The following is a 72,089-nucleotide window of genomic DNA, read 5'->3' on the forward strand; positions in this document are numbered from 1 at the left end:
GCGTGTGTATGGGGGTGGGGGTGTTCGTTCGTTCGTTCAGATCTAGTGCCAACATATCAGACATCGTATGAATAATTTATGACCTCCTAAAAATAAATCCGCTTTCAAAATATGACATGAGGAAGAAAAACAACGGTCATTTTAGCTCACTTGTGGAGAGTTATTTCTCCAAATAACACAGTATATATATGGGCCATTTATTTCCCACTCTGAATTCAATCGATTATTCATCCTGGACTTCCTGACTTCAAAATTTTCTCCTTCCAAGAGGCTTCTTTAGTTCATTAAATTCAGCAAATACATCTTCCTTACGAAATATACTTTCATTTGTTTGTGTGACGGTCTCTTGTGTTATTTACGCTTATATCACGTTGTAGCATTTTAAAATAGCTGTATAGAGTGGAAGTCTGTGGAGACATCAAATGGGTATCAGTCACAGACAATTGACATCACGGAAGAAGGTGACTACATCATACGGTATACGTCAATAATTTATGACAAGAAACATGGCGATCTTCCTTATCCGTGATAAATATGGAGAATATAATGGCAAGCAGAAAAAAATGTGAGAAATTGCATAGAATTATTTGAATAAAAACAAATTAGAATGAAAATAAAAATTTCAATATAATGAAAAACATTTTATTTATTTTTTAAGTATTATAAATACAATTTTCTTTTCTTATATTTCAAAATCATTCTCCTCAGCATAAGTCCGGTTTATAAAGGTCAATCCTAATAATCACTGATTTTAAAATAATTCATAGCGAAATTTCAGATTCGTTTTACGATCATCAACTGAGATGACGTGGGTTTATTTATATTATATGATTTTATCAATCTTGTGTATATTTTTCATCTCATCTTCACCCATCAAAACCAAGTACCTTGACTTCGTATAACCCTAACGAGTGCTACGGCTGTTATCCTATTTACATATCCTGCTATATCTCTCAACAGTTGATTTGAGAAGCTTAATGAAAATTCCCGGGATGAAAAACTCTGTCGCATTTCTATGAGACCGGATAATTCACCTTTACTTGAAAATACGTCTAGAATGAATTTTTGCGTCCTTCACAAGATTCTTGTCTTATCGTTACTGACCTCAGTTACTGAATCATAGATATCTTATTTGTTTACTTTAACTTGTTTATTTCTTTGACTCCCAATTACGAAAGTGAATTAACCTATGGTATATACACCCTCTGTCCAAAAAGAAACCGAACTTTTCGAAAATAGAAGAAACTAGTTGCGCCACCTGTTGTATCTTTTTGTTGTCGAAAGCTGTTGACACAACACTAATGAAGTGTTGTGTCAACTGTTTATGACATTTGTTTCATTAGAAGCCGAGTTATAGTGCCAAGAGCGACAGTGTGTTTTGACGAACGGTCGGAAAATGACTTTCAAACAGAAAGCTGCAATTGACTTTTCTGTTAACTTGGTAAACGTTATACCGAAACGCATGTAATGCTTCAAAAAAGCATACAGTGATGAATGCTTATCCCGAATTCATGTTTACGAGTAATTTAAGCGATTTAAAAGTAGTCGTGATACGCTTGAGGAGGACGAAAAGTGGGCCGTCCAAAAACTGGACTGAGCGAAGTTAAAACATCCAAAACGTGCGTGATTTCATCAAAGAAAACCCGAAATCGTCTGTGAGAATGATTGATTATAATTGGCCTGTGTTTTATTTTCTATCAAAAGTTCGGTCTTCTTTTGAACAGAGGGTGTAGTATTAATATGGTAGGCGGACGAAGAATTCGATAATCCATATATACTTCTCTTCAAATCCCGCACAAAACATTTTTCCAAGCCACAGGTTGGTTCAAATAAGCGGGTCAGTGGTCTCACATCGAGCCACGAAATTATATCCCGCCAAGACATTGATAGAACATTCCAACCATAACAATTCTTCACAAACGAAGTCGACTAATAATGTTTACAATATTACTAAACGAAAGTCCGAAGTAGCCAAATCACTTTATTATTATTATTATTACTATTATTATTTTCGAATTGACTGTAAAAAGCACTTAACATCTCACATTAATAATAGGATCAGGGAGTGGCAGCCGTTGTCTTTGGTATTCTTCTTGCTCTTCGCCCCATAGCTACAAACAATTGCTGCGATGATGGGAATTGGAGAAAGTCTGCCTACCAATCATAAATTAAAGCTAAAACAATCTTTCTTTTCATTGAATGGAACAATTTTCAAAAATGAATTTTAAAATTGACTGATTTTCGAAGTATTGAATTTTTCGAAAATATCTTCCATAATAACACAGACTTTTGTTATGGTATTCTATCAAAGATAAAACGAAATCTTTTGGTCGGAAAGATCAGGATTCGATTTCCGTCAGTGAAGTGAGGAATTGATGTGGTCTCTTTCGACTAAAGGTGAGTTAGCCGGTCTCATACGTAGGTAGAGGGTTTCTCACCTAGAGGCTCGGGTTTTTCGTTCTCCCCAGAACAGGCAATCCGGTCCGTCAATACACATGGATTACAGTAATGAATACGTCCCAGCCATATGCCGGTCCCGAGCTCGGATAAAATTGGGGTGTTGGGGAAAGCAATGGTGAACTATCCTGTAAAGATCTCACTAGGAATACTTTGTGGGCAATGCCTATAAATTCACCTACGGTCCGAAACGGCTGAAAGGTAAATCCAGCATCAAAGATAAATCCCATAAACGAAAATCAAAACAAATAGGTAATATGCAATTATTTTCAACTAACTCTTTATTATAGCCTGTGAAATATTTTCAAGAAAGAACTAGTAATGCAATACTTATCAATGATGATTTTATATCGATCTTGCATACTATAATTAGATAAATGCACACGGATCTTTTTCCCTGCAAAAAACAAAACTCTTCACAGCAACATGAGCTAATTTCATCGAAGAAAAGGAAAGTTTTTTGTTTTTTTTTTTAATTTATAACATTTCTTTTATCTCATTCAATATAAAATTCCAAAGTTAAAAATAGTTATTTAGGCTTTATAATGAATAGTATTTAAATGAAAAATAAATCAATCAACAAATAAGTTTTCAAAAATCCTATGAGGTATGTTAATTGAGGAATATTTTTTTTGTTGATTCATTGATAACCAATATAATTATATGTGTGTGTGTGTGTGTGTGTGTGTGTGTGTGTGTGTGTGTGTGTGTGTGTGTGTGTGTGTGTGTGTGTGTGTGTGTGTGTGTGTGTGTGTGAAGATGTTCTATGAATGTTTTTGAACGGGGATGAATTTCCTGGCTTGGTGTAACCACTACGCCGCTTAGTATGCGTATTCAGTTGCTTAAAATGAAAAATAGAAATATTTTTAAGTATATCTCGCACACAAAAAAGTTGCAAAAATCTTTTGAGTATTTTTAGTAAAAATAAAGACGTTTTTTTAACTCCTTCAGCCTCCCAATGAGTGGGACGATGATGGCCTTTCTTTCACACCTAAAGATTCATAACCCATTCATGCCCATGTTGGGATTCGACAGCCAATTGACGGTATATGTCAGACATTTGGAATTTTAGAAAGCATGTTGTACTATTTAAAATATTTCAAATGTTGTTTTATAAATTATAGGCAAATATATATACTGCTTCGGAAGAAGTTGACGGACATTCCCATGGACAAGGTGCATCGAGCCATGTAACGAGTCACTTGTTTAGACTGTTTAAATTTGATTAATATGATGCTCCCTAGTCAGTGTAATTGTGTCCGAGTGAAATGACTGCAAAAGAGAACCGACAGAGTTTAAAAGAGGCGTGATAGGATACAATGTTGCAGGCCTATCTATTCAGCAAATTGCTGAGGAATTGGATCATCCCAGGTCAAAGACCAATGACATGATACTGATATGGAGCCACAAGCAGTCAACTGCACGTCCTGCCTAAGAGTGGACCAATGGACGACCTACCACACTCACTGAACCTGACCGTACAGTTCTAAGAAGGATAATATTTAAAAACCACCATTCCTCGGCGGACACGTCGAATGCCAAATTTCGGGTATCGACTGGAACATGAATCCGCACAAAAGATTCATAACCGAGGATCACAACACGAGTTTCCTTGGTAGGATCGCAATATGCAAGCCCCACATTACCCAAACCAACATGCAGCGTCGTCTTCAATGGTGAAAAGATCGTGTGCAGTGATACTGTGAATCTTGAAAAGTTATGGAGTGACAAATCACCCTACGCTCTCTCCCTACTGAACAGATCAGATGGACACGTGAGTGTGGAAGATGCTAGTGAACGTCTCTTATCAGAGTGCGTAATCCCAACTATGAACCGACCATTGTATCATTCAACAAGAAAGAGACAATTGTCATTTGCAGCAACAGCAGCCTTATAGATAAGGCTGCTACTGATGATGATGGTGAGGCGACAACGTTCCTTAACCTCACCCAACGTTCTAGTTTATCTGTGGGATGAACGGAAGAGTAGGGTGAGGTCAAGGGACGTCTGTTACACAACAGATCAGGACCTCATTGCATGCCTACGGGAAGAATGGTCCAAAATTCTCATTGATCGCTATTCATTCGCTTGTGAAAAGTATGCCCTGTAGGATTGCTGAAGTGGAATGAGGTCATACATCTTATTAAGGTAAGTGCCATGGCTGTTTGTTCCTCACACTATGGTGTCCATTGACTTCTTCCCAAACAGTGTATAAGTCACCTGATTATTTTGAGAGAAACAAAATAAATTTATATTGGTAAATCGTGAAGAAGCTGCGTGACGTCGCTTCTATGACACACTCTGTAGCAATTATTTTCATAGATCTAATAATTATTGAATTATTTGAGAGCCTTTGTAGCTCACTGTTTGGAAAGACCTGGATTCGATCCCGTCTATGATGAAAAGAACCTGTATTAGTACTTTTCAATTGAAGGTCAAGTAGCCGGTGTCAAATGGCTAATTTGTCCGATTTGCCTACTTGCGAGAGAAAAATCTTTCTACTCCCGTATAAGAAAGGCTAACTCATCTTGAGTTGAAAAGCCCCGATAAAGATTCTTCGCCTCCTAGAGAGGATTCGCAACCGAGTCGTTTCAACCAAAGCTTATCATCTTTGTAACATAACATAACAGCAACATTACCTAAAAATAAGTCAGTCCCATTGACATCAATCTTTCCCTCCATCTCTTGCTAGACAATAAAGATAAATCTGATCCCACTATTTCAGAACTGCCCACAGCATGTCTTTTTCGATCTCCAGCCAAAAGGACAACATAAAAATAATCAATAGTCTTATGCCAAATCAACTGATTGTGTAACTTAAATTGAATGAAGATCTTGTGCTCCAGAATGAACATCATTTTGTATTGCCTTTACAAGCTGTCATGAAAGTATGGCAGCTTTTTATCCAGCCTATTCCTAAACATTGGGAGATAAAAATCAGCCATTAAGCTATTGTTTCATTGATCTCCTCCTAGTACGCTCGAATATAATGGAATGGCCATCAATAGCCAGCTATGGAATGAGTGTGGATCCTACCACACTCATTCAGCTAATATTATCCATTTTTGATATAAGCGATGGAAAAAGAAGTTAGGAGAAACTCGTGTGATCGTTTTTGATATTTCCAAACTGACATCGCAATCTTCGTGATGAGCAATTATTTTATGATCTCCTTCTAGTCCTTTGAGATTGTTAGATTACATCTGCCCGTTCATTGCTTTTCATGATAGATAGTTATTCTTTTTTATGGTGTTTTTACCCTGGTTATTAAATAGGATTAAGAAAATAGGATAAACACACTTTTATCCTATTTTATGACTTATCTGACAAAAATCTTATTCAGATTGTTAGTGATAATAGTTCACTCCATCCTTCTTCTTTATCCATAAAACCATATAGAACTCAAATGATTCAATCTTTAAGGCTCTTTTATAATAAACAATGTACACAACAGTTTCCTTGCCATTCTCAAAGACCGAAGGTGATCTATAGAATTTCATATGCTATTAAATAAAATTCTGTTTCATTTCTTTGAAGAAAATTCTGGCATCATTCTTTTTATGTTACATAATATTCTGTCTTCCAGTCCAGATCAATATTTTTTTTTCTTGGCTTGACTTTCATATCTGTCTTGTCCTGGCACAAACTACATTCATAGCGTCATCATCTTCCAAAAACTTGGTATTTTTTCGTTTCTAAATAATAATTCACTTTTTTACAACTAACCCTAACATTTTAAAAATATCGAATCCATCCGATCTTAGAATACTGTTCTCACATTTGGGAGTAGCGCACCCAAAACTTCCTCACAATGTAAGAATATGTCCGGAAGAGAACTGTTTGCTTATTACACAGCCTTTCTCTCACCCATTCCGTCCAATCGATTTTTCATGGACATAGTGCTCCTGTTGTTTTTCTTTTTATATTTTTATAGACGCTGCTGCTTCAGTGAACTGGCTTCTATCCTTTCTTTGCATTTCCCTCTAAACAGGCAGCTGCTGATAAACATTCATACACAGTTCACCTCTCCAAACGTATTGAGTCAAATCTTTTCTCTTTCTTCATTTCATTTACATCTGTTCTTTGCAACCGCCTCTCCCATATCGTTTTCTTCAGCACCAAAACTCCGAGTTCTTCAAGAAACACATTAAGCGATTTTTTTCCTTCCTTTCTCTCTAGCTACTTTCACAAACATACTTTGCCAACGAAAGTTTGAGACTTCCATTTCAGGAATTTCGAAATAATTTGGATAAATCCAGAAGCGTTTTAGAAAGATCGTTGGAAATTTATGAATAAAACAACGAAATGAAAGTCTACTTCTCCAGTTTTAACTACTGTGAAATGAATAGGTTCTTATTTTGGAATATGCCATTAAAACAGAGAAAGTTCAGGCTAGTGTAACTGATGATGACACCATTATCATCACCCTTATCATTTAGTTGGCTTTAAGAATGGCAAGTACTTGTAATCATTACACTGTAATCAGACAAGTCATTACATGTGCTAGAACAGGGAAGCGCGTTCAAAACTAATATACGGATGAGATGAGAGTGCGTGCGTGCGTGCGTGTGTGTGTGTGTGTGTGTGAGAGAGAGAGAGAGAGAGAGACCGGTAACTCACCTTTGACTCTGAAAAGGTTACCCTCATCCTAGACAGTATTCGAACCCATCTCTTTCCAACTAAAAGGCTCCACCGATACTAACTGAGCTTCGGAAGTATGGCCAGTGAAAACACAATAATATGTTTCAATTTAATACTGCTGGAAGAGCAATTAACAACCATAAAAGCAATAAATAGTATAAAATCTAGTAATCAAGCAGCCACCCTTGTTAGTTAGTTAGTTTGTTTTTTGTTTCTAATGAAGTCTGTATAATTACTGTAATTATACATTTTTATTAGTTAAATTATTAATCAAATTATTAATTATTTGATTTCATTTGTTAAACGGTTCTTCAAGAAACCAAACGTCCATAAACGCCTTTTCATTAGACTCCAATTCTTTTCCCAAAGCACTTGATAACCTTGCAGTTACTTTTCAAAGTTTACGTTCAACCTAGTTTAGAAAGTTGCACTGTGTTAGTCATTGATTAAAACTGGATGGTTTCTTTTCAATTAAGGCTTGGTTTTCTTCTTAAGTAGCTTCTCCAGTCTGGAAGCTAGGAAGCGTGATATGTCAGAATGTCCGTACCTCTGACCTGTCATAATTAAACACTGGTACCAGTACTGTAATTGGGCCCCAATAACTAGTTTACACTCTATATAATTAAGGTGGGACAAGATAGTATTCTATTGGTGTTCACGGGACCTGTTTGCCTATTTAAGGAACCAAAAGCCTGTGTTTCTTGGATAGAGGGAAAAAAAAAAAGATAGCACTCTATGAGACCGGGTAACTCATCTTTGATTAAAATATGCGTTTTTTTATTATTCAACTAAATTTTTTTAATTAAAACGTTTTCAATGAAACATGGTGAATATTAGAAAGTTATGAAAAACAAGGGCTTATGAATATCTCAGGTACATTTTGATCCTGGATCAGAGACTCTGTGAAGATTCTGTCATTGGAGATGTTAATCTCAGCTTTTTGCTTTATGCAGATGAATGCCTGCAAGACTCCATGAATAACTTGAGTAACTGCTGAAATAAATTTGATATGGAAATATGTGAAAATCAGCAATAAAAAAACAATGAAAATTGACAGAAACATTTGATTCAGTAAAACACTTTAAAAAAAAAAAAATAATAATAAAGACTGAAAATAGGTAGGGATATTGACAACACGAACTGCATCCTGAATGAAGACCCTATAAAACAAGCGAAAGATTTCTTCGATGCAAGTTTCAGTAAAGATGGCAAATTAATGGATTTTTTTAAACTAACTTATGGGTATGAGAGGTTGGGTTAGAAGTAAAATACTTCCCCAAACCAAAGACTAGAGACCACAGATATGAGAGTCCTGAGAAAGATTAGTGGGGGGGGGGAGACAAAGGCATCAATGGCAATATCACATTAAAAACGAGGATATTAGAAAAGAACGTGACATTGTTAGCACTCGGAAATGTATTAGAAGAATGTTAGCATGGTAAGTGTTTTTGCCACGATGGCAGGAAAAAGGCCCACAGGAAGGCTAAGATGTAGGTGAATTGATTCAGTCAGAAGCGGCCTAGGGAACTGAAATATTAGATATGATAATGTTGGAATTTTGACAGGTAACAGATTAATTTGGAGGAAAATTGTCGATAAGAATTTAGTAATTATGTAACTTTTTCATGTAGTACTATAACATCTTTGTAAACTAATGAAATAAACAGCCAAAAGGCTTCACTTCGGCGATGCAAAAATTATTTAAATTAAGGGATATTTAATCCCACATTATTTCAAAACCGAATAAGAAACTCTAAGATAGAAATCAAAGAGTTTCATGCCGAATATAGCAAGCTAATACCTAGGTAGTACAATATCGGGCAACTCGTAGTAAAGGTGGATAAAGTTAAGATCACTATTCTTAGAATTAACCCTAATGTAAAACTCATCCCAAGGAGATGTATGTTGTTTTACATAAAGGGAGAAGATAGGTCACTACTCAGACCGGTTTCAATCTTTTTTATAGGTGAAGCGGGCTCTAAAAATTAGGCGATCCCGAAAGATCGCCCAACTCAGCGTTGCTCAACTCGGTGACAGGCTCACCCGGTCACCGAAAATGACTTCTCAGCATTGGATCTACCCAATGGCAGGCTCACCCCACCACCAAGCAGAACCATAATCTCAGCGGTGGCCCCACTCAGAGACAGGAAAACACCTATCCCCCAAGCGGAGCCTTTCAAAGCCAACCCCGCACCGATTTCAACCCTCACTGGGGGTCTCATCAGTGAGTTGGTAGACCAATAAATACCAATATTGTAGTGACAATAGTTTTAATACTTTACAGTACGAGTTGTTAAGGAGGTGCGCAAACTTCGGCGATGTAAAAATTATTTAAATCAAGGAGATATTTAATCCCACATTATTTAAAAGCCGAATAAGAAACTCTAAGATAGAAATCAAAGAGTTTCATTTAGCAAACTATAAAAGTTCGGCGAGTCCAAGGTTAATACTAAGAATAGTGATCCTAGCTTTGTCCACCTTTACTACGAGTTGCCCGGTATTGTACTACCCAGGTATTTGCTTACACTGACACGCGAAATTTCATAGCTTGCTATATTCGGCATGAAACTCTTTGGTTTCTATCTTAAAGTTTCTCATTCGGCTTTAAAATAATGTGGGATTAAATATGCCCTTAATTTAAATAATCTTTGTAAAGGCTCAGGGTGTAGATTGTCAGGAATCTGAGGATTATACCAATCATTAGTATTCAGCACTAATTAAACAATCTAATAATTGGAGTATAATTATGGGTATCTGTGTTGAATTAGATGTTTAGAAAATATCTTGAAGCTAGCGAAATATCATATGTCTAATAAACTCTGCCATCCATCACATATGCAATGGTCACCGGTTAATTTTATCACATAATTAATGGCATAACATAGCCCAATTAACCAGCACACACACACACACACACACTCGTAAAGAGCTGAAAAGTATGTTACAGTCAGTATAATTACATATTATGATTTATGTGAATGAACTCAAACGATTCGTTTTAAAGCAAAACCACTATACTACACTTATCGTGAGGATCTAGTTATTTCAATGTCAATCAGTAATTTTTTTTTGGCTAAAGGGGGTAGGTTAAACAAGCAAGAATGCTTTTCATATTCCCCGTTATCTGTAAAGAAAATGTATGGTAATATAGGTTTATAAGCTCTGATCATGGTAGGAGTGTAGAAGCGATAGCCAAGCCTCAGTTAAAACTTCATTAGCTACAGTTTTGCATTCCATTACCCTCCCCGGGTACCCATTTTGGTAGCCACGTACAACATGCATGGGCTACAACGGAACTATTCTCATCCCGGCCACCACAAGGGGTGTCAATCAATAATAGCGTATAACGCTACTGTCAGGATGGATGAAGGAAAAATGCTTTTCATATTCCCATTTGTCTGTAAAGGAAGTTATTTGAGAAAGAGAGTTTTGTGAGCTTTAAGCTCGCCCTCTGGGGGAAGTTGTATTAGTTACGATCCGTTGGGAGTAGAATAGCCTTCGGTCTTTTGTGTTTGTAGGAATCTGTTTCGTTGTAATTGACAGCTTGTACGATCAGCGGGTTTGAATGTGAACTCGATTTGACGAAGAGTTTTTCTGCGAGATCACGATGAAGGGAGTAGATGTATGGAATTCCGGTTTCTCGATGAATCTGTGAATTTCTGATAAACCATGGATCATCTAGAATCATCCTTAGACACTTATTTTGGATTCTTTGTAGTTTTGTAATGTTTAAGTTAACGAATGGCAATGCTGTATCCAATGAAGTTTTAACTGAGGCTCAGCTATTGCCGTTACCCAGCCCATGACTACAGCTTTTAGCTCAATAACACCACATCCACACAGATTTTCTTAATTCAGATGACGGGATAAAGAGTCAAGGACTGACTCCATCTCCCAGTTCTTTTAAGAACCATTGATTTTGGATTGGAATCCGTGAGATGCGGCGATTAATACCCTTGGAGGGTAATGGATGGCAATGCACTAGCCAATGAAAGTCCTAAAAAGGACTTTTCTTCCGATTTTAAAAATCAATGGTCCTTATCCTTAAAAGGACTGGCTTAAAGGGGCGAAGCAATAATGCTTTTCATCTTCCCCGTTATCTGTAGAGGTCAGTGTAGGGATAAGGTGTTACTGAGCTATTAAAGCTCTGATCGTGGCAGGAGGGTAACAGCAATAGCCGAGCCTCAGTTAGAACTTCATTAGCTACAGCATTGCCATCCATTACTCTCCAAGGGTATTGGATTGAATGAATCAATCACCGCATCTCACGGTCGATTGATTCCGACAAGCCTGTCGATCATCCAAAGTCAATGGCAAGCAAGACGCAAGACGTTGCTGACTATATTTTGAGAAGTCAGTTTCCTGTATTTTGAGAAGTCAGTTTCATCATAATTTGCTGCTTGTTGCACTAATTCATTTGGATGTGAAGAGGATGCTGAGAAGAACTTTACTGCTGAAGACTGCAGTAAAGAGTAGATGCAGGGGATATTTGTATCCCGGTGGAGTTGGACATTTCTGATGTATCATGGTGCGTTTAAGATCATGCAGAGACATTTGTTTTGCACTCTCTGTAGTTTGATGATATTTGTACTTGAGGTGTGGCTCCAGGCTGGAGATGCATAAGAAATAATGGATCGAATCATCAACTGATAAAGGAGCAGTTTTATTTTGGTATCCAGCTTGCTATTCCTATTGATAAGAGGGTAAAGCTGTCCAATGACTCTTGATGTTTTTGTACATGAGGCTTTTATATGTGGACTGAAAGTTAGTTTTCTGTCCAGCAGTACACCCAGATATTTGGCTTCTGCTTTCCAGGGAATCTTGGTATTAAATAGGAAGATGTCATCTTTGGGAGATATTGAGTTTTTAGTGAACAGCCTGGCGATACTCTTCTGAGGGTTTACATGCAATCTCCATTCCGAGAACCAGTGCTCTAATCTCTGCAGGTTTTCTTGCAGTTTCTTGGTGACAAGGTGCGGTTTAATAGATCTGGCTAGTATAGCTGTGTCGTCTGCGTATAGGGCAATGATAGATGACATTGGATTGTGCAGAATGTCCGCCATGTAAATCGTGAAAAGTATCGGTGCCAGTAGGGACCCTTGAGGAACTCCTGCCAAGATGCTTCGCTGGGTAGATAATATATCATTTAGTTTGACTTGCATTCGTCTGTCACTAAGAAATGACTTTATAATTTGGACTAGATCTAATGGAATGCCAGCTGAAATCAACTTGTATAGTAGTCCAAAGTGCCATAATTTGTCGAACGCCTTTTCTAAGTCAAGAAAAACTGCTCCGGTGTATTGGTGCCAATTGTAACTTGTGATAATGCATTCGATTAATCTATGAATTTGTTGGGTGGTATGTGAAATTGGCGAAAACCAATCTGTTCTGAAGGAAGGATGTTTAATTTTTTTACTGAAAATCGAATTCTGGTAAGGATAGCTTTTTTTGCTATTTTGCCCAAATTAGAAATCATATGGGACAATAACTTTGAGGCTGCTGAGGATCTTTTCCAGGCTTGTATATAGGAACTACGTCTGCCAACTTCCATGCAGAGGGGAAGTACTTAAACCTGAACATGGCATTTAATAAGTTTAATAACTTTGTTGGATATACAGTCAGGCCCTGGAGCTTTTTATTCTTTAAATTCTTTATGATGTCATAAATTTCAGCTGGGGAAGTAAGTGTGAGTTGGCTGGTACAGGTATCAAGCCGTTTTAACACGTGTCTGACGTGGAGGTGGACTTTGTAACTATGATTGAAATTTAGATTATTGTATGAAGGGCTACACTGTTTTTCTAAATTTGTAGCTATAGTTTCGGCTTTTTCTGCATCTGTGTAAACAATGTTCAGGTCAGGTTTGAGAGGTGGAAGCGATTTGTTTTTGTTTTTGATGTTTCTCAGGAACTTCCAAACGGATTGATCACTAGGTGATATGGAGGCTAATTTGTCTTCCCATAGTTTGTTTCTATGGACTTTAAGTGCATCTCTCACTGCACTGTTCATTTTGTTGAGATATTTTTTGTCTTGGGGTGCTCTGGTATCTTTTTCTTGCTTTATTTTTTTCCCTAATTAAGTTCATTATGTCATCTGGTAGTCATTTAGGCTTGAAAGCAATTGAATTTGAGATGATAGATGCTATGGCTGTGTTGATATTATCAGTAAGTTTATTGACTTCAGAATCAATTTCTTCCTTGGAATTAATATGAGGGATGGGATCAATGTAGTTTGGAAGCATTTTGGATAGTTTTTCCCAGGGAATGAAGGTGTGATTCGAAGGGGGAAGTCCCCTCTGATAACCCAGTTGGAGCAGAATAGGATTGTGGTCTGATGATAATTCATTCAATGATTCCAGGGTGTACTGTAGATTGACATTCTGAAGGACAGCTATATCCAATACGTCGGATGAGTCAGTAGGACTGTGGTGAGTTGGCACTGAGGGGCCAGCCACAGTTGCGCAATTTGAGCTTGTGTAGTTAAAGAGGATGCGGTCATTCCTATTTATAGACCTACTGCTCCAGGCGTGTTGTTTTGCGTTAAAATCTCCGGCAATAATAACCGGCAATTTAACAACAAGGATAGCATCCAGATCTGTGGTCAGCAATGTTTTATATGGTGGGTTATAAGCAGCATAGATTTTTATATTTCCGACAGAATTTGTGATGACATTGATACCTGTGACTTCGAGATTATTGGTTGTAGGAATGGCTACACCATGATGGTTGACGTGATTTTTGATGAGGATGGCTGTGCCACCACCTCTGTAATCCAGCTTGTCATTCCTGTAGAGTTGATATCCTTTGAATTTAGGATTGTCAGCAGGTCTTAGGTGAGTCTCATTAATTAATAATATATCCAGATTATATCTGTCGTTGAATTTCTGCACTTCTAGTGTTTTATTTTTAAGGACGTTGGCATTCCATGAAATAATCATTAGAGAATCTGGGGTAAATTTTTTCCTATGCATTGGAGAGTGCAGATAAAATTAACTGTGTTTGCTGCAAGAAACTTTTTGTAGTGCCCAGTGATGGATTTGCATTACTGAAATGCTGTAACATATTTACAAGAGAAGAGGTAATGATGGCTGTTATATTTGAATGTGGGTTTGGCATATTCTGGTCATGGATTGCTGTTTTGGGGCGGGCCACATCAGCATATGTTCTTGTTTGGTGTTGAAGATTTATTTTCTTAGGGGGCTCAGTTGATGGAGGGTGAACACCTGTCATCTTGTTCAAACTAATAGGAGCCTGATGAACTTGAGCTTCTGGGGCTCTCGTTTCTGATACTGAGGTAGATTGACTGATTAACTCAGTTTGCCTGTTTTTTGGGTGGCAAATGCACCTTCTGTAATTTGCAGGGTGGGGGCCACCACAATTAGCCGGGGTGGTTTTTGGCTTGGAGCAGGTATGTGTGGGGTGGGTGTCACCACATTTTAAACATCTGTATTGAGCTTTGCACAACTTCTGGGCATGACCAAATTTTGGCATCTATGGCACTGCCCAGAAGAGGCCCGCTTCCTAAGTGGCTCCGATGAGACCTTAAGCCCACAGATTGTCTTCAATTTATAAATATCTTTATAGATATTGTGTATTTCCACCAATACTAGAGGCATAAGGGTCTTGTTAGATCTGTACATTCTACTGACTTTTATGGGAGGCAGATCCTGCATGTTGAGGTCAGCAGCTATTTCAGCTGTTTCAATGTCTTCAGATACTCATCGGAGTACCACTTTAAAATTTTTCTCCGAGGTAAGTGTGACGGTATTGTAAGAGATATTGTATATCTCTTACATCCAACTCCTTAGTTAAATTTCTATAGTCAGTAACTGTAGTGGGCTGAATTTTGATGTCCTCCTCTGTGTTCTTGGCAGTGGAGTAATTTATCTGCAGGTTGGCCATGATGGTGCTTAAGGCTGTCCATCTGTGCTTTTCCCTAAGAATGACTGGAGGCACCTTTTCATTGGTGGAGGCAGAGGAATCTGTGTTGGGGGCATCTTCATCCATGCCATTTTCGTTTGCTGACTCCGAGGTGAGAGTTTTGCGTTTTTTACGCGCGTGCCTCTCTCCTTGATCTGAATGAGTAGAGTCAGAGATTACTAGGTTTATTTTTTCCTCCATTTGAGCAGCGTCTTCATTTTGATCTTCATCAGGCTCTGGTAAAGAGTAATGATTTAGGAAGCCTGGCCATTCAAGCTCGAACTTCTTAAGGAGTTTCTTTATGAAGCTGAAGGCAAGTCCTTTATCTAGAGAGTCTATAATGATATCAGGATCTATCATGTTTGATGGCCATTTGAGCTTAAGTTCCCTTGTCATCAATTAATTATAACTGTATGATAATAAATTTTTAAAGGTGTTTAGTAATATTTCTAAAATATTAGAAAATTTCTTAAAATATTTAAAAATAAAATTTATAATTTTATAAGTGATATACATTAAAAAGATAGAGGTATGTTTATAGTTTTATATAAAATATAAACGTATATAAGTTGTATTTTTGAATATAAGTTATCTTACGATTTGTAAAAAAAAAAAAAAAACCATTATAACCCTCATGCAAATTATTCACACATTACTTCCATGCGATATCAGCAAGTAATAATTTTGAGCTCTGTTTTCTCTGTCTGAGCCGAACGCTTACATGTTTTTTTTTTTTTTTTTGCTTGTTTTCTTCTTCTTCACTAAAGTAGCCATTCCAAAATGATCTATTTTTCCACATCCGGTGACTGTATGCTCCGTCTTCTGCACATAGAGTTAACCCTGTGTTCTCGGAAGTCGATCACCTACTACTTGTAAATTTTGTTCTTCCTGAGTAAGACTACCGGAGATTCAGCCGATGCTTCAAACGGATGACTTGAGGAGAGAGAATGCTGCTTTAACTTTGAGACTGCAACGTTTGAAAATTTTCGCTTTTAACTTCGTAAATAAAATAGCTATACTGATTGTCTTCAAACGTTTATCGTCCATTCGCATCTCTTCACTGCTGAGATTATTTTTAATATTGTCCACAAATACATTTCTCTTCATCTTCACCTTTTTTATTTTTTTGAATTCGATGTTTGGCCAAAATGTGCCTCTCGGTTGAGAGGAAGTTATTCATATATTCATACCATAACTCTATGCTAGTAAATAAATTACTTATCAATTATTAATTATAACCATATGATATAAAACTTTTAAAGGTGTTTGAGAGGATTTCTAAAATATTAGAAAATTTCTTAAAATATTTAAAAATATTTAAAAATAAAATTTATAATTTTCTATAAAATATACTTTTATATAAGTAGATATATAATTTTATATAAACTTTTATTTAAATTTTATATTTTATATAAAGGCACGCTTCACAATTTTCCAAACAGGAAAATCTTTCTTCTAAAAATTTCCAATCTATCGCTCATGTGAGTATTTCAATCGATGTTTTTTTTTTTATATTTTATTTCAACTAAGAGCACATTTTGACCGAAATTGAAGGTTTCATTGAATTAAAAAAAAAAAAAAAAGGAAGATGTTGATGTTGCACTCAAGGTACTTCAGAATTGTGTCTTCCAAATATGTGTTAATTTCTAAGTAATTTGTTGAATAAGAATTAAAATCCTATCTGATAAGAGTATTCTGAACTTGCTGTAGTTTGACAATGGATTGCTTAGTTTGCACTAGAGAGAAATTATTAATGGGGAGAATATTACTTAGTTTTATTAGGAATTCATTGACTACGCGACATCGACTTAGTAGTATTCGGAAAGAGGTCTGTTACACAATTTTTAAAAACCGGATGAGGGTAGAAAAATAAACTTGAAAAGATTTTACCTGCGATTAGCAAAACGTGTCCATTTGCTATTACAAATATTTATTCCATCATTCCTCTTTCTTTACCACAGCCATTTCCTATCCTTGTAATAATTACTTGTATGCCTCTTCAATTATTCTTATGTTTATTTATTGAATATTTAATTTCGAGGCATTTTCTTTAATACCAATTCTCTGTTTCATGTTCTATGACCGCGATTATCTTTTGACGTTCTTTCTGATATTGCCTTCTGAAGCAAATCTCTCTCTCTCTCTCTCTCTCTCTCTCTCTCTCTCTCTCTCTCTCTCTCTATATATATATATATATATATATATATATATATATATAGAGAGAGAGAGAGAGAGAGAGAGAGAGAGAGAGAGAGAGAGAGAGAGAGAGAGAGAGAGAGAGACTTTGCTGAATTTTTTTGGGTTAAAATAGCCCGGATGAAGTGAAAATTGCGATGCACTGAGAAATACTAGTAGAGATCCGAAATACTAAACTTGACTAAAATCCTTCCAATCAGGAAGGAATTATTATATGAGCATGAAAAGACAGACAAAACACTACTCTACAATTTGGAAATACACTTTCCAATAATTTGTCACAATTAGAAACATTTTCAAACAGCTTTTAGTATTACTAAGTACAACGTTTCCATTTATTAAATTCTATCCACATTATCATCATCGTCATTATCACGCATTTTGATTTTCCCATTATTTTAGGCTCAAGAAAAGAAAACTAAATACTCATTATTCTGCTAGAAAGACAAACACAGAGGGACCATAAAAAAGATTTGAAGCCCTTAATCATCCCTAACAATTTGCAATATAATAATAAATCGTGGTTTATTCCATTATATTTTCGTAGCAATTTTACATCGTTCACTTTAATACCCAGAAATGTTCATTTTAATTAATGTATCAATGTTGCAAATTTTATTATATAAATTCCGAAATTTTATGACAATTCTTATTCCGACGATACAATAAATTTTCGTTGATATTTTCCATTAAGTTGAATTTAAATATTTCGTTTATGTACACTAATATCGCGATTTATTCTCTCAACTCGATAAACTTAAATTCCAGCTAGAACTTTAAAATTAGAATAAATGTGATAAATACCGCTACTACAATTTATAAAATTCTTGAATCTTTAATGATACACCACAAGAGAACAACGCAGATGCTTCGCAGCCATTAAAATATAATGAACACTGAGCCAGGTGATACAAACTAATGAACACATTAAAATACGACCAAAGTTAATGTCAAGCACTACGGGCGAAATACATTTAACGCATCATTAGCAATGTTTTATTGTGAACAACTAGAATGCTTCAAAATAACTTTCTGCGTTCCCTATAGTTTACAATTAATTTTTATTTCCCTTTTACACAAATTGTATTTTGCACGAAACTTCCACATAGTGGCGCGCTTGTCATCCTTGTGATTTACACACTAATCGTCTGAAAATTCATTCTTGCCGTTAGCAAGTTTGCAGCAGCATACCACGTTTTATTAATTCTTTCTAGATGATAATTTATCTTTCATGTTAGAAAATTGCCTCAAGTAAACATATTATCAAAATTAATGTTGTTAGGGGTTAATTTATAATTACAAATGCTCTCATTATTTTCTAAATGCATTAAATGAAGCATTTTTTTTTTAATATGAAAAAATATACGAATCTGGTGTGTTAAACAAGGTATTTTATTTTATAAGCAGAATATTTAAAACTATCTACGGCATTTTAATGCTTATTTAATGTTATTACCTAGGACTGGAAATGAAATAATTCATTGGAAAATAACAATAAACGTATTCTATGCAATTTAATAACAATAAATGCAAAAATAATTATATATATATATATAATTGCAGGATAATTTCCAGGAATGTCATTACATTTTCTATCATAACAGCAATAGTTATATTTTAACAAGAAGAAATAACTGAAGCATAAAGCTGTCATATCTCTCTGCATTCTAAAATTTTCTCAAAGAGTATCATTTAAGGGTCTACGGCTGTTCACGCAATTTTTCCACCGAATTGAATCAACTCAAGTGCAAATACGTTATTGAGTACTCTGTCACATCCAGGAATTTTTGCTTTTCGTTGCCATGGTAATCTAGTGATTGATTAAGAATACGGCATTCTCTGAAAGCCACGTGGCGACAAAATGTAACTAAGCGACAATCATTAAAATAATAGAACGACAAAACTTTGCATGCAAAGATAATTACAAGGAATACAGCAACAAATTAATAATTTATTGTGACATAATAACCAAATCTTCAACATTCAACACATAAAAACGTTTTATATTCACATTTTACACAATGAACACCTTTATTTTTATTATATAATGAAAAATTATATAGAATTAACTTTATTTTTGTTTTATTCCGGATAAAAATGGAAGATGGCGGCTCGCGTGGTAGTGTTTAGTGTCGTGTATTATTGATGGTGAATTGTGAATTTGACGGTTATGATTTAGTGATTTATGCGTATTCATCAGTAATTTCAGTTAATTGCTTACTGCCATAAACAGGCACTTTATTTATTTTCCATCCAGGTAAGTCAATTGAAGTTATAAGGGCGATACGCTAGGCCTACTGCCGTTAGTATCGCCATTGCTGTATTTTATATCGCGACATCTTATTGCTGGTAGACACCTTAGGGTGTCTACGGGATTTGCTAGTGGACCCTCAAAAGTCCACAGGATTACTTTTACCTGCTCGGAACACCAGAGCAATCTCTACTCTTTCTCCATCCTTGACTTAACACATTTCCAAATATTGTCATGGCAAAACTTCTTAATGAGGCCAAATTCGAAGAAGTTTATTTTGAATTCCTCAGACTGGGAAAGCTGCTGAGTGAAAATTGGCCGGGAAAGGTTAAACTGTATGACACGTTTCCCCCCGAATGTGTCTCAGACGCTGTCGCTGAAGATCATTTAGAGTCGATGCCTTCTACTCCTCCAGACTTTGCAGAAGTGCGTGCTCACAAAGTCGTCGCTGAAGATCATTTAGAGTCGATGCCTTCTACACCTTCAGACTTTGTAGAAGTGCGTGCTCGCAAAAAGCGAAGAACAACAGAAAAACCGCACAATGACAACACTGTAATGGAACAGGATTCTCAGGGTTCGGACGCCGCTACCTCTCCCAAAGAAAAGGTGCCTCCGGTCATCCTTAGAGAAAAACAAAAGTGGGCAGCTTTACGATCCACAATGTCCAATCTGCATATTGGCTTCATTAAGGCCAAAAACATGGATGAAGGCATAAAGATTCAGCCAGCAACAGTGACAGACTACAGAAGGTTGACCAAGGAACTGGACAACAGAGGCATCCAGTATCATACCTTTGCGCTCAGTTCAGAAAAAAATTTAAAAGTAGTCCTTCGTGGTGTCTGTGAAGACATTGACACAGCAGAAATCGCTGCTGACCTAAATTCTCAGGATCTGCCACCAGTCAAAGTGAGCAGAATGTACAAAGCAGACAAAACTCCCATGCCATTAGTCCTTGTTGAGATTCACAAAATATATAAGGATATCTACAACTTAAAAACAGTCTGTGGTCTCATCGTCACACCGGAACCACTCCGTAAAAGATCATCTTCTGGGCAGTGCCACAGGTGCCAAAAGTTTGGCCATGCCCAGAATCTATGCCGAGCAGAATATAGATGTTTAAAATGTGGAGACAGCCACCCAACCAATACCTGCACTAAGCCAAGGACCACCTCGGCCAAATGTGCCAACTGCAGTGGCCCTCATCCGGCGAACTACAAAGGATGCACTCAACACCCAAAGAACAGACGGATGGAGGCAATCAATCAGTCCTCCTCCTACAGTACAAGAAAACCAGCGGCCCAGACATCAAAACCGGAGACTCATCGACCACAGTCGGAGACCTCCAACCAAAAGCAAACAAGAAGTTATGCCGATGTGACCCGTACAACTAGGCCAATTCCAGAACAAAATCAACCAAGAGCACCTAAAAACCTAACAGCTATTATCACGGCCTCACTAGCAAACATGCTACAAAATTTTAGCCTATCAAACCCTACTGAAACCTCCACTAAAAGATTTCTTCGTGAAACACAGGTCATCCTCACAGCTCTCATAAATGAATAGTAACAAACTCATTCCAGCATCTCTTCAAATAGTTGCTTGGAACGCAAATGGCCTCAAAAACAAAATCCTGGAACTCCGTGCCTTCACATCTAGGTATCAGCCAGATGTTATTCTAATCAGCGAAACTCATCTAAGACCCTCAGACAACCCTACAATAAGGGGCTATCACCTATACAGAAATGACAGACTACTCTACAGAGGTGGTGGCACTGCCATCTTCATTAAAAACTACATTAAGCACCACTCTGTGAGCATTCCTTCAACCACTAACCTTGAGATCACAGGAGTGGAAGTAGTCACCAGCTCCACTGGCAAACTGAAAATCTACTCAGCTTACAATCCTCCCCAAAAATCTCTACTTCACTCTGATCTAAATGCCATCTTAGGCATCAGAGGGCCCACCATTATTGCCGGGGATCTGAATTCCAAGCACCCTGCCTGGAATTGTTCAACCACAAACAAGAATGGTTGCATCCTTTTCAATTACTTAGGATCAAGCAACGCTGTTGTGGCAGGCCCCACCGAACCAACTCATCTCAGTACGTTCGGCACTGCTGATATCCTGGATATAGCTATCCTGCAGGATATTAAACTTCAGTACAGTATCATTTCTATGGATGAACTATCATCCGATCACAATCCAATACTGCTGCATCTGGGAAATCAGGAATTCCTGTGTCCTCCTTCTCACTCCTACATTGTATGGGAAAGACTGTCAGCCGCACTCAAGGATCATATTGGACCTGTTCCTCACATACACACAAAAGAAGAAGTAGAAACTGCAGTTACAAATCTCACACAACAAATTAATTCTGCTATAAAGGTAGCTTCCTCCTACAAATCTGCCCGCAAGCCAGATCGTTTGCCTGAAGACATCATGAACTTAATCAGAGATAAAAACAGAGCTCGAAAGAGATTCCGTAACACGTGTGCACCACAAGACAAAACAAATCTAAACAGATTAAATGGGGCAGTAAGAGATGCACTGAAAGCTCACAGAGACCATGTATGGGATGAAAAGTTATCCTCCATTTCACCTAGTGATCACTCCATCTGGGGACTACTGAAAAATACCAAAAACAAAGGCAGATCCCTTCCCCCAATATTAACTGATCAGGGCCTTGCTCACACAGATGTGGACAAAGCAGAGGTTATAGCGCACAGCTTGGAAGAGCAATGCAGGCCTTCGTATGGAAACCTTGACTTTGACCACATACATAAGATTCACAGCAAGGTCAGACACTCACTCAAACTTCCTATCACCAGCACTGACCATATTGCATCAACATCACCTGCTGAGATATATGACATTATTAAAAATTTAAAGAACAAAAAAGCTCCTGGACCAGACGGCATTACTAATCGTGTGATTAAACTTCTGCCCCGGAGGGCAGTAGTGTACCTGACCAGTATAATAAATGCAATTTTAAGATTTCACTATTTTCCTTCCACCTGGAAACTGGCTGACGTAATTCCCATACATAAGCCAGGCAAAGACTCACACCTACCCCAAAATTATCGTCCAATCAGTCTCATCTCAAATCTGGGTAAGGTTGCAGAGAAGGTCATCCTCTCACGACTTCAAACCTCAATAAATGACCTAAACATCCTTCCAAAAGAACAGTTTGGTTTTAGGCAACACCATAGTACTACCCAGCAAATCCACAGAATTGTTGAATACATCACAACCAGCTACAACTGGCGCTAGTGCACAGGCGCTGTTTTCCTAGACTTATCCAAAGCATTTGACAAAATCTGGCATTTTGGACTCCTGCACAAGCTTATCTCAGCCGGCATCTCACCTAAAATGGTTCATTTAATCCACTCATATCTTCAAAATAGATCAATGCAAGTAAAAATCAACGGTTCTACATCCTCCCAGCGCCACATCTTTGCTGGAGTGCCGCAGGGATCTCTGCTGGCTCCATTGCTGTTCTCTGTATACATGTCAGACATCCCACACAATCCGATGACTTCCATTTTGGCCCTATATGCAGACGATACGGCAATACTAACCAGATCTCTCAGACCCCTTTTCATTACCAGAAAGCTTCAAGAAAACATTCTAAAGCTGGAGGGTTGGTTCTCTAAATGGAGATTGGAAGTCAACCCCCAGAAAAGCTCAGCCGTTCTTTTCTCAAAAAGGCCAATGTCTCCTGTAGGAGATTTGTTACTATTCAATATTAAAATTCCCTGGCAGTCAGAAACAAATTACCTGGGTGTAATTCTCGACAAAAAGCTATCTTTCAATCAACACACCAAGTCTGCATGCACAAAGGCATCTAAAGTCATAGCACAGATCTATCCGCTAATTAATAGAAATAGCAAGCTCAGCAACAGAATCAAATTGCAGCTATACCAGTTGACGATTCGTCCTATAATCACCTATGCCTCTCCGGCCTGGAGCCACACCTCTAATGCTAACATCATCAAAATACAGCGAGTGCAGAACAAGTGCCTGAGAATGATTTTGAATGCTCCGTGGTATGTTAGAAACATTCAACTCCACAGAGACACAAATATTCCCTATATCTTCTCTTTTCTACGATCCTTAGCCACCAAGTTTTTCCTAAAGACGTCCACACATCCCAACGATTTGGTTCAACAAGCTACAGCATACGATCCAACGGACATATTCAAATACAGAAGACCAAAAGCTATATTGGCCTCCTTTAGTGATGCATAATCTCCATGCCCAATCAGGGCGAGCATTCTGCTCATAAATTTTACCTTCACTGCAACCACAACAGATAGCGGGGAATATGAAAAGCATCTTGCTTCACCCCTAAAGACATAAATGTCAATTGTCAATTGTCAATTGTTTTATTCCAATTGTCTTTTATTTTTCATTGTTTATATTTATTAAGTTTTATATTTTTCATTGTTTATAATAATTTACTTTTTTATAATAACTATTCTGATTTAGTATTTATATTTATAATTTAGTATTTATTAAGTTTTATATTTAGAATTTATTAAGTTTTATATTTAGAATTTAATATTTATTAAGTTTTATATACGCATAATTGTTTTGTATATAATTAATGAGATTTCAATAAGAAAAGTAGGTTCAAATAACAAAAGTAGTTCGAATGGCAAACATTAATTCAAATAGGTTACTTAGAAATGAATCTTTAAAATTAAAGCTTATTATTATGGTTTATTAATTATTCTTATGAATTTCTTATCCATGAAGTAAATAACTCACCATCGTTAATATTATTTCGATAAAATAATAATTCATTAGTACCAGCGAAGGAAAGAAAATACCGTAAATATTGTGCTATATTCATGTACTTGGTTTGGAGTAATCAAGAATTAATAAACGTCATAGTATTTAGGAATTAATAATCATTATAATACTGTTTGAACTGATTATATTAATTAAATGATTCATTAACATGCATTATTAAGTGCAAATAAAAATGCAAATCTTAATGATGCATTAACATTTGCATTTTTAGATGAATAAACTGAGGATTAGCCTACTTAAAAGAAAAATCATAACAAAATAATAATAATTAGTATTATTATAGTTGATACAGATGATAATAATAATAATTATTATTATTATTCGAAAAAATACTAATTTGTGTGTGTGTGTGTGTGTGTGTGTGTGTGTGTGTGTGTGTGTGTGTGTGTGTGTGTGTGTGTGTGTGTGTGTGTGCGCGCGTGCGTGCGTGCGTGCTTTAAAACAGAATATATATGTACCACGTTTAAAATCGCTGTATAAGAATGAAAATGGATACAAAATATCAAAATGTAAAAATTTTAGTTCGCAATTTTTCATGTTGTACAGAAAGGGATAAAATAAAATTGCAGGTTGAATTCCAAATATTGTATTCTTCAATGCGGTTACCTACAAGTTTTATTTAATCCAAATATTATTTAAGTTACTATTTTGTTATTAAGAAGATTTGTGAACAACACTTTGCGTGTAAGGAAAAGAATCGTATGAACTTGACATGCGAAGACTGCTCAACGGTAACTAATGCGCCCTCTATTGTATCTTTCAGGAACTAGTTAAATTCATGAGTCACAGTGCATCTGTCTGAAAATGATATAATGCAGTGGTTTCTACGATTACTCATCTTGTGGCCCTGCAAGTTAGCCGAAAATATTTTTGCAGCTTGCCAAGAGTGATGTTTCTTCCAACTTCCATTTTGGATTTCTAGGTAAGAATTGTTTACCAAAACAACTATTACCTTATGTACAATGATTTTCTTTTAGCATTAATTTCTGCATGAAATATGAAATGACTACATGTCTACTAGGGTCTGAGATATGAGAGTGAGTTCATCAAGAAGATTTTTCTTCTGATATAATGTTGGTCGCGCTATTCTTAAGCATATGTATTATGCTGAGTTTCTGTGCAAAAGGCATTTCCATCTTAAAAACAGACATCCTCGCAAGCTTAAACGCGGTTTCATTATTTACCAACGCATTTGTTGAAGAAATTATGACTACACGTATTAGTGTCATTAGTTAAACGTTAGTATCCTTAGTCCTTATATAAAGGACTGGCTTAAAGGGGCGAATCAGGAATGCTTTTCATCTTCTCCGTTATCTGTAGAGGACTGTGTAGGGATAAGGTGTTATTGAGCATGGCAGGAGGTTAACAGCAATAGCCGAGCCTCAGTTAGAACTTCATTGGCTACAGCATTGCCATCCATTACCCTCCAAGGGTATTAATCCTAATCCTTCCACGTTAGTATCCTTATAAGGACTGGCTTAAAGGGGAGAAGCAAGAATGCTTTTTATCTTCCCCGTTATCTGTAGGAGGACAGTATAAGGATAAGGTGTTATTGAACTATTAACGCTCTGATCATGGCATGCGGGTAACAGCAATAGCCGAGCCTCGGTTAGAACTTCATTGGCTACAGCATTGCCATCCATTACCCTCCAAGGGTATTGGACTGATGAAACAATCACCGCATCTCTCGGTCGATTGATTCACACCCAGTCAGGTTAGTATCTTATCCTTATAAGGACTGGCTTAAAGGGGCGAAGCAAGAATGCTTTTCATCTTCCCCGTTATCTGTAGAAGACAGTGTAGGGATAAGGTGTTATTGAGCAATTAATTAAGGCTCTGATCATGGCAGGAGGGTAACAGCAATAGCCGAGCCTCAGTTAGAACTTCATTGGCTACAGAATTGCCATCCCTTACCCTCCAAGGGTATTGGATTGAATGAATCAATCACCGCATCTCACGGTCGATTGATCCCCTGGGTTAGTATCTTATAGTCCTTATAAGGACTGGCTTAAAGGGGCGAAGCAAGAATGCTTTTCATATTCCCCGTTATCTGTAGAGGACAGTGTAGGGATAAGGTGTTATTGAGCTATTAAAGCTCTGATCATGGCATAAGGGTAACAGCAATAGCCGAGCCTCAGTTAGAAGACCTTCATTGGCTACAGCATTGCCATCCATTACCCTCCAAGGGTATTGGATTGAATGAATCAATCACCGCATCTCACGGTCGATTGTTCATCCACTCCAACTGCCGGGTTAGTATCTTAGTCCTTATAAGGACTGGCTTAAAGGGGCGAAGCAAGAATGCTTTTCATATTCCCCGTTATCTGTAGAGGACAGTGTAGGGATAAGGTGGTATTGAGCAATTAAAGCTCTGATCATGGCAGGAGGGTAACAAGCAATAGCCGAGCCTCAGTTAGAACTTCACTGGCTACAGCATTGCCATCCATTACCCTCCAAGGGTATTGGATTGAATGAATCAATCCACTTGTTGGCATTACTAATTGTATAAATATAAAAATAAAAAAAGAGTGTTTAACTGAATGTAAGTTTTACTGATTATATTTCAAAGTTATTCTACTATTGCTTATTGAAGTAGATAACAGTATTAAATTGCCTTTTTTTTTTAAATATATCAGTTAGTTATAAAGAATTTTGATGCAAATTTAAACTTTCAATAAAACTAGTGAAGCGACAAATACAATTAACTGAAATTAATTAGACTTCCGGAGATTATTGCGACTGTTATAATTAAAAAGTGCCAAATACTTCCATACTTCCTGGAGTGCTTCATTAGTGGCAATGAATGAACACAGAATTAATTACCGTTCGTTAGCAATTAATCATTTTTGCAAACGTTCGCTTGAAAAACGGTACAGATGGAAAGTCGGTGTTCTTTCCGGCCTATTATTTCTCTCACACAGAGCAGTGTTTCGTCGTTGTCTCAGGCACTACACTTCCAAACTAAATGGCCCATTACTGTTCTGTGGAGCTTAATCAGTTCTAAACTGCGTCATTCACAGGGGAAGGTTTGTTTTTTAATACTCACCACTTGCTTTCGTGAGAAGCCTCGGTAGGCTTACCATTTACACGCTTTCGTTAATCTTACGGCCGTGTGAGGGATCGTGTTGTTACTGGCACCATTTAGGAGAATGTCCAAATCTATTAACGAAGTGAGGAAACGAAGCTCTTCATAAGGAAGATTTTGTTCTCGCGAGCTCAGAAGTGCGGCATGCAAATGAAGGAATGATGGGGGATAATAGAGTTAATGAGTTAGTGGTAGAATTGATTAATTAACAAAGTGCAGTGTCTGAACGCTTCGCCTTCTTATGCGCTGCTGTTAGATAAAGGAATTAGATAAAGGCACGTTAAAAGTTGGCTGGAAATTTTTCAAAGAATATCTCTTTGAAAAATTTACTTTAAATTTTTTTTAATAAAACGGTAGATTTGAATCTCCAAACTGGTTGAAATTTTTAAAAGGAACATTGAAAAAAGATTGTTAAAATGGCCAATTTTTTTTAAAAAAAATTATGTGTGTGTGTGATATATATATATAGAAAAAAAAGTAGTCTTGGGGAAATTATTTTTCTTACTATATCTTGTACTTTTTGGCGTAAATTGCTTTTCAACACAACTTCTCCAAAGTGGGAGTCTATCACAGATTTCATTTTCCTAAATTTCTCACTATTTTCACTGGGAAATTACAGTTTCTAATACTACTTTTGTTTTTCTGTCAATTATGGAGATAATTGGATGGGCTAACATTCAAATTAGGATAGTATGAAACCATCCACTTGCATTTTACGATAGTACAGAAAGTCTTGTGCCAGCTATTATGAACAAGGAGACAAAAATGAGAGAATTGGTTTTACTGTGGTGTAAATAAAACCTGACTATGCTTTGAATTGAAGACGCAAATTATCGATTTCTTGTGTGCTAAGAAATGAAGGGCTGTTTAATAGACTTAGAAGCATGTGATCTTAAGAAGGTTTCGAATTAATGCTTTATGCCTTCTGTTAATGTCTATGAATATGTTTTTAAATACACCATATGCATATTATTTTGAAATAAAAATATCCTGGAACCACAAACCCTGCAAGATATTGCTTGATCCAGTGGTACACATAGAGGAGAGCCGTCATGTTTTGATTGCAGTAACAGCCGATACACTATCGCCATCTATCGGAAACTTTTCAAACATGCGTCAGGCCTGTTTCTTTAATTTTAAGGCTTACATTGCAATATGATACTTAAGGACACATTATTATTTTTTTATTATTATATTCCCTTCTGACGTACGAAAATTTAGCGCACACAATAAGTACCATTATTGGTTTAACTAAATTGACTAAAGAACAATCTCGTAGTTCACCTTCCCACCTAATTATATTTCTTGATTATCAATTGCTGACTTGTAAATGGCAGTAATTAATCGTTTCTCTTACACTGGAGAAAGCGCAGAAATAGGTTATGTAAAAATTTCTTTTATGCTTTTAGAGATGAATTTTATATTCGAGAATAGATATCATTGACGAATATGAGTTTAAATAGAAAATACAAAACAAAAGTAAAGGGAACTTTTTTTTTTTGAATTGAAAATTTCCTTCAAAACAAGTTGGTATTTTATGCAAGACGTGTTTGATATGAATAGATTTGCTTAAATTCTTAATTCTCTTAGTGTTGTGCTAATGGACAGCATACATAAAATGTGAATAGATAGACTAACATTGTTTTCGCTAATTAAAAATAATCTCAGAATAAAAAAGGATGAAATAAAATTATTAACGTCAAAGCTATAAAATTTAGTACTGGAACCAATGATAGGACTGCGACTTAGTTATGAAACAAGCTTATGTTTCGTATTTTAATAAGTTGCATGAGGATAATGTAAGCAATAGGATAAATGCTTCTTAACTAAAGTTTCTCCATATTCCATATTTCTATCTCTCTTCTGAGATGCCGGTCTTTAAAATCTTTCTATTTTGATATAAATTTCAAGGTCTTTAAAATCGTTTACAAAATGTCAAACCATGTCAAAACCTTTTCGACACTGCACTCATGAGCCTAAACATTGTGACTCACCTGTTTTCAACCAACCAAACTGAATGGTTGGCCAAAAACAGGATGATGGTGACGATGTTTTGGTAAGGGAAATTGTTCTCATGAACCTCACTGGGTCCTCTCATCCCCAACATATCTCGACCACTAATTAGGAATTAAGAACACACGTTCACCACTAATTCTTACATGAAAATTATTTCGCACCACATACGTGATGACAATATAGCCTAATGGATCTGGACTCTTTCAGCTCTTCGCATTGTGTAAGCATGTTTCAAAGAGCATATCCAAACACTCCATGTGCTTCTCTGGCTGCCTCTTTCTTTTGATATGAATTCCATCGATCATTTGTGGCATCAAGTGGAATATAACATTCACCGATCGACGCCTCGATCGGTCATTTTCTTCCAGTTGAGTTATTCTGTCTAGTTGGTCCAGAATACCTCAGGACACTTTCCTCAGGAGTGTAAGAGGCTATCTTGTCCAAATGAGACCCAACAAAGTTGACAGGTGATCATACTGTTTTTTTTTCTCCTCAGTGTTTAGAAATTGCTAGATTTAAAACATTGACTAACAATGAAAATGCTAGAAATATAGTTCCCAATTTAGAAAAGGAATCCAGTTCAAGTTATGTCATTCTACAGGAAAATAACTTTTAGTATATGTTTGAAGAGAATATTGGCCAGAACAACATGATATATTTGGGAAGTAGGGTGTTATTTTAATAGGTGAGCGTTTAATATGTGTGTACAGCAAATACATCTACCGACTGTGTAAGCACAGTTCATTTACGAGAGAAAAAATATTCCAGATGAGATTATTGAGTCGTCAAAGAGAATTCCTTAAGTGAACTTGCAAGAAAGGAGAAAAGTTTTAAAAATATCGCAGTGATTTATGTAATTACACGATAAAGATAATAAATGCATTTAAGAGAATGTGATTGAACATTTTCAACCAAAAGAAAATCATGGGAATAAGATTTTAGATAGATAGTTAACCTTTTAATTTCACTAAGAATAAGTGATGAGAATCTTGAAATAATGATTATCTTTCGATGTCTGACGAGACATAAATGGAGTGATTGTGCTCTTCTTTCAATTATTCATAATCTAGTGGATATATTTACATCTTCGCTAACAGTCGCTTATTCAGCTAGCTGACGTAAGTAATTATCTTCTGAATTTATAAAAGTTCTTTCTTTTCCTCAGCAGAAAAATTCCAGAGTTCTGTTCCTTCTTTGGAGAAATTGGTTATTATAAAAATGTTTAAGTATGCAAACATTCTTAAACAAGCATAAACACTTTTAAAGATTTCTGAATCAGCGAAACTGAATCCACTTAGTTTCCGTTTTCTGTACCAGTTTTGCTTTAACTGATTCTGAGAACACCGATTCTTAGCTAATTATTCACAGAAACAGCGTAACATGAGCTTTTCTATCATTAATGTATATACATATGTGTATTTTATTGTCTTCTTAATTTTAGTATTTTGATTCTAACAATCCGGTAGTTCTCTATCCCATTTCATCGCAGAGAGTTTATTTCTAACTTCTTTTTTTTTTCTCTTTCTTTTTTTAATGTTTAGCCTATACACTGTGGTTCTTAACCGGTGTTCCCCCCTTACACTTGTGTTCCGCGAATTGGTTACAAGTGTGTTCCGTCGGTGAAAGATGTCATATGACAAGGAAATTAACTTGAAATCTTTTCTTCCAATATTGTTACATAACAACATTGAAAGAAAAGATTTCAAGTTAATTTCCATTCTTAAATACACACAGTTACGACTGGATGCGAAATCCATTTGGCACAGTTAATACATCGAGTTGTGAATTTTCGTTACAAGAAGAAGAACAATTCGTTACCTTATCAATGGGTCGTACTCTAAAAATGAAATTCTCTGAAATAACTCTTGAGGAATTTTGGATTTTTGTCCAAACCGAATACCCAGATCTCTCCACAAATAAGGGCACTGAAGATTTTGTTACAGTTTTCAACGTCATATTTGTGTGAGCTCGGTTTCTCAATATTAGCTCATATAAAAACTGAAAAGCGTGAAAGACTTATTAATATAGACAAACAGATAAGAGTAGCTACGTATATCACACATTAGACCTGATATAGCTGAAACCTGCAAAAGCAGACAAGCTCAAATATCGCATTAAATATACACGTCCATGCGTATGTTTATTGCTAGTTTTATGATCCTAATGATTTTGGTGTCCCCAAAATTTGTCTTATAATCAAAAGTGTTCCGTGACTTCAAAAAGGTTAAGAACCACTGCACTAGAGGTTGGTTGATCAACCTATAGTACATTAGTACCGTGTATGGGTAACTACACTATTACAGGAGAAGGCGACGAGAATATATCAAACAGTTTCTGCCATCTTGTGTTCCTAATCCTAACTATAACTAACTGTATAAATATCGTATGAGTTCTTTGGATTTTTGAGCGTTGTCAAAATCTAGATTTCTTTGCACCGAGAGGAGCGACCATATTGACTTGCGCCCATGATGATCGACTAATTCTGGAATCGGCTTTAAAAAGGGTTGAGGCTACACGGCGCTGATTGTTTCATTTTTGCCTTTAACTATGTAGTTAAAATGGGACTTAGTCAAATAAACCTGAAATTATCTGTACGCAAATAATTTTATCGTTAGTTCATATATCACTAATCGTGCTTTCGAGTTACTTCGGGCATCCAATAAATAAATGGGACGGAGTCTCAGACCAAGAGAGAAAAAAATTCACCCCCCTCCCTTCCCAGAGACAGTCACAAACACCCACCATACCAAGGGTATAGTGGATGTTTGTGATTTCTAACTTTCTAACTACTCAGTCAACTGAGCCACAAATTACGACAGGACAAGTGCCTTTGTCCCGCGAAGTTAAATATTTGATTATTCTATTTAACAGTTTTTCGACAAAATTCAGCAGCCAACTATTAATTTATAGAAGATTTTAAAATTTCATCTTTGTCAAGAATTAAAATATGAAAGTGTCCTTCACTCAAAACACTGAATTTTGAATACTGGATTACAGAGAATGACTTCGTTTTGTGTTACATAGAATGACTTCTTTAGATATACGTCTTCGTTTTATAACAGAGCCACTTAAAGGTAATTTCATAGTCTTTATTCTATTTACAATAAATAGTTTTAATTTTAAAAGCATATACCTCTTTAAATAATCTTACACGTAATGCCAGAGGGAAAAATCAATCACATATTTGAGATTGGCTAGTTCAGCCTTAGCCGAATGCTTTTTCAAAAATTCACCAGATAAGTTTTTCCAGTTTCTTTTTCAGAAAAGTGGAAAACTACTGTTTTTTTCCCTACAATTTTTTTTTCCATAAAAGTTTAGTATGGATACAAAACTTATTCCAATAAAATATTTTACACTTCCATCATCTCTGTGTTTGTAATTCCCATGTCAGGTAATTAACTCAGATATAATTCCCTCCTCATCTTCCTGATGAGAAATCTGTCGCGTTATTCCATTAGAATGTTTAATAAAACCAAAAGTTGTAAGTTCTGTATCCATATGTCTTTCCTAATAGCTGCTATTACCTGGTGACCTCACGATCTTGCACCATTTATAAACTGGTAATGATCTTTTGCAAAACGTTACTTGGAAAAGACAATTGTCAGCTGAGATCATCCGTTGAAGATTAAATTATCATTAGTTAGGCTGGACATTGGAATCAGTTTCTGCAATAAACCGATTAATTTATTTTTAATTATGAGCAGAGAATGGAATTAATGATGTCATGGTAATAGCGGCACATCCCTTTTGGGAAAGATTTGCGCCGACCGGCTTAGAGCACTCAGCATATTGAGGTGCATTGGTGTTCATGTATTCTTTTAAACACTGTGTAGAGTTGAAATTATATGTCCAGATTTTTAATAATAACCCATTATCGATTTCCTCTTATATGCCACTGCAAGATTTCACTTTACAGTTCCAATGAATAGCGAGAGAAGATACGTTATATCATTATAATATACTTGATTTAACCTCGCATGATGTCTTAGATGCCTTGATGTACAAAGTAAAGTTAAATCAGTTGTTTAGTTATCTTAATAGCTTTTGCAAACCTTCAACACGTCATCCGGTGATGGGTTATTAGTATCTTCAACAAATTTAATGGCTAATTTGCATTGTTTACTCAATATCAAAACTATTCATATTGACGCCAAGGTCCCTCTTTTAGAAATAATTGTCATATCAACAGTCTTAAAATAGAGGTTCATAAACAGCTTCTGAGGCTCCACCAAAATGAAATTAATTTTCTGACAGATCATCCTTTCCAAAAAAAAACCACTATATATGAAATCCCTTTAATTTATCATTCTTACATTTGGAATTTTAATTAAAACTGATGTCGTTGTCATTAGTTTGGCTGGCTATCAAATAAGAAGGTGTTAGCTTTAAAATTATGCAGATGTTGCAACTGTTTATTGATCTACAACCAAGATGTTCTTTCTCATTTCTCTACTGTAGCCCGTTACTGATTACTTTTATTTTATTTATTTGAGTAATAAGTTGGAATGAAGTTCCGCTTCTCTTCCCAAATGAAAAAGTTAAGCATATTTATGGAAATGGCAGTCGTCAGTATGTAATTGAAATGTACGATGCCGGCTGTTTAACATCAGTAGTCAAAAGTAACTTTCAAGCCAAAGTGCTCCTAGAGGGTTAGTGACTATTATTATTACAAATATTATCACGGCTAAAATTTTGATATTTTGAGTAACTCCAATTTCGAAAGGAATATTAATGATTGACTACTATTGTGCGAAAGAGATATCAAAAAATGGCACGGAGTCCGAAATTTGATAGGCTAAATTACTGAAAGAACTAAAACATTTCGAAAATGAGAAAAATGCCCAAAGTAAAGGTTCACTTTTTCTTTCCTTCGATTTTGACGATGTTTAAATATTGTCCTTTCTTAAATTCAAAACGCTCCTTTTCCTCAGAAGAATTTCGATACACTTAGACAAAAATGAAGATGGGAGAAAGTAAAATATTGCAGACATTTGTTTCATCTACTGTCAGTATAATTTATGAAAATTATCTTCTGAAAGTTTTCACAGCGGCCTTAGAAGCAATACATAATAATAATAATAATAATAATAATAATAATTTATTTTTACTTTATTATGTCTTGCATACATATAATAATTACATTATAAAATTATAGAAATTACAAATTTTAAAAATTACATACATATCATAACATTATTTTTTTTTAATTCAATGATTTTTTTATTGAAGTTATGATTGCATATTATGCATTTACAAAACACGTTGTTCTAGTTTTTTTGTTTTGTTTTTTTAGTAATGAATTTCATACAATTTTTTCCATTTTTTGTATAATGTGTTAATAATAGTTACTATAGATGGTAATTTATAGTTTGCAATTGGATAAGATTAATTACACTCTTGTATATGAATTGCCGGTATATTCTGGTGTTATTGCATCTGTCTTGATGGTTCACATTCATTTTTATTGTGGTGTCTTCTTTTTGAACTAATCAGGAGACATTTCTTTCACTATGGCAGCCTTTCTATGTCTTCTGAGCTTTTAATTTGTATCGGATTTGAAGTTTGTGACTTCCTTATGAATATCTTGGCATCTCTGATCCAAAGAAATTTGCAATTTTTTTCTGTTTTTGTTTTTCTTGTTTGGTACAAAAGATTCCGGTTGAATGGTGTTAAATAATCGGATAGGAAGATTGGTGTATTGTCTTGCAATGCGTTCAAGTCCTTGGAAAGTTTTTTCTGTTTGCTGAGTTTTATGAGATTGTCTCTTGTGGACTTGCTTGTAAGATGTACCAGTCATAGTTCATAGCAAGCCTTGTTTTTTGCTCTTCCTTTCCTAGGAATCCGATTTACGGTCTGAATGTCGTAACCTATAGGGGGAGATGTCAATTGCATGGCCTAATTTTAATACTACGTCTCTGAGGTTTTCTGTAGGTGCAGTTTCAGGAAAACCGTTTATGATAAGATCTTCTTTATGATGTTGCTGATTTAAATGTTCGTATTGTAATTTTAGAGAATGATGTTCTTGACGGAGTTCGGATGTCTCTTTCATCAAATTGTGTTGCCTGTCATTTAGTGCGATAATGCTCATTTTAATGTCTTTTACCGTTTGCAACACTTCTATCGCTGCTAAATTATTATATTTTACCAAATCTTCATATTCGCTAGATTTTTTTGTTATTTGTTCGTTCTGTTTGTCAAAGAGTTCTTGCACACGATCTACTAAGCTGGCTTTTACAGTCTCTGGACCGTTTTCTAGAGAAAACGGAGAACAGTAAAAATAGATCGACGAACTGAACAGTCTCTAGACTATTCAGTTGGCCGTTTTTGCCTGCGATATAATCGGCTGCCTCGTAGGTGGCTCCCTCAGGTGCATTTCTTTGTTTTGGTTACATGATTTTCGTAGGACGTTAAATCCCTCAGATATTTGGTACACTTCATAATTCACCTTTCTTCCCTTGAGCAACTTTGGCGTGATTGCGACGTCCATTGTTCTTCGCTCGTTGTTGACCGTGGTCCTCTCTGTTCACTTGTCAACACGTCAAAATTTGGTTTTAGCCGATTTCGGTGAATTTTATAGCACTGTCTTCGGCTTAACAAGTAGAGTTACTTGGGAACACTTTCAAATTAAAACCATCAGTTGGAACCACTTTAAATCTATAAAAAACGGGAGCAGCGATAACATCGTGCACCCATTCGTATGCCTACACAGCGCCCGCTGTAATAATAATAATAATAATAATAATAATAATAATAATAATAATAATAACATAGTCCATTGCACTATAGATATTGGGTATAACTATTCAAAAATGTCTAGAAAAGCCAAAACATTTGTGTATGAACGTTAAACGTTTCTTCTAGACAATTTTCAGTTATCACCTAATCCAACAAAAAACAGTAAATCAAAAAGTGTTTGCCACCATTTTTGTTTTAAATTTCATACTGTGATATTGTGAAGGGCAAAACACTTCGTCATTGCTCTGGCTTTAACACAGACGTGAGAGATTTTGTTTGAATAATGTAACAGCCAACCATGCATTGTTGTAACTTTACTAGCAGAGTTACAGCAATACACGCCTGACTGATATCATTTCAAGCCAGGAATCATTTCTGTCTGCTGGAAAAACTATGCAAAGAATAATTCATGGTCCAATTTGAATCGTCTGGAATGTTGATGACTCTGCGTTATGTGAAATCCTCAGTGAAAATCCATCCATTTCTTGTTAGTGAAAGATGTATTAAGTCCTCTAATTAGAGATTTTAGGCATTAATGCAGCTGGCTTATTGAATGAATGAGCTGCTTCGTTCCAAAGCTGTGTCCACACACAGCGCAATCACGTGATCACCCACTTTATATTTCTGTTGACATACTGTGATTCGTTTCTCAAGTAAAGCTTGTCACTTCCTTACAAGACAGATATTTTGTACTACAATACAATTTATTAGAAAAATTGGAATTGCCTTTTGATACACACGTAGTCTACACAACATGTCGTAATATACACAATGTCTCAAAATATTCCTCGCAAAATCATTCCTTCAAAACATGCGAAAAATTCCAAAAAGCTATTGATTAGATTGGTTATGGAAGCAACTAAATGTCAGCAAAAACTGTGTGTGTGTGTGTGTGTGTGTGTGTGTGTGTGTGTGTGTGTGTGTGTGTGTGTGTGTGTGTGTGTGTGTGTGCGCGCGCGCGTGCGTGCGTGCGTGCTTGTGTGTGTGTGTGTGTGTGTGTGGCAGGTAGTTATCTGTTTATGAGATGAAAAATATAAAATCTGAGTTTCTGGGGAAAATCTATTACCTTCGTTCCGTGCGAAATCTCTCGACCTGTGTATGAGAGCGGTAACTCACCTTTGGCTCTGAAAGGGTTACCCTCATCCTAGACGGTATTCGAACCCATCTCTTTCCAACTAAAAGGCTCCACCGAAACCAACTGTGTTTCGGAAGTATGTTCAATGAAAACACAATAATATGTTTCAATTTAATACTGCTAGAAGAGCAATTAACAACCATACAAGCAATAAATAGTATACAATCTAGCAATCAAGGACATTATTTCAAATTATTTTAGATTTTGTGAATAATGATAAAGATGTATTAAAATAGAAAATAAAAAATAATATCAAACCACTATATGCAGTTGTTTGAATAACATCAAACAACCATATGTCTTATGCTGTTAACTTAGATGCTTAGAACGTTTTGGAGGGTGAGTTATTCGGTCTCATACGGAGGTGTTAGTTTCTCCCCAGAAACTCAGATTTTTCATCTCACCAAACAGATAACCTACCTGCACACACGCACGATAACCTACCTGCACACACACACACACACACACACGCACGTACACACACACACACACACACACACACACACACACACACACACACACACACACACACACACACACACACACACACACACACACACACACACACACACACACACACACACACACACACACACACACACACACACACACACACACACAAATTTCTGACATTTCGTTGCTTCCATGGCGATTCCAATCAATGGCTTTTTGGAATATTTCGCGATGTTTTGAGGGAATGATTTGCGAGGAATATTTCGAGACATTGTATATATTACGACATGTTGTGTAGACTACGTCTGTATCAAAAGGCAATTCCAATTTTTCTAATAAAATGTATTGTAGTACGAAATATTCTGCCCACAAGAAGTGACAAGCTTTACTTAAGAAGGAAAGCGCATAAATCTGAACAGAATGTCAACAGAAATATAACGTGTGATCACGTGATTGCGCTGTGTGGACAAGGCAGTGCACGAAATGAAGCAGTTCATTCATTGAATGATCAAGCAATCTTTATTTGATAACATTCTGCAAATAACTTCCAGATGGTGCCGGCTTGTCAAGCATGGTCAATACTTCCGATTCAATCGAAGATGGATGGAGATCCGGTCTATCCAACTCATACATTCACCGCGTTGAGCGCAGTGTTCAGAATTGCTTCATTGAACCCTTCATCAAAGCGAAATTACGAAGAAACAAACTTTGCGTCAGTGAATCGTAAACATCTTTTTTTTATTTTTGTTTAGTTATTTAGACGCTCCAAAGAAAGATAGAGAAATATAGATAAATTTACTAAGAAACCACTTTATTAGACGCATCCTAATTATTAACAGAATACACTTCTTTATTAAAATAAGAGAGAGAACGAAGAAGAGTAGAAAGAAGAAAAAAGAAAAGGTAAAGTAAAGAGGAAAAAAATAGAAGAAAGAAACACATACACACACACGCGCACACAGAACTAATGAAAGAGAAAAGCACATGGAATTTTGATAGCAAACCGGAATGGAAAAAACACTTAAAGTGAAAAAAAAAAAAAGCTTTTTCTCTCGTCTCGTCTCCCCATTGTTGTTGCTCTTTTTCTTCAAGTTCTTGAAGAAAATCACGAAGGTGATATTTTAATGAATTCAAGTCTGAACACATTAATCATCATTCCAGCAGACAAGATAAAAACGGTGGATAAAACTTTTAACCACATCATTTGCATAAGATTAAGTTTTGTTAACAAACTTCTTTGACGTTGTTGGATTTTCTTCCGTAAATATTGGAAAACATTAATTTGCAATTAACTTATGACAGAGCCGAGAAGAAGCAAAAAAAAAAAAGCGACAACTGCATGGAGCGAGTTGATTATTTTATTATCTCTTCACAACCCTCTGACAAGGGCATGCAAACAGGGGCATTGCACGAAGGTAATTTTATATCCGATGAAGGCCTCTCTTGTCGTCACGATGTTCGGCTGTTTCGAAGCGATAAGTAAGTGGAATGAATTTTCAAGGATCGTTTATAGCGATAGTCGATCTTTAAAATTACAGCATTAAGTTTAAATTGTTAACCAAGAAAACTAACGATAGAATAAAAAAAACAAAATGATGTAGATTGAAGAAAAGCTGTTGTTAATATTAACGCGAATTTTAAAGTGTAATTAAAATTGAATTTATTCTAAAACTGAACTTTAAAAATAGTGAATGGAATAAAATTGTTCAGCGTATAATTATGGAAATTAAAACTAGAAAAAATATTATTTTTCAGTTTGATATTATTTTTTATTTTATTATTATAATTTCATTTTTCATGTTAGGCATCAAATGAAGTCTTCAAAGAAGACGAACTAGTCGTGCGTTTCAAAAGAATAGTTTTCTGTTTTGTTCCTCGGCTTTTAGTCATGAAATAACTAACTATATATAAATCAAGTGGATATTAAATCCAACATTATTTCAAAGTCGAATATAGAAACTATAAAAGCTTCGTATGAAAGTTGACCAGAGAGGCTTACGTGAATACACTCGCCGGTATTTACGAGTCTCCCTAGCCAGACCTTATAGGAAGCAACACGCTATGGCAGCGTCCATATATTCGCTTCCTATTGGTCCAATTTCATAAGGTTTCACTGGCCTGACAGCTGTTTCGAACTGGTTGGTTTTCTTCAGAGAACAGGCAGAAACCTGCCTGTTCTAGGAAGAATATATGGACGGCGAATATATGGAGGCTGTCATAGCGTGCGTGTCTCCTATAAGGTCCGACTATGGCAACTGGTAAGTACCGGCGAGTGTATTCCCTTAAACTCGCTGGTGAAGTTGCATACGAAACTTTTATAGTTTCAATATTCGGCTTTGAAATAATGCTGGATTTAATATCCACTTGATTTTTATATTTTTGTATCGCCGAAGTGAAGCCTTTTGGCTCTTTATTTTAATAAATATGTATATCTAATATTTTTTTTTATTTATATTAAATATCTATCGACCTTTTGACAGAAAATAGCAATATTACATCCTAAATTAAACATAACACATTAATTTTACTGCATCGTTTAACGCATTTGAATACTAAAATCCAGCTAGTGTGACACACCGAATATAAAATGCCTTCAATAATACGCATTGTTGTTGAAAAGAACGCCATTGAACATCAACTCACACTCCAACAATATTTTCTTGTTCGCTGCATTCTGAGTTACATTTTCGCTGAAGTGTTTGTTCGCGTTGCTATGGTGATAAGTAGGTTTCACTTCCGCCCGTTGACAGTAATGTAGATGGTAGCTTTTGAGAAATGCCTCATTTTTCCATCACCGAGACACCAAATAAATCAGGAACAATGAGAAATGTATCAGAAAAGAGCCGAAAGTGAGCATTATATTCAAACGGGTTCTATAAAGCCGTCTACGAAGCAATACACAGAAAGAATACATTATAGAACGAAATGGGTGTACGGTTGCCATCTATTCTTGTCATTACGATCTGAATTCAGCACGGATATCTTTTGAAAAGTTGTTACATTTGGAAATTCCATCTGATACGAAATGCCTTTTGTATGAGTCTCGAAAAATTGCTACTCGATTCTTATTATTTTTAAATATAAGTTTATCTATATAATGATCCGATTATTAAATAGCACTTTTCTTTTCTTTTATTTATATCTATGTATTATACTATTTTTCTTTGTATAATGTGTATTCTATATATTTGTAGATGAACTTCATTGTCAGGCGAGACCATCGCAAAGCAACTCTTTTGGCATAAAGTGAGTTGGAAAGAAGTTGCATATTTTGGACTGTTAGGACTTCAGGAATCTAGCGTTTTTTAAACTTTACATGACTGGGTACTATTTTATTCGGTATAATTTGTTGCAGTTAGCTGAAATAAGTGGATTTGTAAACATAAGTAAAACATTAAAAATAGTTTAATATTATCGTTTTTACTGATATTTACTAATATCAGACAAAGGATTTGATTGCGAAATATGAATGTAACTTATGTATCAATTGTCAATTGCAAATTGGTACTTATCACGCATGACGTTTACATCATCAGTGTAAACAAAAAGTTTAAAAAAAGGCAAAAGTTTATTCAACTTATTCTCTATGATCATAATATTTAATTGGTGGATAACCAAATATCCTTAATAATAGTTTATTATTAAAGACAAATTATTCAATCTTTAAAATTAAGAAGTTAGTTAAAGTTCCAGTATTTCGTTTAATGAAAATTGCAGCAAACAATAATTAAAAAATGTTCTATCAAATGATGGATTGTTTTGAAGATCCAGTTGAATACGATATTGGGTCAAAAACTTTGGTCTTGAGGTCATGGATTATTCATCGCTGTACATTGCAAATTTTTATATAGGACACAGAGAAGTTTTTCTTTTGGTGGTACTGTAACTATCAAAACTCTTTCTGGATCTTAATCTTTTTGGGTATTGGCGTAAGAACGAAAAAACTGGTTTTAATAATAGTTGTATATATCAGTTTAAAGTTATAAGTTTTGATTTTGTAGCATTGAAAGTAATTTCAGCGGACGCCTCATCTCTTCTCCAGTATTTTCAGACCATTTACAATTCCGTCTCCCTAAAAGATCAACGGAAAAGTTTATCTGTTGGTCTTCTGAAAAGTTGTTAATTTTACTTTATAAGCCACTAAAGTCATTGATGGAGATTATGAACAAATCAGCTGCAAGTACTTGAACTTGGAAAAATACCTTAATTTAACTTCAGGAAACTTTATTTATCTTTGAATGTTCATAATATAGACTTTAAATAAGCGTTAAACTAGAAAATGATTCTGTGTTTCTTTTTTTAATTAAAATATTATCATGAGATATTTATTATCGAAGCTTTCTTTCACCAACTCAACAAAATTTATGTTGAGTTTGGTGAAGTTCATAATCCCTTAAGGAACACCCATGTACTTTGAAAATCATTTTATCATTTCATAAATTCTTTTGGAAACGTGTCAGTCAATAGTGATTTTATATAATACAAAGAATTATATAATGTACACATTGAATTAATGGCCAGGCGGCCTCTGTTATGCCTTAATATAGTTTCATCAGCGAACAGTTGCCCACATACTTTGGTAGTTGCAAAGGTGGGTGTTAAAGATGATATCTTGACTGCAGAATGTGGATGGAAAATGTGTACTACGACATGATGCATATATAGAATACGACTAAATGGAATATTTCCTTTTATGGAGGGTTGGTAGAAGACGAGAGGGCATCCTTTGGTCTATATCTATCCACTTCTTTTGGTAGCCGACATCTTTTCCCTCTAGTTATATGATCTTTGTGCTTTATTTATTTTGTGAAATGTATGTTTTTATTATAATTTTTTATATGTCTAATCCATTGAGTTAAGAGTTTGAGAAAGATTGGAATTTTCTGTTTGAGGAATTTTTTCTTTCATGGTGTTTTTGATTTAATGGTTTATGGAAACAATAGGACCGAATCGTTAGAACTGTGGTTGTTCTGATAAAAGTCTTGCAACCAAAATAAAATTATATATTTTTTTAGATTTTACAAAAAAAAAAAAAGAAAATAATAAAAACGTATTTTTTTATATTTCTTCCTTTATCACAGAAAAAAAATAAACATTTTAATGGAATGAGTTTTAATTCTGGAACATATGACCTTTTATCCCTTTGTTTTGTAAATTAAATAAAAATATGAAAACATACAACGGATACGATTTGAATATGTCACTAACCGAGAAGACAAAGCAATCTCAGAACACACAGTTCATTGACATATGGTTTCATAATCCAAACGGTATATCACGAGAAAATGCTGAATTCGTGTCACGTCATTAGTTAATGATGATGTACGATTATTCACTAGGTGTTAATGTACGTCAAATATTGTGTAGAGGGAGCAAATGGCATTTCGTAGTGCACTGATTGGATTAATCAATGTCATTTCAAATGATTTTCAAACTTCATAATCTGCGAGCGAAAGCAGCAAAGTTGACATCAATGAACGTTGCCAATGCATAGCACGTGCCACTCACTGCATGATAAACAAGGCAATTCTACTTCAAATTAGTTATTATAATTGATCATGATGGCATGTAGAGTTGCGGAGATAACGGCAGACAGCCGAAACGTTCTGTGATTATTGCTTTTCTCCTAAGAAGAAGGAGAAACTGCTATCAAAGTTATAATTTTAATCTTCTTATCGATGATCATTCAAATTCAGGCAAAAGCCTAAATAACAGAATTGACTTTTCACCTTCATTATCGTTAATGCCTACTCGTCTGCCTACAATTTACCTTGAGGGGTTTCGAAACTAAATTCAAAGGAAGAGGATCGCTAACGTTTATTTCTGTGCGCTGCTATGCCTGTAAATTGTGTGTACGTTCCCTGACATGGATCCTGTTGTCATTTCTATTGTTTTTAAATTATTCGAATTACCACAGAATCAATTATTGCCGGCTAGCAATAAAGGAAGGGTACTGAGTCTTCTTCTTCTTCTTGGTTGGTCTATTTTCAGGAATAAAACACCCACTTTGTTAAAACTCTTCGACAATCTCTAGTTGAGTTCCTGGAGCAAAAACTTCTAAATTGCTCTCTAATAAATGATAAGTTTAAATTATTACTAATCCTCAACAACAATTTTCCTGGAAATTAGTCTGACACTTGTCGGAACTCCAGTATTGTCACATATTATATTTCGGCCTTCTAAAATATTTCCTACTCTCTCAATCCACCTTGATCTTGGGTTTCCACTGAAATTTCCCCCCATCTTGGCATGAAACACCTATTTAAGTGTACATCCCAACTAAGATTAGCTCTACTCATACATTCTCAAATGCCAATAACATCACGTTTCTTCCTAATATATTCATTTTTAATATGATTCTACCATTGAAGCCACTGTTCAATCCTCTGTTTTTTTTCCAAATTCTCATATCTGTGATCTTCACTTTCTGATTAAGCGCGGTATATCTAATCCAGATCTCAAAAATCTATAAGTTAAAACTGGTTTCAACATTCGTATGCAGCTTGTTGAGTTTCAAATTGATCTGTGTTATTTCACATAAATTTATTCAGCTTACTTCTTATCATTCCAGCTTTCCTAATTCTGCTGTAAATTTCCATATTTAGTTTTCTTCACTAAAAAATGTTTCAAAACGCAACTGATGCTTTCAATGTTTCCAACTAGTCTCATAGTCTTTGTCTTTTATTTTTAAAAAATAAATTCCGTGTGATAATACAGCGTTTCCCCCTTTTACGGGAGTTCACGGTACCATCTAGTCAAACCAAATTTATCCGGGCTCCGGAACCAGCATTGGCTGACGAATCAGACTTATGGCTGGGTCAGTATTCCTGATTGTAATCCGTGTGTGTCCTCGGACCGGTTTGCCTGCTTGCGGGATGAAAAACCCCAGATAAACTGGGAGAAAAAACCTTGCTGTCCACGCCCAAGATCGGCTAACTTGGCTATGGCAGATCCTTGAGCTCCTCACGTCGTTGACGGAAATCGAACCTAGGACACTCATTCCACAGGCGAGTGTCCTAAATATGGTTGCGAAGCGCAAAGCCACTAGGCTAACCGTGCGGTCTTTTATTGTTAAATTTCATATTGCGCTTTTTGCAACGTTTATTCAGTTTGTTTAGGAAACCTGAAGAATAGTACTCCGCTAATTTAAGGTTATAACATCTCATCTACATAAATTCTGATTTTGATTCAATGTTTTGTGAAATTTTCTTTCATAATATGGTCTACACAGATGAAGTGCAACAGGGGAGAAGGTGTGCATTCTTGTCTTACATGAACTCTTCTTACACACTCGTCTTCAATTCTCATTTATTTATGATTACTTTATTAGACATAGGGTCCTGGTTACTTCCTTCTTTCCTCACTTACCCTCAGATGAAAAGCATTAATAACGGTTCTTCGAGTCCTAGAGAGAATTCGAAGCCAGTTCTTTCATTAAAAGGGTTTTAAAATCTCTTCTCTCGCACATTTTCACGTATATATATATATATATATATATAATATATATATATATATATATATATATATATATATATATATATATATATATATATATATATATATATATATATATATATATATATATATATTACAGTATGGAAGCCGTTTTCACCATAAATAAAGCTAGACCTCCACCAGACAACATTTCGTACTCTGAAAGAGCAGCTATAAAGTCTTTAAAATATAATAATAACATCGTTATTCTTCCGGGAATGCGACTGTCATCTTAGACAAGTCTGATTACCATAATAAAATCTTGGAACTTTTAAACAGTGATACTTACTCGGAAATTAATAGTGACCCTGCGATTGAACTACAAATTAGAACTAATAATTTAGTAAAAACCACCTTGGAGTTACAAAGAAACATTTGTCTTTCTCTTAGGTCACTTCATCCCTTGATCCTTCGACTGTATGGTCTCCCCAAGATTCACAAAACAAACTGCTCACTCAGACCTATAGTTGAGGGCATACACTCTCCTACCTATAACCTCTCCAAATAACTCGAGAGTTTTCTAAGATCTCTTTCTGGAATTTCCTCTTCACATATTAAAAACTCTGCAGATTTTGTTTCTAAAATCAAGGATATCAAACTTAAAAACACAGATTTAATGGCCAGTTTCGATATTGTTTCTCTCTTTACAAATGTACCTGCTCAAGAAGTCCTCGATCGTCTCAAGAACAAATCACCAAAAAAACTCTTTGCTCTACTCTCCCATTGTATAAAGTCAGGATACTTAAAATATGACATTAACATCTACTTACAAAACTCAGGTCTGGCCATGGGCAGCCCGCTCTCTCCAATTCTCGCAGATATATTTCTCAACGATTTTGAAGAAAAAGCTATTAAATCCTTCCCCCTTAAACCAAAAGTCTGGTACCGCTATATTGATGATATTTTCCTCATCTGGGAAGACGGTGTCAACAACCTCAATTTGTTTTTAGACCACCTAAACAAGTGTCATGAAAAAATCTCTTTTACCTTCGAACTGGAATCAGATGACTGCCTCCCCTTTTTAGACCTGAAACTTGATAGATGTGCTGAGAGTATTAAAATCTCAATGTTTAGAAAGCCTACTCATACTGATAGATACCTTCATGCTTCCTCCCATCACTGTCCCCCACAAAAATGTGGTGTTATTTCCACCTTAGCTCACCGAGCCAAATCATTACTTACAGAAGAAACAGAAATTGAAAATGAACTCCTTTTTCTTAAAAAAAACTTTTATTAATAATGGTTTCTCTCCTAAGAAAATTGACAAATTTCTTTCCCCTAGTCACTCAACTAATTTTGAAGATCCCTCTTCCCCCAGAGCCTTCATCTCTTTGCCTTACATCAGCTCTCTTTCACCAAAACTGGCAAAAATTCTCAAGAAGTTTAACTTCAAAACGTGCTGCACTACACTTCCAAAACTTCGTTCAATACTTAGCAAACCTAAAGAGAAACATCTTCCAACTCAGTTTCCTGGAGTGTACAAGATTTTATGTGATTGTGGAAAGCCATACTATGGCCAGACTGCTAAATCCATTCTTCTACGTTTGGAAGAACACCATCGAGATATCTCCTATAACAGGACTAGAGCTAGCGTTCTCTCTAGCCACGTTCTCTTTTTCAGTTAACTCAGACGAAGGCCGCCAACACATTGTGAACTGGACTCAAACCTCTAACATCCGTGTGTGCTATGATGAACTCGAAAGAAAGATTGTTGAATCTAGGGAAATTTCTCTAGATTCCTCTCATATCAACAACAGCCTGAGTTTCAATCTGTCTGACGCACATGTTGCCTCTGTTCAGTATTGGCGCACTCGCGACAGCGCGTAGTATACGTTTGTTTGGAACTCAAGCTCGCTTTTTGTTTTTAAACACGCTACTGTCTTTTTTGTACTTGTTCTGTTATTACAATTTTAAGTCTCTGTAATTCTTTATATACTTCTTTGATTGTGATACCTGAAGATGTTGATCTATTCAACGAAACTAGTAAACTAGTAGTATCTTTTTAAATATACTATGTCATCTTTTTTTCTCTCGGTATCAGTCATTAAAGCTTTTTCATATATATATATATATATATATATATATATATATATATATATATATATATATATATATATATATATATATATATATATATATATATATATATATATATATATATATATATATATATATATATATATATATATATATATATATATAAGAATAAGATCATATTTATTTATAGACAATATACGCTGTATATTTCGGTGGCCAATATTTGGATTTATATAAATATTTACTTGAATAATCATTAAAATCTTTAGCAAAAGATTTCTTTTGCTAAATTGAATTATTGAACGTGTAAACCCCCCCCCTCTCTGAAATTCGAGTAGCACCATAACAGCATCGATAATACCACACTAATTATTAAAACTAATGTCGTATCACATCTATCCCGCTCATAGTATATTAGCATTTACATCTCTCTGTTAAGATTATTATAATTAATATTGCAGGTGAAGTTCTCATGGACAGTTATAGTTTAGGCTGGAAAATATGACATTTTGATATACACCCTCTATCCAAAAAGAAAACGAAGGTTTCGAAAATAGAAGTAAGTAGTGGCGCCACCTTTTGTATCTTTTTGTTTGTCGAAAGGGACAACCTTTATTAGTATTGTATCAACTGCTTATGATATTTCTATCATTACAAGCCAAGTTACAGTGCCAAGAGTGACAGTGTGTTTTGACGAACGGTCGGAAAATGAGTTTCAAACAGAGAGCTACGATTGACTTTTGTGTTAAACTTGGTAAACGTTTTACCGAAACGCATGAAATGCTTCAAAAACCATACGGTGATGAATGCTTATCCCGTACTGAAGTTTAAGATTTAAGCGATTTCAAAGTGGTCGTGAGACGCTTGAGGACGACGAAAAGCCGGGCCGTCCAAAAACTCGACTGCGCGCGAAGTTAACATCCAAAAAGTGCGTGATTTTCATCAAAGAAAACCCAAAATCGTCCGTGAGATTGATTGAAGATGAACTGGGGATTCCAAAATCAACTCTGCACAACATTTTGACCTAGAGTTTGGGCCTTCGTAAATTGAATTCGCGATTTTTTCCCCACAAGTTGACCGACGACGAAAAATGTATCCAATTGAACACTGCAAGGACCTCATTAAAACCGCTCGTAAGAACTCAAACTTTCTTGAAATGATCGTTACTGGTGACGAAACGTGGTGTTTTGAGTATGAGCCCGAAACAAAGCGCCAGAGTGCTGAGTGACGACCACCAAAAGTGGGGCATCCGAAAAAATGTCGCTTGGAGAAATCAAAAGTAAAGAAGTCAAACAAATCAGACAATGCTAATTTGTTTCTATGATTCCAAGGGCATTATCCACAAAGAATGCTTTCGCCTTACTAAACTGTCAACAGTGAGTTTTATCTGGAGGTTTTGAAACGATTGATAGCGAGAATTCGTCGCGTCCGGCATGAATATCATGACGACCGACCGTTCGTCAAAACACACTGTCACTCTTGGCACTATAACTCGGCTTCTAATGAAACAAATGTCATAAACTGTTGACACAACACTAGTGAAGGTTGCCTCTTTCGACAAGAAAAAGATAAAACAGGTGGCGCCACTAGTTTCTTCTATTTTCGAAAAGTTGGTTTGTTTTGGGGCAGATGGTGTATATGACATACATACAAGTATGTAAACTTTGCGGTTCATGAATATTTGACTAAAGTTTATACAATAAGTCGATAACATTTATTTACTTAGTAACACTTGTGACGTTTCATCCCAATTGCACAGGATTTCTTCGGGTTTGTGTAAGTAAACAAACTAGTAGATAGACAAGGAAGTAAGAACTTACAAATGTGACCATTGTTATGCAGTTATACAAAATGTTTTATTTTTTTTAAAATTATTTCAAATTGTACTGAACGTTCTGCGTGTTTACGCATCCACGTGAATGTGTTTGACTAATGAACACTAGTATGTACCCAGGCAAGTTGATAATTGGATTATTATTTAAATGTTTAGGATTAATGCTCTTTCCAGAGACTCCCACATTTTTCTCTCAGTTGTGTCATAGCAACGATGGGATAGTTCCGATTTATACCATAAAACTTGATGTCGTATTTGCGAATCGTCTTGTGAGTCAGCTGAGGAGAGCACATGTGATGAAAAAAAAAAAAAAACTGAGGCTACACTCCTACGTTATTTAACATCTCGCACGTGTTCTTCACTACGTTGTTCAATTGATTTTTCTGTTTGTTTATAGTAAGATGACCGACAATCGCATCATAGTCGATAAACACCGGATATTGAAGTGGGCTATGTCGAGGTTTTGTGGACTTACTGGTAATCTCATCTTGATAAAGAAAGTTAAGAATACTTTGATTTTATATTCCTTAAGTGTTTTTGCTAGCTTTATGGAAATAGAGCTAATATATGTTAAGAGAGCGTGTTGAATCCTCTGTTTTCTTCTTCATTGGAAATTTCTCTAGTCTCAGGTCGGTTGAATAGTCTGGACATGCTGTGATCATTGTAGATATTATTTTGAAGGAAAGTGTTTCTTAGATGTTGAAGTTCTTTAGCAAGTTCGTCCTTTTCAGCGATGAGTGTGGAAATGACACCCACTGTTTGAGATCTATAATGATGTGATGAGGCATGTAGATATCTGTCAATATGTGTCTTGTCTTGAGCTTTTCACTAACCATTGAAGTTCTTTAGCTGTGGACTTCACAATCGCGATGGTTTCTAGGATAAGATGCTTTCCGGTGTATCTTACGTCTGCAGATGTGCGAGTTCACAGGACTGGTTTACCTGTTCTGGGGGGGGGGGGGACCCGAGTTTCCTGAAATATATATCATCGACGTATACCTTTTCCAAATTTGTGGTTTATGATGGAATTCTTTCTAGGGCCTTGTTTTGGAATGTTTCTATATAAAGATTTGCTAAAAGTAGCGAAACATAACTGTCCATGGCGGGACCAGAGTTCTGTTTGTATATTATATTTTTTTATGTTTAAGGTATCCAGATGAAATACGGTGGTTGAGAAGTGCCATAGCCTTCTCAAACACTGTCTCAAATACTTATAGCAGTTCAAGTAGATCATCAGTAGGAACATTGATAAACAAATTGACTACAAACAACTTGCTCGGAGTTTTTTAAAAAAGGATGGTGATTGTCCTTAGTAGTTTAGATGTTTGGCAAGAAGATATGTCGGAGAATCTTTCTCTTCTACTATTCGACGTAGAGGCGCGTTTACTTCATGAATTTGGGTGCCCCATGTAAACATGGAGGAAGAGGATGAAGAGAACGAAGAGCTAGTCTGGTTTCCCTGTTAAATTCATAGGTTGTTTTTAAAAGGTTATTGGTGCGATTTTGAAGCTTTCTAGTAGGGCCATGATCCATAATGGAGTAAATGTCGGTATTTATAAGCTGTCTCACGTTCTAGTCATAATCATCTGAGTCAAGGATAACCTTAGCGTCACCTTTGTCTACAGGTAAGATCACTATGTCAGAATTGTTTCTAAGCTTATTGACAGCAGCAGCGAGTTCTAAAGGTGAAAGATTATTTATAGGAGGTTTCACTACATTTACGAGAAGTGCTAATTTGAATCGAACCAGTGATGCCTCTTGTGAAGATGAGATAGACGTAATCTTATCTCTTTAACTTTTGCTAACAAATTTTCTGTTAGGTAATTTCCGGAGATAGGCTGAAAAGTTAAGGCCCTTGCTGAGAACGACTTATTCCACCGTAGGCAAGACATTCTTGGATTTATTAACAACTGTTTTTTTCAACGAAACTTTGATTATGAGATTGTGTGTAAATTGCTTGTGTTTTGTTCAGTTCTTATGAAAACATGGCTTACTGGAGAAAAAAAGTCTCCCACCTCCGTACGAGACCTGCGACGTCACCTTCAATTGAAAATCGCTCCAAAAATTCATCTTCATACTCAGAATTAGAACCTCTATCTTTGCAAACAAAGGACATCGCAGAAACACGTTAAGCTATGGAAGTTCTTGAAAATCAACTCATCTGGAAAAATTATTGATCGGTGCTACTTCTATTATTTTAAATATGTATTAATTATAATCAATGAATCAAAATTTAATTATTTTCGATGAAACTCATATAACATTGCAAATATAATGATATTGTTCACAGTCATAATAGTAGATAAAAACAGTTTCTAGATAAAACTTAAACATAAATTCTATAATACCTTAATTACTCGAAAGGAATAATCGCATTCCTTCAATAATATTTTGACATTAGGTAGGCAAAATAGAAGCATAATCATTTAGAATCGTTCATAAACTAACAAAAATAACTAACTTACCAACCAGAATATTCGACAAAAAAGCTCATCTTTCTTCTAACAATCTTCACCTTTTCTTAAGCAGTTCTCATTCGAAAGATATCTGCTCGTCTCCTGGCAACTCCGACCACCCATAATCTTATTCAGTCTCCTTTTTGACAGATCGGTCTCTTAAAGAACATTCATTCATTCCACTGTATCCCTCTGATCACTATTCAAACCATCGTTCTCTAACAACTGTGCTACATGTTAAATGTCTCGAGAAGAAAATGCCAACTTTTTTTTTACTCACCTTAGACTATAGCCAAAACACTGCTATCAGATCCAAAGGAGACTGCATAAGGGAGAAATGCACTTAACTTCACACTTTCTCAAATGAGAGTCTAGCTTTCTAGTCCCTCGCTAAGTGTGATGGGTATAATTTTGCTCTTTCTTGTTTTCACGTCTTTCACAGCCGGATGATACTACGAAACGCAACCCAATAATAAGACATCTCTTGGCACCAGTCTTTTCCTTCTCGAATACAACACCTCTCACCTGATATCTTCTCTGAATTTTATCCAGGAGGACATCAGAAATATTGGGACAAACAAAAGCGATGCATTTGTCCCAACGTTGCGTTCACTTCTTAAACACATGTGAGAGTCCGTTTTTTGAGAGTTCATTCAAAACTGCCTCCGCAGCTTTTACACATGCTTTGTTGCTTTCGAAATGGCGGCCTCTTAGTGGTTTCTTGAGCTGAGGAAACAGCCAGAAATCGCACGGTGCGAGATCAGGACTGTATGGAGGGTGTGGTAGGATATCTGTGTTGTTCTTCTGCAAAACGTCCACTACACAACCAGCAATATGTGGCCTTGCATTATCGTGGAGCAATAAGATGCCATTCCTCAGCAATGGACGCTTCCTTTTGACGTGCTTGATGATAATCGCTGCTGTGTTGATCATTGTCTCTGTGATGGACGTTGAAGGTCTTCCCTCAAGTTCAAGATCTTCCACATTTTGCCTTCCTTCCTTAAAAGTTTTATGCCAGCTAAAAACACTTGCCCTCGACATTGCTTCATCGTGGAAAGCTTCACGTATCATGTTAAAAGTGTCCGATGCCGATTTTTGCAAACGCACACAAAATTTAATCGCATAACGCTGTTCCAAGGACGCTTCCATTTCGAAGACTGGTTGCGTCTCATAGGCGCGCCGATGAGCAGTTGCGTTTAGTCACCTGACACTCTGGCACAGCAGCCCGTATACGCCATCTATCAACCTCTTTTGTTAATACATACTGCAACATTTCTTTATTCCGCAGAAATTAATATTGTGATGAGTAAAATTAGTCTTATTACTTATTGAACAGCCCACATATAATGCTTGTGGAATATCTGATTGGAAATTTGTCGCATAGTTTGGGATTATGTGAAAAAAAAAACTTTTATGTGTTATAAACGATAATGAAAATAACATTTCATTATCATTACCTTTTATAAGATATAAAGAATTATTTAGCAATTTTTTGTTCTTTTGTTTTTTGTTTCATTCACTGTTGGAGTATGACATTAGAAAGATGCTGACCTCTCATAAAAAAAATAAATAAATAAAAACGATTTGTTGTCTCTTAACAAACTATGCTTGTGGCTTAATTTTATCTTTGATAAATCATTTTAATAAAAGAATATTACATATATCGTCCCACATATAATTTTATATGGCATGTCTGGACGAAATCTGCAGTGATTGACATCCTTGCAGTGGAAAGACTGATGATTCCATCTCATGTAGAATGCAAGGAATATTTTCAAGAAGTTTATAAGTCGAAGCAGGAAATCCTATTTCAAACAGAAGCAGAAACTTGGAAGCTTATACCGATCGGAGAATATATGCAATTAATATTAATAAAGACAATGAAGATTGTATTTAATCGTTTTATCTTAGTAATAATTAAAATTCAATATAAACAAGTAATAATTCATTTGGTGGCTCATTTGAAGAGGAACGAATGACAATGTTTTTTAGTTTCGAAAGTTAACCAATATGAATTAACTTATCGCAGCATATGACGATTTTTCAACACAAGCAATAACACAATATAACTTTAGCATTGCTCGATTATATATGTAAATTCTATCTTTCTTTTTTTACAAACAGAAAATTAAAATTCCGAAAATTATTAATACATAATTATATCATCATCATCATCATCATAATCATGCATATCAAGGATTTAGGCCTAGCATGGCCTGTTCCGACCTTAGAAGTCATCGTTGAATCGTTTAAGAGGACGTCCTGGTTTTCTTTTTCCTAATGGCTTGTACTTTAAGGCTTGTTTTGGTAATCTTTCTGTTTTCATTCTTTGAACATGTTCCATCCATTTATGTTCCTATATTTTTTATTTTTTCTGTTACTGGTTCTTGGTTTAATTCTCTCATAATTTCTTCATTTCTCTTGTGATCAAATAGGGTATACTTTGCAGTTTTTCTCATAAACTTCATTTCTGCTGTTGTTAATCTTTGTTTGTCGTTTTGTTTTATTGTCCAGATTTCGCTTCCATACATTAAGACCGGTAGGGCTAATGTATTGTATACTTTTAGTCTGGTTTGTTTTTGAACTAGGTTTGGTTTAAATATAGAGTTAATTACACCTGCTAATTTTAAATATTTTGCAATTTTTATGTTTATATCTTTTTCATTTTCATATGTGATCGTACATCCTAGGTAGTTAAATGAATTCACCTGTTCTAAGATCTTGTTATCTATTACTATTTTAGTTCTTGCTGGATCTTGCCCTTTAAAGACTAAAATTTAAAAATTAAATTTTATATTATCTATAAGTATATACTTTTTATATAATAGTAATGTATTTTTTTGCTTAAAATCTATTCAAAATTGTCTCATTCAATTTAAAAATGCAGTGGAATGCGTTTTCAATATAAGTAATAACACAAATATAACCATTGACCATTGACCATTGACGTTACTGACAGGATGGGTGAAGCACAAGTGCTTTTCATATTCCCCTTTATCTGTAATGAGAGTTATTTGGGAATGGGAGATTTGTGAGCAATTAAGCTCGCCCTCTGAGGGCAGTAGTGTTAGCTATGATCAGTTGAGAGAAGAATAGCCTTCGGTCTTTTGTGTTTGTAGTAATCAGTCTCATTGTAATTGACTGCTTGCACGATTAGTGGGTTTGAATGTGAACTTGACTTCACGAAGAATTTTTCTGCAAGATCACGAAGAAGGGAGGAGATGTATGGAATGCCGGTTTCTCGGTGAATCTGTGAATTTCTGACGAACCACGGTGCATCCAGGATCATCCTAAGGCATTTATTTTGGATTCTCTGCAATTTTGAAATGTTTGATCTTGAAGTGTGACTCCATGCTGGTGAGGCGTAGGTGATGACTGGACGTATTACCATCCGGTAAAGAAGCAATTTATTATGTAGGTTCAATTTGCTCTTGCGGTTGATCAATGGGTAGAGCTGAGCTATGACTTTGGAAGATTTGGAACAAACGAGATTGATGTGTTTGTTGAAAAGGAGTTTCTTATCCATCAATACCCCAAGATATTTGGTCTCTGAATGCCATGGGATCTTTTGACCAGAGAGCAGGATGTCTTCTTTGTTGCAGATCTTTCTTCTTGAAAACATCATGGCTGAGCTTTTGAGGGGGTTTACTTGAATTCTCCAGTTGGTGAACCAGTTTGCTAGCTCATTGATACTTCCTTGGAGTCTAGTGATTGCTAGGTGAGGGCTGAGCGATCTGGCCAGAATAGCGGTATCGTCGGCATAAAGAGCCGTAGTAGTTTTTGGGTTGAGAGGAACATCTGCCATGTAAGTTGTGAAAAGTATTGGGGCCAGAAGAGAACCTTGAGGTACTCCCGCCTGGATTCTGCGCCTTGAAGAAACAATTCCGTTGTGTTTTACTTGCATGTATCTTTCATTGATATATGAATATATGAGTTTCACTAGTTTAATTGGGATATTGTTCTCAATTAGTTTGAAGATAAGGCCTTGATGCCAGACCTTATCAAAAGCCTTGGCAACATCCAAAAATACAGCAGCAGTATGAAGGTGCCAGTTAAAACCATGAGTGATATGTTCTGTTAGTCGGTGAATTTGTTGCACCGTGTTGTGAGCTTTGCGAAACCCAAATTGTTCATTTGGGATTATTTTCTGTTGGTCCACTGCTGTTTGCAGTCTTGATAGGATGACCTTTTCTGTCACTTTGCCAAGACAGGAAAGAAGACTGATGGGCCTGTTGCTTTGGGGAAGTTGTGGGTTATTACCAGGTTTTTTCAGAGGTATAATGTCCGCGACTTTCCAATCAGAGGGAAAGTATTGGAATCTTAAGATGGAATTGGTAATATTAACTAGATGAATTATGGCTTTCCGTGGGAGTAGCTTTATTATTCTATTGGTAATGCCGTCAGGGCCGGGGGCCTTTTTATTCTTCAGATGGGAAATGATATTTATTATTTCTGTTGGAGATGTGGGGATGATGGTTTCTGAATCATCCTTAAGCTGACTTAGTGCATTTCTAACTTTACGATGGACTTTGTAAATAAGATTGATATTTAAGTTTGCATAAGATGGGCTGCATTGATTTTCCAGATTGTCAATTAGGGCTTCTGCTTTTTCTTCATCTGTGTGTGCAACTCCAAGATTGGTCTTTAAAGGGGGAAGTGGTTGTCTTTTGGTACGAAGAGATTTTACAAACTTCCACATGGAGTTATCTTCTGGGTTGATTTCTTTCAGTTTGGTTTCCCATTTGGAGTTTCTGTGGACCTGGAGGGCTTCTCGAACCTGTCTGTTCAAAGTGTTTAAGGTTGCTTTGTCCTGCGGGGCTCTGGTGTTGTGATATCGCTTTCTGGCCTTGTTTTTGGCTCTAATCAGGTCCGTTATCTCTTCTGGGATCTTGGAAGCGTGGAAGACAGTGGTTTGAGTGACTGATGCTATTGCTGTGTTGATTTGCCTAGTTAAGTTGTTTACAGCTTGATCTATTTCTTCTTTTTTACGAATGACAGGGGGAGGACCGATGTGGATTGGAAGAACCTTAGAGAGCTTGTCCCATGGTATGAAAGAATGATGGGGAGAGAGTTGGTCTTGAAGTCCTAACCTGAGTAGGATGGGATTATGATCTGAGTTAAGCTCTTCTACTGTCTCCAGCTGGTATTGATATTTGATGTTTCTGAGGATAACTATGTCTAATACATCAGAACTTCCTGATGGGCTGTAGTGGGTGGGCTCAGTGGGTCCAGCTATTATTGATGAGTTGAGTAATGTGTAGTTGTATAAGGTACGTCCTTTGGTGTTGATCGACGAACTGAACCAAGCCGTATGTTTAGAGTTAAGGTCTCCAGCTATGATTATGGAATCTGTGGAGCCGAGGATGGAGTCTAAGTCTGCTGTCAATAGTGGAATACTGGGAGGATTGTACGCTGTGTAGATTTTGAGTTTGCCAGCGTTATTTGTGTGCACCTCCACACCCGTCACCTCAAGGTTTAGAGTTTGGGGGTTGGTCAGCGAGTTGTGGCTTAAATAATTTTTGATAAAGATAGCTGTTTCACCTCCACTAGAGCTAAGTCTGTCTGTCCTGTATAAAATATAACCTCTTAGTTTTGGATTGTTTGATGGTCTGAGGTGGGATTCACTGATCAGGATTATGTCTGGATTGTATCTTTTTGCAAATTCTTGCAGCTCGAGAATTTTGTTTGTTAAGCCATTGGCATTCCATGCTGTTATCATGAGAGAATTTGGTTTAAATTTTTTAAACATTATAGAGAGCTGTTAGTATGGATTGGGTTTCTAGGTAGAATATTTTTCTGGAGGATGGTGAGGTGCTTGCTTTGCTGAATTCATGCAGCATTGTTGCAAGTGACGAGGTTAAAGCTGAAGTGAGATTAGAGCTTGTTCGCTCTTGTGATGAAGAAGTCTGGGTTCTTACCGCTTCTGCATATGATTTGGACATGGTTGAGGGTCTAGTGCCTTCCTGTGATGTTGAATGTGAGGTAATATGTTCTGGAGGGCGGACTTCTTGGATGTGCATTGTGTCATTTCTTGGAGGAGCGTGGTTACTTTTTAATGATCCACGGTTTTTTGGATGGAAAAGGCAACCCTTGTAATTAGAGGGGTGTGGTCCTCTACAGTTGGCACAACAGGCAGGTGTTGACCTGGGTTTGGTGCAGGAGTTGGTTTGATGACCCTCACCGCATTTTAGGCATCTATATGCAGCTCTGCACAGTTTTTGGGCATGCCCGAACCTCTGGCATCTGTGGCACTGCCCTGCCGATGCCTTCTTCCTTAGAGGTTCGGTTGTGATTTTAAGCTTACAGATGTCCGTTAATTCATAGATGCTTTTTTGTGTATTAGAGATTTCGACCAACACCAGTGGCATTGGTGTTTTATCTGATCTCAACATTCTAGTGACTTTGGTTGGAGTCAGTCCTTGATTGATGAGGTCAGCTGTAATCTCATCAGTTGAGATGCCTTCAGCCACTCCTCTTAGAACTACCTTTAAGTTCTTCTCGCTTGCTAGCGCAAAGGTGTGGAAGGGCAGTTTGGAGTTGTCAAACAATTTGGTCATCAAGCGATAATCGGTGACAGTGGTAGGGTGGATCTTTACACCCTCTTCCGTATTTCTTGCCCAGGAAAAATTGATATTATGATCTCCTAGGGATCTTGAGACTGAGGTCCATTTGTTTTTGTCTCGAAGGATAACTGGAGGGACCTTTTCTTTTCTGTCTTGGGAGATCTGATTTTGTTGAGTTGATACATTATCTTCCAGTTCACCTCCCGATGTTCTTCGTCTTTTATTAGATTGTTCCTCATGAGAACAATCGAGCTGTCGGGGAGACTTTGTAGGTAGAACAGGTGTAATGTCCTCTTCTATGTCTAAATCATCATCTTCAGTGTCATTTACTTGAGTAAAGAGATTCAAGCAGCCAGGGTAGTCTGTATCAAATTTCTTAAGGATGAATTTGAGAATGTCAAGTGACATATCTTTGTTTAGCTGTTGAATGGCGTCCTTGATATCGTTTACATTCTCCATTCTTGTGTACGAAATATTAAGATATATTTCGGAAAGGTATGATGGCGTATAGAACGGGCTAGGGCCAGAAAATTGTATCAAAAGTTAAATTCTTACCTTTTATTCTGTAAACAAAGCAGATTCACAATATCTAAAACTCACTAATCACCACTGATATCAAAAAACATTCTTCACAACAACAACCGTCATGCGAGACTACTATGCGAGACGCCATCTTTTTTCTGAAAACCGTATCACAAATATAACTTTAGCATTGGTCTATTATATATATAAATTCTATTAAAAAAATAAAGGTGTAATCACAAATAGAAAATTAAATTTCAAAAATTATGAAAAATTTTAAATAATAAAGTATATTACATAATTATATTTTATATTATCTATAATTATATACTTTTATATAAAAATAATGTATTTTTTGCTTAAAATCTATTCAAATATATTCAGTTTACATTATAACTCTTCGAACAATACCACACAATGGAGTGAAACGGTGAAGCAATTCAAACAAGTTAGGAAATTATTTTTAAGAATTAGAAAAAATTCACTACAATTGGAACGATGTGAATAGGAATTAAAGGAACAAAGAAGGGTCCAACTTATATATTGCAATACTTCAGTTTTTAATTAAAATATATTTAGGATATATACAGGAAGGTGTCAAAGCGGTTTAATTTTAATTGCAATTTCTCTATTTTATTGGAAAATTGATTCGAATTTGAAAATTATATATTCAGATTACCGATGCCTTGACATTCATAAATGTGTCATTACCTTGGAGATCCTCTTAGAATTGTACAGAATCGCTATCGCTCGATGCAGTGAATTAAAAAGAAAAATCGCAAACGTAAAAATGTTACAATGGTGTCAAAAGTCATAGAGATTTTATGACGCCTCGATCTGTTATTATTATTATTATTATTATTATTATTATTATTATTATTATTATTATTATTATTATTATTATTTTATCTGAGACTTACAGGACGTCAAGAACTCATAAAGGGAGGCTATAAATAACCAGAACCAGCTGTCATGCCTTCCCTTGAGTTCATTCACACTAGATGCACTTACTATCCCTAAGGACAAATTATTCTACTCACTCACTGCTCTCTGAGAGATAAACCTAGCTCTTACTCCTTTCTTGACTGCGAACAAACTTAACTTCAATCCCCATGAAAATAACGAAAATTTTAATCAGCTGATATCTTATAACATCCATTCAAATGTTTATAGACCTCTATCACATCACTCCTCCTTCTTCTGTTAACCAAAATCTGTATTCACATATTTGCGATCTGTCCTCATAATCTAAATCCCATAATCCAGTTATAATCTTTAACTCTTCCTTGCACCCTTTCCTTAACTTCTTTATCCCCTTGGAACCTGGGAGACCAAATCTTCTCAGAATAAATCTAGATGTGGTCTTATCAAGGCCTTATAAAGAGAGAAAATGACTTCCTTATCCTTACATGCCAAGGTTCACTTCAATGTCGCAATTATCCTCTGAATTGTATTTGCAACTTTTGTTGCGACCTTTGAACTTCAAATTACTATCCAGGAATAGGCCAAGATCCCTTGCCTCTTCAGTTTCTTGTAGCATAACCCCGCTAAAATAATATGCCGCTGGAACTCTAATCAGGCCAAAGTGCATAACTTCACACTTATTAACATTAAACTAATGGCCATTTTTGTTTGCCCAAATGTTTCAGCCTATTCAAATCATTTTGTAAGTGCTGAATATCAGTAAATATCAGTAGCATCTCTGATTGTTCTCGTCGGCAAACAATTGTACATCTCCTGTTAAATCCACCCTGATGTCATTAATGTATAGCTTGAACAACACTTGCCAAGGACTGAACCCTCAGGTACACTACTGGTCACCTTAAATCTGGCGGATTCACTTCCACTGTATACGAGTTTTTGATATCTGTCTGTCAACCATCCACTGATCCAAGTCAAGAGATTATATTCCAATCCCACATTCTCCAGTTTACACAACAGCCTTTCGTGTGGTATACTATCAAATAGCTTAGAAAAATCCAACGTTATCATAAGTGTATCCACTCCCTTTATCCAACTTGATTTTTTCCAATCTTATAAAATATGAATAAATTGCATGATCTAAAACATGATCTTCCTTTAGTAAACCTATGCTGCTCCATGCAGAGTGTGTAGCTTGTATGCGAGTTCTTATCAACTTCTCTAAAATCTTCACTACCACACCAGAGTTGAAAATAGGTCGGTAGTTAGACAGATCAGTTTTTGCACCACCCTTGTGCAATGGAACTATCATACATTCCTTCCATTCTTGTGGTATCATTCCTGAGCTGAGACTCAAGTTATAGAAATGTGTGAAAGGCCTAGCCAATTCAGCTGAACATTTCTTTAACAAATGGGCAGATATTCCATCTGTCCCTATTGACAATTTCTTATCCAGCTTATGCAAGAGCTCTTCAACCTCATTTTCATGAACCTCTAACTCTTCATCCAACGTAGCAGTAGCACTGTGCGCCATACTACATACACCTGGTTGACATATCTTAGCAAAGTGAGCACTCATTAACTGAACAATCTCCTTAGCTTTTTACACTCATGTACCATCTGCATTCAATAAAGTTATTCGTCCACATTCATTCTTTCTTTTGCTTGCGGCATAACGATAAAATTCTTTTGGATTGCCTTTAGCTTGCATGGCCAATTTCTTTTCATACTCCGATTTAGCTTTCCGCACAATAATGGTTGCTTTTCTGGCTGAGCTTTATATATTTCATAACTGCTCTCACTGTTATTCTCACGATATTCGTTCCACATCATATGCTGCTTGAGAAAGTTGTCTCGCAACAATTCAATGAATTCCTCTTCATTCTTATCACGAGATGTCTCTTCTACCCAATCAATGTTTGGAAAATTAAACTCACACATAATTATCACTCCTTTAGTACCCGTGAGGCTAAACTGGAGATGCATTTCTTTGTGCCCCGCAACTGAGCCGCCAGGTCTGTAGCAACACCCCACCATATATTTCATTCTGTTACCCTCAACGTCACACCAGACAAGAAAACAATGACGATAACATTGTTTTCGTCATTGTCTTCTCATGTTTCTACCCTAACAGGACTTAAGTCATCTGATATCATTAGTAGCACTCATTCTCCTCCTCCTCTCCTATTTCTTCTGACATTCCTAAAAATAGCATATCCATTACACTTGATCTCGGTTATCATATCTGATTTTGATAGTCAGGTTTCACTAATACCAACAATCTTAGGACACATCATGTTCAATGCTTTTCAGCCCCTTCCCTTTGTTTGTGATACTCCTGGCATCAGAAACAAAGTATAGACATCATAAATTATAGACATAATATTATATATTATATCTATAATTTATAGACATAAGTCTATATGTCTATAATAAATTATACACATATAGACAATAAATTACCACATAGCCTATTCTTATAATTAGATATGCAATCTATTTGGTCTTTTCTATGCAGTCTATTTGGTAATACATAATACAGCATATTAGACTGCATCATAAATTAGAGAAAATGGGTTTGGGTTATACAATATTAGTACTGATAAGAGGATGGTTGACTGACAGATATCAAAAAGTGGTTTACAGAGGTTCTGAATCTGCAAGGTTTAAGGTAACAAGTAGCGTACCACAAGGATTAGTGCTTGGTCCACTGTTATTTAATCTGTACATTAATGATAATGGGAAGGATTTAACGAGCGACATACAACTATCTGATGATGATGATGCAAAGATAGGTAGAGTAATCAGGAATGCTGCTGATGTGCAGTCCTTGCAGAATGATTTGAATAAGCTGGAATTGTGGGCATGGGAAAATTTGGTGTCAGTTCAGCGTCAGTAAATGTAAGGTTATTCACTTAGGCATGACTACCTATCCAATGTCGTATTATATTGGTGGGATTAGGCTAGAAGAAACTGATGAGGCTAGGAATCTTGGAGTGTTAATAGATAGGGAGTTGAAGTTCAGGGGTCATGTTGCAAAGACTGCAAATACAACTAAAAAGATAATTGCAATGTTCAAACGAACGTTCACATGTAAAGATAATGATGTTATTTTACCTCTTTACAAGGCCTTGCTAAGACCTCACTTGGACTACGTGCACAGGTCTGGTCTCCTGGTTTCCATTGTGATTCTGATATATTGGAGAGAGTAAAGATATATTGCAGAAGAGTGTTAAAAATGTTAAAAATTATATCAGGATTGTGGAATACTGATTATGAAGACAGGTTGAAAAATTGCAGATTGCAGACACTAGCAAACAGGAGAAAGAGGGGTGATATGATTGAGACTTACAAACTGCTGAAAGGGTCATACAGGATTTCAATTGATGGAGAGTGGGGAAAGGACGAGAGGGCACCCTCGGAAGCTGAGAATGAAGGCCGCCAAGATGAGTGTGAGGGTCTTGATACTGTCTTATCTGGGTAGAAAGCATGCAATTTTTACTCTCTCTCTCTCTCTCTCACACACACACACACACACGCACACACGCACGCGCACACACACACACACACACACACACACACACACACACACACACACACACACACACACACACACACACACACACACACACACACACACACACACACACACACACACACACAGTTCTTTCTTGCTTTTTCAAAAACAGAACTTTCATATACCCTATCATACTATATTTGTCGCCACTTAAATTATTAGTACCTACCTGAACTACTACCATTGCTTTTACTTTTTTGTTTTCAGGTACGGTTGTCATATCTTTTTGATTTAGGCATTCCAAGTACATTTCGTTTGCGTCACTTTGCAACTATAAAGAGTTCGAATGAAACCAACATTTGAAGCAGACAATCTGTAGCAGAGTTCTGCACATCAACTTGTATTAAATTCCATCAAACCAATGCGGAAATATTGATATTTTTTTTTTTTTTCAAAACTTTTACAAGATTCAATTCAACCCGAACCTGATAATATAAGTTTATAATTATAAATAAATAAATAATAAATACATTTAATTTGGCCAAATAAAATTAAAAAAGAAGTCCAGATTAAATTTAAAAAAAATAAGAGTTTGACGAATTTGTTACCAGTTCTAAATACCTAATTTTAATAAGATTTTTTCATCCAACATCCTTTAATAACTTCCAGGTGCACAACCGGCTAGTTGGTAGAGTGGTCCAATTTTTTTGAAAATCTAGATAATTTTTCTTCGCGATGTGAGACTGTTACATTAGTTATTATAGGGCTGAACTGGCTGAAAATAATATTTAGTGTTTCCGTATTTGGTCTCGAGAGCAGGCCTCCTGGATTATCTAAGCATTAAGCCACTTGAGGCCTCCAGACCACCAGGGTGGTAGTCTCAACGAGTTTTAACGTAAGCAGTGCTCGTTGGTATGCGAATTTGAAAATATATCTCATTGATAATTACTAAGTAATGATAAAAATCGTAAGGCAATTAATCTGGAATGTTATAAAAATATATTATGCAAGGCAACTTAGAAATGTAATACTTTAGCAAAAAAGAAAAAACAATACATAAATTATATTAAAGTAAGTAAATAAGAATAAATTATAATTCAATACTAATGTATACAAAAATCTTAACAAAATTCTACTTTGTTATTCTCTTGAACACCAAAATATATCTGATTTAAGTTAACCTAAAGCTATAGAAAGGATTTTGAGGTCAGATAAGGGATGAATAAATCAATCGACCGTGAGATGCGGTAATTGATTCATTCAATCCAATACCCTTGGAGGGTAATGGATGGCAATGCTGTAGCCAATGAAGTTCTAACTGAGGCTCGACTATTGCTGTTACCCTCCAGCCATGATCAGAGCTTTAATACCTCAATAACACCTTAACCCTAAACTCTCCACTACAGATAACGGGGAAGATGAAAAGCATTCTTGCTTCGCCCCTTTAAGCCAGTCCTTATAAGGATAAGGTCAGATAAGATGAATCAATCGACCGTGAGATGCGGTGATTGATTCATTCAATCCAATACCCCTGGAGGGTAATGGATAGCAATGCTGTAGCCAATGAAGCTCTAACTGAGGCTCGGCTATTGCTGTTACCCTCCTGCCATGATCAGAGCTTTAATAGCTCAATAACGCCTTATCCCTACACTGTCCTCTACAGATAACGGGGAATATGAAAAGCATTCTTGCTTCCCCCCTTTAAGCCAGTCGTTATAAGGAGGTCAGATAAAACACCACTGCCACTGGTGTTGGTCGAAATCTCCAACATACAAAAAAGAATCAATGAAGTTACCGACATTTGTAATCTTAAAATTACAATCGAACCTCTAAGGAATAAGGCATCGGCAGGGCAGTGCCAGAGGTTCGGGCATGTCCAAAAACTGTGCAAAGCTGCCTACAGATGCCTAAATTGTGGTGAGGGTCACCAAACTAACCCCAGCACCAAGCCCAGATCCACACATGCCTGCTGCACCAATTGTAGAGGACCACATCCCTCTAATTACAATGGATGCCTTTTCCATCCAAAAAACCGGGGATCAAAAAGAACTAACTACGCTCCTCCAAGCAGTGACACAAACAACGAAATAGGTCGCCCTCCAGATCATAATACCTCACATTCGGTAACACAGGAAGGCACTCGACCTTCATCCATGTCCAAATCATATGCGGAAGCGGTAAGAACCCAGACTTCTTCATCGCAAGAGCGAACAAGCTCTAATCTCACATCAGCTTTAACCTCGTCACTTGCAACAATTCTGCATGAATTCAGCAAAGCAAGCACCTCACCATCTTCCAGAAAGAGATTCTATCTAGAAACCCAAACCATATTAACAGCTCTCTATAATGTTTAAAAAATTCAAACCGAATTCCCTCATGATAACAGCATGGAATGCCAATGGCTTAACAAATAAAATTCTCGAGCTGCAAGAATTCGCAAAAAAATACAATCCAGACATAATCTTGATCAGTGAATCCAACCTCAGACCATCAAACAACCCAAAACTAAGAGGTTATATTTTATACAGGACAGACAGACTTAACTCTAGTGGAGGAGGCACAGCTATTTCTATTAAAAATTATTTAAGCCCCAACTCGCTGACCAACCCCCAAACTCTAAACCTTGAGGTGACGAGTGTGGAGGTGCACACTAATAACGCAGGCAAACTCAAAATCTACGCAGCGTACAATCCTCCCAGCATTCCACTATTGACAGCAGAATTAGACTCCATCCTCAGCTCCACGGATTCCATAATTATAGCAGGAGATCTAAACTCCAAACATTCGGCCTGGTTCAGTTCGTCAATCAACTCCAAAGACCGTACCTTATTCAACTACACATTACTGAACTCATCAATAGTGACTTGACCCACTAAGCCCACCCACTACAGCCCATCAGGAAGTTCTGATGTATCAGACATAGTTATCCTCAGAAACATTAAATATCTCAATACCAGATGGAGACATTAAAAGGGCTTAAATGCTCACAAACCTCCCATTCCCAAACAACTCTCATTACAGATAACAGGAAATATGAAAAGCACTAGTGCTTCACCCATCCTGTCAGTAATGTTAATGGTTAAAAAAAAATCAAACGAAGGAAGGGTTGGTCAAGTTAATCGACCGTGAGATGCGGTGATTAATACCCTTGGAGGGTAATGGATGGCAATGCTGTAGCCAATGAAGTTCTAACTGAGGCTCGGCTATTGCTGTTACCCTTCTGCCGTGATCAGAGCTTTAATAGCACAATAACACCTTATCCCTACACTGTCCTCTACAGATAACGGGGAAGATGAAAAGCATTCTTACTTCGCCCCTTTAAGTCAGTCCTTATAAGGACTATAAGGATAAAACAAACGAAGTTTGATTTGAATCCTTTCTATTTGAATTGCATTCTATTTGAATTATTTCTATTTGAATTCTAAGGCAAACTCCTTTGCCTTAGAATTTATTGTTGTTCCACATTCTTTTTAACTACTAGGCTAAAAGTAATATTAAATGAGTTTAAAGGTAAAGATGGCAAAAATCGACACAAGACCTGATGTGAACTTTAAAAAAATCAATTTTCAATGAAGATTCTGCATACTCTAACTTATATATCCAAATTTCAATCCATGATTAGAGAAAATTAAAAAAAAAACAGGAAATCAAATTATACACAAATATACACTAACGAAATCTCTACTCTTAAGAAATCAGGCAAGAACTTTTTTTTTGCCAGTTCAGTCCTATATTAAGCAAAATGAAGTCTCGTGCCGGAAAATAATTCCATCTACCACCTAAACATTACAAAATAACGATTCGGCAGCCGGATTTGAATTCTGATAACTGGTTGAATCCTGAGTGACAATCGGATAAAAATTATTCATTATCTTGAAGAAGTAAGTTGTAAAGACTTCTTAGAAAGCGACTAAAATTCTACAGAACCCTTAATAATTACAACAGAACTTAGTGCGTGATTTGAAATATTTCTGAGTCGCGCTTGATCTTCCCTTCTGCAGTATTTAGAGAATATCGCCAAGTGGAGGCAAATTTCTTCTCTAATTCCAATCAGATGAGACTAGCTTTGTTCTGAATAGTATTTTATTTTCTGCCGTTATTGCCTAATGTACGTTGTTCAAGTACTTGGATAATGATAGATTGAGCTAGCGACACATCGGTAAGTGAATATTTATTTTAGTAATTAAATTATTTATTTTTCCAGATAACTTCGACTTGTGCGATTGCAATACCTGCAGAAATTTGAATATGGAAATATAAAGTATGATATAAATATAATTTTCTTTTAAAATTATGGAACGTTGATGAAACTGGTATCCATTAGCATTAATGAAAGATAACATTCATCAAGTTTTGAATTGATTAAGAGGAAAAGAATTTTTCACCTTTCGATACACTTTAGTTAAGATGTCCTTCCTTCGTAGTGGAATTCTAGTTTGGGATTCTTCACAACCAGAGGACGTCGCCTTTACAGAAATATGCCCCCCCCCCCCAACGCATTTAAATTTATACTGAATTGTCTTTTCTTTTCTTGTGTCCATCATGAAGTTAATTGCAACTCTTTTCTATCAAAGAACTAGTATTTGCTATGAATGCTACACAGAATTAGTAAAAATTTAATCTTGAAGACCAAGTCCATTTGGCAATCAGTCTCAGAACATCTGAGCAAGATCTGTCGAAGATTGCATGCATATCCTCTGAATGTACATCGGTTTCTTAACCCAAACTGCAGGTCTCCAAACCCTACTTGATTTTGGTTAAAAAAAGAAACTTTTCGGGAACACCTAATTTCGTTATAATTAAACGATGTAACTTTATAAATAAATGCAAGAAAAACTTGAAAAAAAATATATATATATAATTCAATTGTATATAAATATAATGTAATAAATATAATATATATACTATATATGGAAAATCCTATGGGACAACCCTAAGAGTCACAATAACAAGGCAAAATAGATTGAACAAATTACGAAAGAATCTCAATATCGAAAAATGGCCCAATTGAAAATAACAACTGAAATAGTTCAAAAGAAACCAAAAAAAATGAAAAAATGGTCAACCCTGGAAGGATGAATTACATGGCTACTGGTTGAAATATCTAACAGGCTTACACGAAAGACTTGCTCACCAATTTTATGATTTTTTAGAAGAAAAAAGCAAAGAAGAGTGGCTCACAGCAGGGAAAACGTTTTTTATCATAAAGGATAAAGAAAAAGGTCCAAACCCAGAAACCTTCCGACCTGCCTTCCAACAACTTTTAAGCTACTCACAGGCATACTAGCTGATAAAATATACAGCTATCTTAAAGCAAATTCTCTTCTCCCAATTGAACAAAAAGGTAACAGCAAAAATTCAAGAGGCACAAAAGACCAATTGCTGATTGATAAAATGATTCTTAAAAATTGCAAACGTAGAAAAACCAACCTTCATATGGCTTGGATAGATTATAAAAAAAAGTGTTTGATTCGGCGCCTCATAGTTGGATTTTAAAATGCACAGAACTATTCGGTATTAGCGAAAACGTGCAAACATTTTTGCAATCCTGCATGAAAAACTGGAACACAACGTTGGTTCTGAATAGAAAAGAAATTGGGGAGGTAAACATAACAAGGGGCATCTTTCAAAGAGACTCATTATCTCCCCTATTGTTTATCTTGTCATTGATCCCCTTAACTAGAATTTTAAATAAAACTGCTCATGGTTATTAAACTGCGCAAAAGTGTGCAAAGCTATCTAACCTTTTATACATGGACGATCTGAAGTTGTATGCACAATCAGAGAATGAACTCGGATCGTTGTTTAACACTGTGCACATATTCAGTCAAGATATATCAATGGATTTTGGCTTAAAGAAGTGTGCAACTGCTGGAATAACAAGAAGAAAGTTTGAAGATCTGAACGAAATCGAGCTGCTCAATGGTGAAATAATCAAGGCAATAAAATTCGAAGAGAGCTACAAATATTTGGGAATTTTAGAAACATCACAAATTCTGCACAATAAGATCAAAGAAAGAACTAGAGCAGAATACATAAGACGATTAAGAAAACTCCTTAAGTCAATGCTTAATGCTGGAAATTTGATAAAAGCAATTAATACATACCTGGGCCATACCTGTTCTGAGATATTCAGCAGGCATTGTTGAATGGACCCAGCTACAGATGGAAGATTTAGACCGAAAAACTCGAAAATTAATGACAATGCACCATGCCCTCAATCCTCGCAGTTACATTGATAAGCTACATCTATCACGCAAAAAAGGAGGTAGAAGATTATTACAAGTGAAGCAAATTATTGAAGAAGAAAAATGAAATTTAAATGATTATCTGCAGCAAACAACGGAAAAATATCTAATTGAGGTAAGGAAAGAGGGTTTATTTAAACCCATGGAGACAAAATTGAAATATAAAACCAACCAAGTAAAAGTGAGAACTGGAAAAATAAGGCATTGCATGGAAAATACCTTCACAGCATAGAGGACAGCGCTGACAGCAACTTGACCTGGCAATGGTTGAGAAATGGAGCACTAAAGAAAGAAACAGAATCGGTAATTTTTGCAGCACAAGAACAGGCCATTAAAACCAACGTTATGAAGGCAAAATACAAAAAATTCAAGAAGACAGTAAATGTGCAAAGAAAATGAAGAAACGGTAGGCCACATTATAAGTGGATGCAGCCAAATCGCACAAATTGAGTACCGTAAAAGGCATTGTAACGTTGCTAAGATAATCCACTGGCATTTATGTAAAAAGGATGGGATTAAAGTATCTAAAGACCAGGGCCGCCGAGAGGGGGTGACATCTCAGACTTTTGTCACGGGCCCGGCATCGAAAAGGGCCCGACTATAGGGCCCCGACGTGTCACATAACTGTGTTTATAATGCATGATTTTAATTCTCGTAAGAATACAACAAAGAGCTTCAGTAGATCATCAATGCTCCAGGAAAGATTAAACGGCTTAGCTTTGTTATCAATAGAACATGACTTGGCAATGAAAATTGATTATGACGAGGTGATTAAAGATTTCGCTAACCATAATAAAGTGAGGAAGTGGATGAGTCAATAAAAATTTAAAAATTCTCTTTTTATTTAATGTTTGTATTTTGTATGGTATGTAATTTACCGTATTTTGAATTTATTGTAAAATTTTTTAAAATAAATGTTTAATGTTTTATATGACTTTTTTTTATTAAACAAAAGTGACGCACTTTTTTTTTAACCGGAGCCCAAACCACAGACTTATCACGGGCCCGAAACTTTCTCTCGGCGGCCCTGCTAAAGACTATTGGAAACATAAAGTTCACCAGAAAGCGGTTGAGAATGAAAAAGCTAAAATACTCTGGGATTTCAAAATCCAGACTGACAAAAGCTTGTAATGTAATACATCCGATATCACAGTGGTTGAAAAAAGTGAAAACAAGGGTGTTAAGTTTATCGAAATATCAGTACTAGAAGGTCGTCGGATTGACGACAAAGAAATGAAAAAAATACAAAATATCGCGATTTGCAAATCGAAGTTGAACGAATCTGGCAAAAGAAAACGAAAGTTGTTCCCATCATAATAGGTGCTTTAGGCGCCATCCCTAAAACATTGATAAAACATCTAGAAGCACTCGAGTTAGATGGTTTAAAAATTGGGCAGCTGCAAAAGGCTGCTTTGTTCGGCACAGCTTTCATTTTCAGAAAGTATTTCCACAACCTTTCTTGGCAGCCTTCATTATCAGCTTCCAAGGATGCCCTCTCGTCCTTTCCCCACTCTCCATCAATTGAAATCCTGTATGACCCTTTCAGCAGTTTGTAAGTCTCAATCATATCACCCCTCTTTCTCCTGTTTGCTAATGTCGGCAATCTGCAATTTTTTCAACCTGTCTTCATAATCAGTATTCCACAATCCTGATATCATTTTAACACTCTCCTTTGTACTCTCTCCAATATGTCAGAATCACATCGGAATCCAGGAGACCAGACCTGCGCACAATAGTCCAAGTGAGGTCTTATCAAGGCCTTGTAATGAGGCAAAATAACATCCTTATCTTTCCATGTTCGTTTGAGCATTGCAATTATCTTTTGAGTTGTATTTGCAATCTTTGCCACATGGCCACTGAACTTCAACTTCCTATCTATTAATACTTCAAGATCCGTAGCCTCATCAGTTTCTTCTAGCCTAATCCCACCAATATAATACGACATTGGATAGGTAATCATGCCGAAGTGAATGACTTTACATTTACTAACATTGAATTGACACCCATTTTCCAATGCCCACAATTCCATCCTATTCAAATCATTCTGCAAGGACTGCATATCAGCATCATTCACGATTACCCTGCCTATCTTTGCATCATCAGCAAATAACTGTATGTCGCTTGTCAAATCCTTTCCAATATCATTAATGCACGGAGTGAATAACAGTGGACCAAGCACTGATCCTTGTGGTACACCACTTGTTACCTTAAACCTTGCAGACGCAGATCCCCCGTATACCACTTTTTGATATCTGTCAGTCAGCCACCCTCTAATCTATGCTAATGTTGTATAACCCAAACCCATTTTCTCCAATTTATGCAGCAGTCTGTCATGTTGTATTCTGTCAAAAGACTTAGCAAAATCCAAAAGTATCATGGTGTATCCATTCCCCTTGTCTAGTTCAATGGTAACATTTTCATAGAAACCATTTTGAATTTTCCAGCCAAAAGAAAGCAATTATTAAAGAGAAAGTGCATTCGAACTGTTTAAACCTAAAGAAGGAAAGGGAACACTTTGTTAAATGTTTATTAAATGAAACCAATTTCTAATAACATCTTCTTCTTCTTCTTCTTCTTTTTTTTACGAAGCAGGCCTAGTGGCCTGTTTCGTAAAAAAACGTAAGGATACTGAGTTATCTTTATCACTTCCAAGCCGTACTCATCCGAGGATAAGGTGGTTATCCATATGCCTCCGGGTGTCCTAATAACGTCACCATATTAAATTCCTTTAATATATCAACGCTTCGGTATCGCTGTATATGTGTTTATATATCTTGACATAAGAGATGATAAAAT

This window comes from Typopeltis vanoorti, chromosome 1 (assembly GCF_054136105.1).
Source record: "Typopeltis vanoorti isolate ZY-2024b chromosome 1, IOZ_Tvanoo_1.0, whole genome shotgun sequence".
Classification (NCBI taxonomy): domain Eukaryota; kingdom Metazoa; phylum Arthropoda; class Arachnida; order Uropygi; family Thelyphonidae; genus Typopeltis; species Typopeltis vanoorti.